This window comes from Budorcas taxicolor, chromosome 16 (assembly GCF_023091745.1).
Source record: "Budorcas taxicolor isolate Tak-1 chromosome 16, Takin1.1, whole genome shotgun sequence".
Taxonomy (NCBI): domain Eukaryota; kingdom Metazoa; phylum Chordata; class Mammalia; order Artiodactyla; family Bovidae; genus Budorcas; species Budorcas taxicolor.
Window position 1 is genome coordinate 70,948,998 of NC_068925.1, and position 72,089 is coordinate 71,021,086.

Consider the following 72,089-nt stretch of genomic DNA (forward strand, 5'->3'; position numbering starts at 1 on the left):
AGCAAGAAAACCAACAAACCATTAATATTATACCAAAGGACGAATCTTGAAACAATACGCCAAGTGGAAAAAACCCAGACACAGATGACTACATACAGTATCATTCATTTCAAATGAAGTTCTAGAAAAAGCAGTGACATAAAGCAGAGCACTGGATGTCTAGGTCAGAGATGGGAGAACTGACTACAAAGCGGCATGAAGGAACTTTTGAGGTGATGAAAATGTCTTGTATCTTGATTTTGGAAATGTTACATAGGCAAATGTATTCATTAAAACTCATCAATCTCTATACTTCAAGTGGGTATACTTTATTGTATGTGAATTATAACTTCATAAAATTGATTTTATATATTTTTTAAAGTTCAAAAAAGCCCCATCATTTATGAGCTATGTGACTTTGACCAGATTACTTGACTTCCCTGTTCCCTTCTCCTTATCCCAGCTGAAGTACTCTAACCCATTATTCCTCTCACCCCAAAACCATCCTTCCTACTTTAAAACTCTAGAAGCCCCACTGATTATGTAAAGCTGTCTTTTAAAATATAATAGGTAAGTGTCATGCTTCAGTGTTTATATCAATTTTTAAATGTTCTTGCTGATTTAAGGATGTGTTCACTATCGATGATGGGATCATGGCTGATGAAGGTTAGCAGCAGTATCGCATGCAGTCAGGAAGGATTTAGGTGCTTCTGGCCAATAGCAGACAGAGGCCATGTTTGCCTGGGTTTCATTTTGACCTGGCAGGAGAATCCCAAAGCCACTGCCCTGGTGTCCAAGGGCAGGCATATTTATAGATAATAGGTTTCAGCCCAGAAGAATTAAGCCATTTACCCAAAACACCCACATAGATAGCATGCTATGCTGGAAACCAGGCTCTCCTTCACTGTCCACTTGCACCTTATGGTTGCAGCCCCTTCATTCGAGGCATTCTCAGTAAGCCCATATTCAAATTATGTGCCAAACACAGAGGACAGCAACTGGGGGTTCAGAATGGAACATTTTTAAATATATACTTCCTGCCCTCCAAGAATGTGATGAGTATACAGAACACAGATTCACACGAAAAAAATAAAAGCAACATTTCATAATCCTCTGATATCCTCAGATGCAAGATGCTATGGGTTACAGAGGAAGCCAGGATCAGCTCCTGCCTGAGAAGAGTAGGAAGGCTCCACAGAGGAACTGACACTTAACTTCTTCTGAAATGATGATTAAATGCGCAACAGAGAAAGGGGGAAAGAGGCTTTCTGAGCACGGGGAATAGCGTGCGGAACAGCACAGAGGCCTGAAAAAGCCTGATAAGGCCAGAGAACGCAAACAAAATCAACGACAGGCATGACGAGTGAAGAGGACCACAACAGGTAAAAGCCTTGAATGAAGGCAGTGGTCACCCATTATTGGGGGCTGCTCTCTTCCCACCTGCTGCAGATAGAGCGTGGCTTGAAAGTGCTCACACTTGCGCTGATGGCTGGAGACCTCCCTTGGCTGACTGGTGCCGCCTCGACTAGAGACGCCAGGGCGTTTAGAAGCCCCCGCCTCCAGAAGACCCGCAGCCAGCGGCTGACCTGCCTTGCCTCTGCAGGACGACTTCCGCAGTGATGCAATCCTTGCTCCACAGCGCCCCCTGGGATCAGACAGGCTCTCGAGGCACCATCTGTGTCTGACTTCCCTAGCTTTATCCAGCTTCCCTAAGCCCCTTCCAGGCCTCTTCTGAGAGCTCTTCCTCAACGAATCACGAGCGCTGCTTCAGGGAAACCCAACCTAAGAATCCAAGCCAAGGCGCCTGGGCGTCGGTCTCTAAACAAAACATCACATCAGTTGCAACCTGTGTCCACTTAAACCTTTGCTGTGGCCCCGGGGCTGCCTGTATTTTCTGTTTGTGTTTTTCTTTCATTTTTCCCTTGCTTGTGCCCCCTCCAGACCCCACCGAGGAAAGAAAATGGGAACTCTGAAACGAGTCACCTCCACTGTAGAACGTGGCTCTCTGACAGCCGTCTCTCTGTGGGCGGATCTAAGTCTCCAGACGGCAAGGGGCTCTTGAAACCAGCCCTCACGCCTTCTCTTCTCTGCCTCAGCACGCTTCGGCTCGCGGCCCCTCTCCTGTTCTTTCGGATCCAGCGGTCCTTCCTGGCCCCGCCCCGCCCCGCCCCCGCCCCCGCCCCACTGCTGTGTCCCTCTGCCCGCCGCTGGTGGGGGGCTGGCGACCCATCTGGCCATCCGCTTCTGCCCTGTTCTGCTCTCCACTAGACTGTTTCCCCTCGGCCCTTTCTACAGCAGACCTCTGGTCACTGTGCTCTCCTCCTCAAGAACCCCTGCTGGCTTCCTACTGCCATCAGAATATGGTGATTTGACCTTTCAAGTCCCTTTTCAATCTTGCCTCAATATACCCTTCCAAACGCTCCCTGCTATTTCCTGGTACAAACCACGCAGTAGGGGAATAGGGGAGAGGAAAGTTAGGGGCTTGTAGTAGCTATATCACCTTGGACCAATTACTGCTACTTTTTATAACTCAGTGTGTGTGTGTGTGTGTGTGTGTGTGTGTGTGTGTGTGCGCACACACAGTCCCGTCTGACTCTGCAATGCCACGGACGGTAGCCCACCGTGCTCGTCTTTCCATGGGATTCTCTAGGCAAGAATACTGCAGTGTGTTGCCATGCCCTCCTCCAGGGGAATCTTCCTGATCCAGGGATCCAACACCCCTCTGTTACACCTCCTGCCTTGGCAGGCGGATTCTTGACCACTAGCGCCACCTGGGAAGCCCTCAACTCAGTACACTTATCTATAAAATGGCAATAAAACCTCTATCTCTGGTGGCTTCTAAGGATGAACAAGAATCGAAGTAAATGACTAGGTCATTTTTAAAGTACTTCGTCAGTTGTATCTCAGCCAAACAGCACTATCTATTACTCAGCAAAGGCCATCTAGATCTGCCTGCCTGCCTGTAGTTTCTCAAGCTCCTCTCCCCAACTAAGAGAACAGTCAAAGTACTTTAATAAGTAACTCCTTGATAACACATCAATACCAAAAATGTACAAGGACCTAAAACAATTCAATGTTTAAAAAAATTAACCTTAAGAAAGATTAAGAAATGGGCAGAGGATCTGAATAAACATTTTTCAAAAGAAGACGGACACACGGCCTACAGGAACAGGGAAAAGATGCTGAACACCACTAGTCATCAGGAAAATGCAAATCAAAACTACAATGAGATATCATCTCACACCTTTCAGAACAGCCGTCATCAAAAAGACAAGAGATAAGTGTTGGTGAGGATTGGAGAAAGGGGAACTGAGGTCTACTGTTGGTGGGAATGTAAATTGGTGCAGCTACTATGGAAAACTGTATGGAGGTTCCTCAAACAACAAAAAATAGAAGTACCATATGATCCAGAAACTCCACTGCTGGGTATTTAGCTAAAGGAAACAAGAGTATTAACTTACCAAAAAAACCCACACTCCCAAGTGTACTGCAGCATTATTTAAATAGCCAAGATATGGAAACAACCTAAGTGTCCTTTGATGGATAAATGGATAAAGGAAATGTGCTGTATGTATATACACAATAGAATATTATGCAGCCACAAAGAAGAATCTTGCCATTTGTGGCAACACAGGTGGGCCACTAGGGCCCACAGGTAGGCCACAGGTGGGCCTGTTTATTTATTATGCTAAATAAACCAGACAGAGAGAGACAAATACCATATGATTTCACTTATATGTGGAAACTAAAAAAAAAGGCCAAGCTCATAGACACAGAGAATAGACTGGTTGTTGCAGGGGGAGGGAGGTAGAGAGAGTAGGCAAAATGGGTGAAAGTGGTCAAAAGGTATAAACTTTCAGTTGTAAAATAAATAATTCATAGGGTTGCAATGCATAGCACAGTGACTATCAGTTCTGTTCAGTCTCTCAGTCGTGTCCGACTCTTTGGGACCGCATGAACCGCAGCACACCAAGCCTCCCTGTCCATCACCAGCTCCCGGAGTTTACCCAAACTCATGTCCATTGAATCGGTGATGCCATCCAACCATCTCATCCTCTGTCGTCCCCTTCTCCTCCTGTCCTCAATCTTTCCCAGCATCAGGGTCTTTTCAAATGAGTCAGCCTTTCGCATCAGGTGGCCTAAATATTGGAGTTTCAGCTTCAGCATCAGTCCCTCCAATGAACGCCCAGGACTGATCTCCTTTAGGATGGACTGGTTGGATCTCCTTGCAGTCCAAGGGACTCTCAAGAGTCTTCTCCAACACCACAGTTCAAAAGCCATCAATTCTTCAGTGCTCAGCTTTCTTTATAGTCCAACTCTGACATCCATACATGACCACTGGAAAAACCATAGCCTTGACTAGACGGACCTTTGTTGACAAAGTTATGTCTCTGCTTTTGAATATGCTGCCTAGGTTGGTCATAACTTTCCTTCCAAGGAGTAAGTGTCTTTTAATTTCATGGCTGCAATCACCATCTGCAGTGATTTTGGAGCCCCCCCCAAAATAAAGTTTGCCACTGTTTCCACTGTTTCCCCATCTATTTGCCATGAAGTAATGAGACTGGATGCCATGATCTTAGTTTTCTGACTGTTGAGTGACTAAAATTAATAATATTTTATCATACATTTGAAAGTTGTTAAGAGTAGATCTTAGATGGTCTCCAAAATTAAAAAGGACCTTGTTTCCTTCTTTAGATAAATAGTTACTTTTCCTGGCTCTTCAGCCCCATAAGAGGCTCTGTCTTTTGACCCAAAATAATTTAGAAAAGGGTAGCAGATAGATTCTGACTGACAACTAAGGAAGAACGCAACAGTAAAATGTCATTTTAATGACAGCCGGGCAGGGGTGAGGAGTGGGAGTGGTTGAAGGAGGAGGAAGGCAGCAAACAGGAGCAGAAGTGGACACCTTGGGGCCACTTCTCTTTCAGAGGGTGACAGCTGACCTGTCATTGGTGCTTTGGAGTTTGAGCAGAGAGTGAAGGCTTCAGGTGCAGAAAGTATCTCCTGCTACATGTTACCAAGCCCTGCCATGGGACGTGAGACGAGGCAGCAATGGAAGCCAGTCCTCCTCCAACCCACCCCTGAGGGGCTGGCAACTCATTTCCACGGCTCTAACAATCCCCATTCTTTCTTGGGAAATGCATCCTACAGCTTCTATGTCCTTGTGTCTAACTGCAAGTTGAGCCCATTTCTTCCTATGTTTCCCCAGGTGGGTACGCAAGGATAGAAATGAAGGTCCGTTTTCCTACTGAGCTTGGTGCTAAATTCTGACAAAAGTGTCCAGGCTGCATCGGGCTTCCTGGGGGCACGCCCCTCCTCTGCCTGGATGCACAGAGCTTCCCTGTGTAGGATCTGAAGTCCTGACTGCAGGTCTGATGCTGAGACTGCTTCGCCAACATCACCCCTGGTGGACACTGTGGGCCTGTGCTTCCCCTCCTTACATCTGGACAATGATAAATGCTAACACTGACATCAAACGTGCTGTGTGCCAGGCACAGGTCAGGTGATACACAGGATAAAAAATATGCATATTAAAATTCATTTCATCACAGGAATCCTGCGAGATAGACACCAGTATCATCCCCATCTTACAAAAGACCCTGTGACTCAGGTTAAGTCACCTGCTCAAAGTCACCCAGCAACGGGATGGCAGAGCTGAGACTGATGCTGGCCATCAGGCTATGGAGCTATGCTCCCAAGACCTCCCTGCCTTTGGGAACCTTCCCTGACCCACCTCCCTGCCTCCCTCTTGTCCAGTCCAGCCTGCACAGAATGGTTCTTGCCAGATGGGGATGTCATGGTGCTCCTCTTGAGGCTGGGGCCCACAGGGGTTTGGTCCTGCCGGTCCTACACTCCAGGCCTGGGGATCAGGGCCCTCCTCGCCCTTCCCTCACCCAGCACCCTCACACTGGTCTGACTCTGCCACCAGGTTGACCCACGCGCCGCTTCCAGGGCCTCGGACTTTCTCTCATGTTACCACATCCCTAAAACCTGGCTCAGAATGGCTCACACCAGTTGTGGAGGTATGACCAAACCTGTATGGACTCTCCTTATCAAGACCTTCCACTATCCATGTCATAATATGACCATGATTTGGTTTAGCCCTAAATATTTCAGGTAAGAATTCTGGGTCTCTTGTGGTTTTCTTCTCTATAATTTTTCAAACTGACTGAAAGAAAGGGCTGTTTATCTTTCCTCATCAAGGTTAGTAGAGACCTTCCATGGTATTGTAACCAGGGAAATTAAATTCTGCCACTCAATGACTGGAATTCCACCATTAGAGATTCATTTCTTTGACATAAACTTTGTCTTCCTTCTTCCCTTAAAAGCAAAATGCTCTTAACAGGAATTAACAACTGAGCATTTCTAGCCATTTATTCTTAGATGGGATAAGCTGAAAAGATTCTAGTCGTACATCAGCATTTGAAGGTAGGTAGAACAACATGGAGAACAGAAGACTACGAGAGCACCAAATTTAGAAACTGGAAGAAAACAGAGATACTATCAAGTGAGGAAAAGACACAGAAAGAGGGTGCTGGTGATGTCTTAGACAACTAATCTGCCCAATGACTTTGTTACCCTTAGCACACCAACTTGCCCCTGCCCTGCCACTGACTCGTCAAGCTCAGCATTTTGACAAGGATTTTCTGAGGCACAGGCTTATGTTCTTTTTTGTTCTGACTTTCACTTCCCAGCCTCCTAACAGCTAATGCATGGGCTCTACAGCCACGGAGTCAGGACTTGCAGCTGGGACTATCAGCCATTGGTTTGCAGTCCATCGGCTTGTCTGCCCACCTGCCCCTCACCGATATTCCTTGGATCTCCACCCATCTCTGACATTTCCAGGACCGAACTCTCTGAGGCGAAGGCTTCTGCCGCAAGCCAGAGTCTGGGGCATGGAGCCTGGCATCTGCGGTCCTTCAGATACCCTCCATTGTTTAGATGCTTTCATTTCCAGGAACAAAGGCTCCCACCCCCGCCTCTCCTCTCTGTCCCCTCAAAGGGCACCCCTGTGAGGCAGCAGAAGTGCATCGAGATATCATTTCTGATAGCCATAGTTTTCAGCAATCAGTAACTGGGTTTTATTCCAGGAAAAAGCAATATTCTTTGACAAATAAGCCATTTGCCGAGCAGTTTAAATGACATTGCAAAGACTGACACTACCAACCAATGAGCCTGTTTTCTCTCTGCTCCTATTCACCGAGAAACAGCTAATGCTCCAGATAAGGAGTGTAGATCACATGTGGCTTATAAACTTATAACGTGAATGCAGCCGACACAAAGAGCCCCAGAAGGGGACCACCCTGGTCAGCCACTGCGTTCAGGAGAGACCCAACCAGGCTGACTCTGCTCCTTTCCTATCTCAGAACGGGAAAATATTCCCATCACCCCCACGTCCTTGAGGATTTTCTTAAATGACTTCCGTTCCTTAAACATTTCTCTTCTAGCACTGACGTGGCCAAGCTCGGGTCTCTACTAGCCCTGGAAGTATTGTAACCTGCCCTAATGTGGGGCGTTTCCAGGAGGCAGATGTTTTAACTAGCAGGGGAAAAGAAAGGTCTGTTTCTTATTGACGGAACCCTAGCATGTGTAATAGAACTTCAAAGATGCGAGGCCAGATTGGGCAGGCAACATCAAAAGCTTTTGACTGGTGCTGAGTAAACTTTGTATTCTGACATACAAGTTCTTATCTATTCTGCTCCAGACTTGAGAGAGGGAGGCTGCATCTAACCAAATCACATTGTTTTTCCTCACAGCTGCCAACTTGGAAAAATATCAGGGCACAAAGGGACCATTAAAAAAAAAAAAAAAGAAAGAGAGGGAGAAACACACACACAGAGAGACATGTTTTGTCAGTTCCTAAGCAACACAATATTGCCAAGATGGGGGCTCTTGGGAAAATAAGAAGACATTTGGTGCACTACCCATGGATGCCATTCACTTACCCTAATTTTTATCTTTTTATAAAGAAATTAACAGTATGTATCAATATTTGGCTACTCCCCACCATCCACTTCACAGGGTCTTTTATAAACATTCACTTTCTAATGAGACCAAATCTATGACCTAATTATACCTAAACTCAAAAACAATGAAGCTATTTCCTTATTTAAATTTTTTTTTAAATTTTATTTATTTTTTAATTTTAAAATCTTTAATTCTTACATGTGTTCCCAAACATGAAAAATAATAAATTGATTTATTTTTTAAAAATGTTTAAAGGAATTATACTCATTTCTTTGGATTACCTGTTTTTTCCATTATTAAAAAAAAAACTTTAAAATGTGTTTCATTTCAACATAACTGGAACATGAATAATATTTCCTCAGTCTGGGAACCAGAGCAAATCAGGAGGGCCATCTCTCTATCAAAGCCTGTGTGTGCCTCCCTCGTGTGGGTTTGTTTCAAAGCACCAAGTGATTTCCTCTGAGAACATCAATGTGTGTCTACACTGGGGAAGAGAGGAAGAGCCCCACAGAAGGGAAATTAGTTTTAAACCTGGGGTTTTCCTCCTACGCTAAGAACACATTTATTTAATCAGAGGGTCCTTCTGAGGGCCTTGTGTGTGGGTTCTGTCAGGGACAGGAGAGCACCTCCAGCCCGCCTGCCACAGAGCTCGGCCCCGGCACTTCTCTGAAGCCAGCAGCTCTGCCTTCTCATCCCTCTGCTTTGAAAATCACCGCCTGTTTGGACCCCATAGTCCAGCCCCAATCCTGATTTCCTCCTGCCTCTCAGCTCTGTGCCTCTCTGGTCCCTTTTCATATTTAGAGAAGTTTAAACAGGGCTCCCTGGTGGCTCAGACGGTAAAGAATCCGCCTGCCAAGGCAGGAGAACCAGGTATTTAATACCTGGGAAGGTTGGGAAGATCCCCTGGAGGAGGAAATGGCAACCCACTCCAGTATTCTTGACTGAAAAATTCCACGGACAGAGGAGCCTGGCGGGCTACAGTCCCTGGGGTTGCAAAGAGTTGGACACAGCTGAGCGACTAAGCATGAAACCCAGGGGCCTGATAACCAGAAAGTGGACTTAGCCATCTGGAGGGTCAGCCCCACCTGGATGCTTATAGAAAATGCCAACTCTTGGTCCCGGGCTTCCCTGGTGGCTCAGAGGGTAAGGAATCCGCCTGCAATGCAGGAGACCCAGGTTCAATCCCTGAGTTGGGAAGATCCCCTGGAGGAGGGCATGGCAAGCCACTCCAGTATTTATTCTTGCCTGGAGAATCCTATGGACAGAGGAGCCTAGCGGGCTATAGTCCATGGGGTCGCAAAGAGTCAGACATGACTGAGCAACTAAGCACGCACACGGATTCTGCCCCAAGCCTATTGAATCAGCGTCTGCATTTAACAAGCTCCTTAGAAAACCTGGGCGCACACAAGGTTTGAGAAGCACTGCCCCAGGCCATTTCAATGTACACCTGCCTAGGCTCCAGCCCTGAGGTTCTGGGGGTGATCTGCAGTGACATCCTGGATTCTGTGTCTCAAAAGTGCCCCCAGGGGAATCTGTTGTGCCTTAAGTCTAAGAACAGGTAGTGAGATGTTCAAAGGCTTCAGAGAGACCCATGTGGAATTTTGTCTTCTTTGCTTATTAGCCAGTGACACTGAGCTGCTTAGAAATGAGCTAAAGGGACACAGGGATTCTTAACATTCAGGGAACAACGTGTAATAAGGCCCTTCAAAGAGTCCAGCGAATGGCCATCTCTGAGGTCTCTCCTTCTCCATTTGTCCTCCCCAGTCCTTGCCATGCCTTCAACCCAGAAAACTCTTCCCCACCCTCCTCTCTGCTTCTAAGGTTCAGCTATCTACAAAGCATTTTGAAAAGGCTACTTTCCTCTGATGCTACTCCTCAACGGCCTTTCTGCCTCTTAGTGCCCTCAGAGTCATCATAACCCTTTCCTCTATCTATCCCCTGTGTCCCCTTCAGTGGCTGGCCCTGGTCCTTATGCTGAGAAGACACCCAGTAAAAATCAGCTAAATCTAATCAAAGTCATTCTCATGAGTTCCTTGAATCGCCATTCAAAAAAAAAAAAAAAAAACTTTTCTATTTGATACAACCAAGAAAGGTATTTTTATTAAATTCAGTTCAGTTCAGTTCAGTCACTCAGTCATGTCCAACTCTTTGCAACCCCATGAATCGCAGCACGCCAGGCCTCCCTGTCCATTACCAACTCCCAGAGTTCACCCAAACTCATGTGCATCGAGTTGGTGATGTCATCCAGCCATCTCATCCTCTGTCGTCCCCTTCTCCTCCTGCCCCCAATCCCTCCCAGCGTCAAGGTCTTTTCCAATGAGTCAGCTCTTCACATCAGGTGGCCAAAGTATTGGAGTTTCAGCTTCAGCATCAGTCCTTCCAATGAACACCCAGGACTCATCTCCTTTAGGATGGACTGGTTGGATCTCCTTGCAGTCCAAGGAACTCTCAAGGGTCTTCTCCAACACCACAGTTCAAAAGCATCAATTTGTCAGCACTCAGCTTTCTTCATAGTCCTACTCTCACATCCATACATGACCACAGGAAAAACCATAGCCTTGACTAGATGGACCTTGGTTGGCAAAGGAATGTCTCTGCTTTTGAATATGCTATCTAGATTGGTCATAACTTTCCTTCCAAGGAGTTGGCGTCTTTTAATTTCATGGCTGCAGTCACCATCTGCAGTGATTTTGGAGGCCCCCAAAATAAAGTCTGACACTGTTTCCAATGTTTCCTCATCTATTTTCCATGAAGTGATGGAACCAGATGCCATGATCTTCATTTTCTGAATGTTGAGCTGTAAGCCAACGTTTTCACTCTCCTCTTTCACTTTCATCAAGAGGCTTTTTAGTTCCTCTTCACTTTCTGCCATAAGGGTGGTGTCATCTGCATATCTGAGGTTATTGATATTTCTCCCGGCAGTCTTCATTCCAGCTTGTGCTTCTTCCAGCCCAGCATTTCTCATGATGTTCTCTGCATATAAGTTAAATAAGTAGGGTGACAGTATACAGCCTTGACATACTCCTTTTCCTATTTGGAACCAGTCTGTTGTTCCATGTCCAGTTCTAACTGTTGCTTCCTGACCTGCATATAGGTTTCTCAAGAGGCAGGTCAGGTGGTCTGGTATTCCCATCTCTTTCAGAATTTTTCACAGTTTATTGTGATCCACACAATCTAAGGCTTTGGCATAGTCAATAAAGCAGACATAGATGTTTTTCTGGAACTCTCTTGCTTTTTCGATGAGCCAGCGGATGTTGGCTCATTTGATCTCTTGTTCCTCTGCCTTTATAAAGCCAGCTTGAACATCTGGAAGTTTGTGGTCCACGTATTGTTGAAGCCTGGCTTGGAGAATTTTGAGCATTACTTTACTAGTGTATGAGATGAGTGCAATTGTGCAGTAGTTTGAGCATTCTTTGGCATTGCCTTTCTTTGGGATTGGAATGAAAACTGACCTTTTCCAGTCCTGTGGCCACTGCTGACTTTTCCAAATTTGCTGGCATATTGAGTGTGGCACTTTCACAGCATTATCTTTCAGGATCTGAAATACCTCAACTGGGATTCCATCACCTCCAGTAGCTTTGTTTGTAGTGATGCTTTCTAAGGCCTACTTGACTTCACATTCCAGGATGTCTGGCTCTACATGAGTGATCACACCATGGTGATTATCTGGGTCATGAAGATCTTTTTTGTATAGTTCTTCTGTGTATTCTTGCCACCTCTTCTTAATATCTTCTGCTTCTGTTAGGTCCATATCATTTCTGTCCTTTATTGAGACCATCTTTGCATGAAATGTACCCTTGGTATCTCTAATTTTCTTGAAGAGATCTCTAGTCTTTCTCATTCTGTTGTTTTCTTCTATTTCTTTGCTTTGATCGCTGAGGAAGGCTTTCTTATCTCTCCTTGCTATTCTTTGGAACTCTGCATTCAGATGCTTATATCTTTCCTTTGCTTTTCACTTCTCTTCTTTTCACAGCTATTTGTAAGGCCTTCTCAGACAGCCATTTTGCTTTTTTGCACTTCTTCTTCTTGTGGGTGGTCTTGATCCCTGTCTCCTGTGCAATGTCACGAACCTCCATCCATAGTTCATCAGGCACTCTGTCTATCAGATCTAGTGCTTTAAATCTATTTCTCACTTCTACTGTATAATCATAAAGGATTTGATTTAGGTCATACCTGAATGGTCTAGTGGTTTTCCCTACTATTGAATATTGATTTTAAAAAGTCATATCTTTATAGACAAAAGTAAGCAGAATATTGAGACAATTCATCCATTCAGGAAAGCAATTATTAGACCAATAACCTATAACTGAAAGAAACATAAGCATGTAATGACTAATTTATTTAGCATATTCTGCTGTGAAGCCTGATCATATTAATTATCAGAGTAAGACATCATTTTGACTTTAGTTTCTGACATAAGTGTTATTTTACAGTATCTTTCACTAATCAGTGCTTTAATAAAAGTTCAGTTGGGTCCACCCATTCTTGTTGGGTGGATTTTACAGTGACAAAGAAGTGGGTGGGATCAGGGTTGAAGGGTGCTGTGCTCCTAGAAGTGGTGTAGGAGCGGGGCTAGACCACTCAGATTCATTTGTTAATCTGTCACCCTCCACCGAATTTGCCCTGGGTCAATACATTCTTGACTCACTTCATTAAAAAGTGCACAAGTGCCCTGGATGACCCACAGGCCAAATGATACTGACCCAAAAACCCAAAGGCTCCACTTCAATTGTAGAGGCAAATGAAAAGTTTCTCTCTGTGTATTCTTGCCACCTCTTCTTAATATCTTCTGCTTCTGTTAGGTCCATACCATTTCTGTCCTTTATTGAGCCCATCTTTGCATGAAATGTTCCCTTGGTATCTCTAATTTTCTTGAAGAGATCTCTAGTCTTTCCCATTCTGTTGTTTTCTTCTGTTTCTTTGCCTTGATCGCTGAGGAAGTCTTTCTTATCTTTCCTTGCTATTCTTTGGAACTCTGCATTCAGAGTTCCAAAAGAATGAAGTGATTTTTAGGGAGAAAACTGGTATCAAAGGGTCTTCTATCCTGGATAGAGGATGCCACCATCTCCATGACTCACACACACAACTGGACTCTTCTTTGGGGACCACGAGAAAAGAGGGGTCTCATTTCCAGCTGATACAGATCAATAGCAATTGCAGGATTAAACCCTCATAACTCAGTCTTCTGAGCAGTGTGGGGTGATCCCCACAGTGACAATGGTCCCCAATCCTTTCATGTGGACCTGTATTATAAACATCAAGACCCTTCGTTTCATTTGAGCCCCACTCTGTGCCAAGCATTTCACATATAGTATTGCATTTAATCCTTACAATCACCCTGCAGTAAATAGTCCAATCATTCCTTTTGACAGATGAAAAAAAACTGGAACTCAAGGAGGTTAAGTTGTTGTTATTGTTGTTGTTGTTCAGTGGCTAAGTTGTATCTGACTCTTTGGGACCCCACAAACTGCAGCATGCCAGGATTCCCTGTCCTCTACCATCTTCTGGAGTTTGCTCAAACTTATGTCCATTGAGTCGATGATGCCATCCAACCAACTCATCCTCTGCCACCCCCTTCTCCTCTAGGCTTCAATCTTTCCCAGCATCAGGGTCTTTCCCAAGGAGTCAGTTTTTCACATCAGGTGGCCAAAGTACTGGGAGTTTCAGCTTCAGCATCTGTCCTTCCAATGAATGTTCAAGACTGATTTCCTTTAGGATTGACTGGTTTGATCTCCTTGCTTTCCAAGGGACTCTCAAGAGTCTTCTCCAGCACCACAGTTCAAAAGCATCAGTTCTTTGGTGCTCAGCCTTCTTTATGGTCCAACTCTCATTTCCATACATGACTACTGGAAAAACCATAGCTTTGACTAGATGGGCCTTTGTCGGGTAATGTCTCTGCTTTTTAATACACTATCTAGATTTGTCATAGCTTTTCTTCCAAGGAGTTAGTGTCTTTTAATTCCATGGCTGCAGTCACTGTACACAGTGGTTTTGGAGCCCAAGAAAATAATATCTGATGCTGTTTCCATTTTTTCCCCATCTATTTTCCATGAAGTGATGGAACCAGATGCCATGATCTTAGTTATCTGAATGTTGAGTTTTAAGCTAGGTTTTTTGCTCCCTTCTTTTACCTTCATCAAGGGGCTCTTTAGTTTCTCTTTGCTTTCTGCCATTAAGGTGGTATCATCTGCATACCTGAGGTTATGTACTTGTCCCAAATCATTCAGTTAGTAAGCAACAGAGCTGGGCTGAGTACCAAGGCCCCTGGCTCCGAATACATCCTGCATCATAACAGGTCTTCTCAAGGCAGCTTCTCAGGGTCTGATCCATGCTGCCTCTGCTTCCTCATTCTATGTTCTCCTGAACAAAACTGTGCAGGTTACCCCTCCCACTTCTGGTCCATGTCCAGTCTCTTTGTAAGCCAGCTCAATTCCTTGGTGCTTAGTTTTATCCATCCAAGAGCACAAGGACTTCAGTTCACTTCCTATGGAAAGGATTTGGTAAAGACTTTGGTCTCCTTGAGTTTGCATGTTTTATATTTCTTTGTAGCCCTGCCCACCACTTAGCTAATGTCTCAAACTCACCTTGGGTTCTTCATACTCCTTGTTGAATGATTAAACAAGGGAAGGACTGCTGAATGCTATTCAGGTAGTAATTCCACGCATCTGCCCTGACCACAAATGATCTATTTAATTGATTTTAGTGACTCCGCAGTAGCTGTTACATTACCTCAGGGCAAAATTACTCATTTCTTGCTTCTAAGACCTAGTAATTTATATGCAGAATATGTAATAATCTATTATATCAAATACCCACTCTTATTTAAATAAAAATAGCTTGCTGCAGAGCATAACAGCCCTGGATACACAAAATAAGTACAGGTGACTTATGAGTTTGCACAAAAGAGCCTTCTGTTCTGGACACAGCTGTTTCAGAAAAACACAGCTAAAGGTATAGAAGGAAGCTGGGTAGGTAAATATTACGAGAGGCCTTTTAAAAGCAGCCCCAATCATTGGGTCCTTAGGATGTGTTTAATAGGCAAGGATGCCCTACTAATGTTTCATATTGATACAGCATTTGACAATGTAACAGGCAGGCAGTGGAAAGGCTGTTCTAAAGATGAGCAAGCGGGGACATGAGAGATCAGGTTCACCACTTCAGATCAGGCACTAAGGCATCTGACAACATGAGCAAAGATACAAACATCAGAGGACTGGGACTGCCTGCATGATGGTCTACAAACAGCACAGCTGACGGGAAGAATTTTTATCTCCACGCCCAGCCTCTGGACCATGCACGCCATCAAAGCCAACAGTGGGTAGTCGTATATTGTGAGGGGAAAAGGAAAAAGGAGCTGGGTACAGGCAGAGAGCACCCCAAGCTCTGCTGCCCACTTCCCTGAATCCCTCAAGCCTGATGAGGCCACTGGGGCAGCAGCCACTGTTACTTCCCAGTCGTAGCAGGTGTTGGCAAGGTCTGTGACACTACGCAGTGCCTGCCTCTCGTTCACTCTTCTTCTTCACTTCATAACTCCCTAAATCAGCGCTGGCGTAAATAGCGCTCCTCCTCAACCCCTCACTGTGTTCCAGTTAGCAGAAGCCCCAGCTTTGATGTCAGGTCCACCCGGGTTTGAATCCAGGCATCGTTTTTGGCAAATACATGATACTGGGAAAGTAACCTTATCTTGCCGAGCTTCCGTTTCCTTCTCTTCAAAATAGGTATCACATTGTCTCCTTCACAGTGTTCCAGTCAGGACTAAATGCTAAAATATAGAGAGAGTAAGAATCTAACCCAACACCTGGCACAGGAACCCAGGCTCTATAAATCTTCGTTCCCTTCCTTGTTGCTGGTACTTTCTGTTCCTCAGAAGCTGCTCCATCTTCTGCTGGGGTGTAAGTGGGAACAGCTGGGAAATACCTGGTGAGGTTTTGCTTCATTCCACATGTCCTTGAAATGAATCTTCTGTCCTCTGTGCTCCTCTTCTCACCATTAAATCCCCTTCCTTTCATCTCTAGGGAAATCTGGAAACCAGAAGATGCTCTAGCCTCCCATGGCAAAGGACTGGGACTGATCTGGTTAACAATATCCCAGAGTGGTCTGCAGTGACTAACATCCTGACTTCCCCCGAAGTCACAGGGCCAGTACTCCAAGTCCCACATCCCTAGAAACACTTCATCCCAGGTAAGCCAGAGCCACTGGTCACCCTCGCTGTCTGCAGGGCAGTTTCAGAGACAAACAGAAAGCTCATTACTTCTCAGATTTGCAGAGAGGAGCACATGGCTTAAATAAAACTCATTCAAAATTCGGAGAAGGCAATGGCAACCCACTCCAGTACTCTTGCATGGACAATTCCAGGGACCTGGTGGGCTGCCATCTATGGGGTCGCACAGAATTGGACACAATTGAAGTGAGTTGGTAGTGACAGCAGCAGCATTCAAAATCTACCTGAGACACAGAAGTCCCATGTTCCTGTGGCTAAGTGTTCTGGTCAGGAGCAAAGGGTCAATTGACAGTGGCCTCATAAGGGATCTCAAACGTGGGTTTTTCAGATGGCCCACAAGCTGGACAGGACAGGCAATGGGAGAAGTTCAAGACACTTGTCTCTTATGGTACAAAGAATACTCTTCAGGACTTGCTACTGGAATAAGATAATAGCAAATGCACATCCAGAAGAGAGGCTCTTAAGGTACTACTCTATTAACACTGCTGACCCAGGCAAAACAATGTTCCCAGGCCAGCAAATGGGTTTCTCTGTCCTTGCAACATAAGAGAACAAAAGTCTACACACAAGAATCATTTAGACATTGGAGGAATCCCAGCTCTTTCACACTTACCAGCTTGTGAGACCTGGAAACACTGCTGAATCCCTCTATGCCTAGATTTCCTAGACTAATAATACATATATTATAGGGTTGCTGTAAAAAAATTAATAAAATAATACATGTGAAATGCCTAACACAGCTTTCATTTCCAGTATTCTGGAAGATCAGGTTACTTGAAGACCCTCCCAATATGAAACACCTAGAATATACCGAATAGATTATAATAAATATCTTTTTTAAAAGCAATATCTGGATTTATAAGTGAGGAAATCTTCCAGAGACACAAAATAAAGAGAACTGAAAACCAGTGTAGAAACCCTGAACTGAAGCTAAAGCTGCCTAGGGGAAGGCTTCCAGACTTGGTAATGTAAGGACTTGGATGTGAATGCCCACATGGAGTCAGCAGATAAGACCTTGAGTTCACATGATGCAAGGAAGTAAAATGTAAACATCACTTCATGGCAAATAGATGGGGAAACAGTGGAAACAGTGACAGATTTTATTTGGAGGGGGCTTCAAAATCACTGCAGATGGTGACTGCAGCCATGAAATTAAAACATGCTTGCTCCTTGGAAGAAAAGTTATGACCAACCTAGAGAGCATATTGAAAAGCAGAGACATTACTTCACCAACAAATGTCTATCAAGCCAAAGCTATGGTTTTTCCAGTAGTCATGTATGGATGTGAGAGTTGGACTATAAAGAAAGTTGAGCACCGAGGAATTGAGACTTTTGAACTGTGGTGTTGGAGGAGACTCCTGAGAGTCCCTTGGACTGCAAGGAGATCCAACCAGTCAATCCTAAAGGAAATCAGTCCTGAGTATTCATTGGAAGGACTGATGCTAAAGCTGAAACTCCAATACTTTGGTCACCTGATGTGAAGAGCTGACTCATTGGAAAAGACCCTGATGCTGGAAAAGATTGAAGGCAGGAGGAGAAGGGGATGACAGAGGATGAGGTGGCTGGATGGCATCACCGACTCAATGGACATGAGTTTGAGTAAATTCCGGGAATTGGTGATGGACAGGGAGGCCTGGCGTGCTGCGTCCATGGGGTCGTAAAGAGTCAGACACAACTAAGCAACTGAACTAAGTTATAGGAAGGAGTAAACAAAATCTACATTCAGGCTCAGTAAGATGATCACGTAGCTTCAGTTCAGTCGTTCAGTTGTGTCCAACTCTTTGCGACCCCATGAATCACAGCACACCAGGCCTCCCTGTCCATCACTAACTCCTGGAGTTTACTCAAACTCATGTCCATCAAGTCGGTGATGCCATCCAGCCATCTCATCCTCTGTTGTCCCCTTCTCCTCCTGCCCCCAATCCCTCCCAGCATCAGGGTTTTTTCCAATGAGTCAACTCTTCACATGAGGTGGCCAAAGTACTGGAGTTTCAGCTTTAGCATCAGTCCTTCCAATGAATACCCAGGACTAATCTCCTTTAGGATGGACTGGTTGGATCTCCTTGCAGTCCAAGGGACTCTCAAGAGTCTTCTCTAGCACCACAATTCAAAAGAATCAATTCTTCGGCGCTCAGCCTTCTTCACAGTCCAACTCTCACATCCATACATGACCACTGGAAAAACCATAGCCTTGACTAGACGGACCTTTGTTGGCAAAGTAATATCTCTGCTTTTGAATATGCTATCTAGGTTGTCATAACTTTCCTTCCAAGGAGTAAGAATCTTTTAATTTTATGTAGCTTAGCTATCTCAAACTTGGCCTAAATGAAGAAAAGAAATAGCCTCCTCTGATAATTCATGAGCACAAGGCTGCCTTCATATGGGTTTAGCGTTCAACTTTGCTCTAGATGCATGACATAGAAAGTGACTAGGGCCTGTGACTCTGGTATATCCAGCAGAAATAAATGAAAAAATGTCTCTGGAAGGACATAATCTTTCTCAAGCTGGAATAGTCCCTCAGATAAATGTCCACTACCATAGTCACTATCCAAATTTATGAAGGACACAAGGAAGCAATCCACAATGGACTAGAGTCATCAAATTCAGCAAATAGAAGAGTTTTAACCCCTGATAACACCCATCTAAAATAAACTATTAGGATTAAGCTAAAAACTAAAGATGTTTAAAATTATTAAATACATAAAAGTTTTTTTTCATTTTTATTGGAGTATAGTTGCATTACAATGTGTGTTTCTGCCATACAGCAAAGTGAAGCAGTTTTATATATGTATCTCCCCTCTTTTTTTTAGTAAGGGCTTCCTAGGTGGCACAGTGGTAAAGAATCTGCCTGCCAATGCAGGGGATGCAGGGGGCTCAGGTTTGATCCCTGGGTCAGGAAGATCCCCTGGAGTAGGAAATGGCAACCCACTCTGGCATTCTTGCCTGGAAAATGCCAAAGACAGAGGAGCCTGGCAGGCTACAGTGTATGGGGTCATAAAGAGTCAGACACAACTGAGCATGCACGTAATACCAATATCAATCTCCCGTCTTTTTTAGTTTTCCTTCCCACTTAGGTCACCACAGAGCATAGAGTTCCCCGTGCTATACAGCAGGTTTTCATTAATTATCTATTTTATACATAGTAGAGTATATATGGGGCGTCCCCAGTGGCTCAGCAGTAAAGAATTCACCTGCAATGCAGAAAACATAGGAGATGCGGGTTCAGTCCTTGGGTCAAGAAGATCTCCAGGAGGAGGAAATGGCAACTCACTCTGGTATTCTTGCTGGGAAAATCCCATGGACAGTGGAGCCTGGCAGGCTACAGTCCGTCCACAGAGTCGCGAAGAGTCAGATACAATTGAGCATACATGCAAATATAGACAGTATATATGTTAATCCCAGTCTCCCAGTTCATCCCATCCCCCTTCTCTCCTTGGTATCCATAAGTTTGTTCTCTACATTTGTGTCTCTATTTCTACTTTGCAAGTAAGTTCATCTGTACTATCATAAAAGAATTTTTAAAAGGACACAATAAAATGATTATGGTGGGGAGATAATTAAATAGAATTTGTAGAAATGAAAAACAGTCACAGTTTAACCAGAGGTTAGATATCACCAAAGCGAGAATCAGTAAACTGAACAATGAACATGAAAATGAACTATTTAAAGGTGCAAAATGAGGGCACCCAAATTGCAGCAAAGAGAGATAAAGATATACAAAGCAAAGGCTAATATTTGAGGTTGACAGGATGAGAAATTTCAGCACAGATATAACAGGAATTCCAGAAGAAGAAAGACAATACTCAAAGAAATAAGCATTGAGAAATTTTAAGAATTAAAAAAAAGTAAGCTCATGAGTCTTGAGTACAATAAAAATTAATCTATACCTAAACTTCCCTGGTGGCTCAGCAGTAAAGAATCTGCCTGCAGTGCAGGAGACCTGGGTTCAATTCCTGGGTCAGTAAGATCCCCTAGAGAAGGAAATGGCAACCCACTCCAGTATTCTTGTCTGGAGAATCCCATGGACAGAGGAGCCTGGCGGGCTACAGTCCATGGGGTCACAAAGAGTCGAATACAACTGAGCGTGCATACATGCAAACACATTACAGTGAAAGGCAGAACATTAAAAACAATGATTTTAAATAAAACTATAGAGAAAACACAGATTGCTTTAAAAATAATTATTATTAGATGGACAGCAGCTTTTCCAACCTTTTATTATAAAATTTTCAAACATAGAACAAAGTTGATAGAACTTTGCAGTGAATACTTATATTCCCACTACTTAGATTCTACCATTAATACTTCATTCAATTTTACCATATTTGCTTTATCACATCTTTTATCTACCTCTGTATTTATCCATCAGTCCCTTAATAGATTTTTGTTGTTGTTGTTTAGTTTTATTTGGGGATTTTTTTTTGTATGTGTGCCTTTCAAAGTAAATTACAGGTATGACTACACTTCCCCTTAAATGCTTCAGCAAGTTTATTATTAAATAGAGTTCAAAGTTTGTCTATAGGTACTTTATTTTGATGTCAAGTTTGCATACAATGAAATGTACAAATCATAAGTGTAAATTTTTCTATGACCCAAGCTTCTATCAAGTATAAAACAGTGCCATCACTTTCAGAAAATTCCCTCATGTACCTTTCTGGTCAATCTCATCTCCATCCCCTCAAAGTCAACCATTATACTGCCATTTTTTTTCCGGCCAAGGATTAGTTTTACCTATTCTGGAACTGCATATAAGGAAAAGTCTATATTTTTGTATAAAGCTTCTTTCACTTAACATACTGATTTACATTATCATCCATGATGCTGCATGCATCAGTAGTTAATTCCTTTTTATTGCTAAGTAGTTTCCTACTCTATGAATCCATCAATTTGTTCATCTTTCCCCTATCAATGGCCACTGCTCCCATTTCCATTTTAGAGATTATGAAAAAAGCTGCTATGAACAAGCCTTTTTGTGAACATGTTTGTTTGTTTTTCTTGGGTAAATACCTAACAATGGAATTGCTGGGGTCAAAGAGTATGTGTACATTTATATTATACTACCAGACTTCTCTCCAAATTGGTTGTACAATTTTACATTCTCAATGATGAATGAGAGTTCCAGTTGTTACACATCTTCACCAACATTTACTGTTGTCATACTTTTTAATTTTAGCCATTCTAGTGGGTGTATAGTGGTAGCTCATTGTGGTTTTAATTTATGTTTCTCTGATGGCTAATAATAGCTAATAAGTAGCTTCAGTTCAGTTCAGTCACTCAGTTGTGTCCAACTCTTTACGACCCCATGAACCGCAGCACACCAGGCCTCCCTGTCCATCACTAACTCCTGGAGTTCATCCAAACTCATGTCCATCGAGTCAGTGATGCCATCCAGCCATCTCATCCTGTCATCCCCTTCTCCTCCTGCCCCTTATCCCTCCCAGCATCAGAGTCTTTTCCAACGCGTCAATTCTTTCCATAAGAGTGCCTGATGAACTATGGACAGAAGTTCGTGACATTGTATAGGAGACAGGGATCAAGACCATCCCCATGGAAAAGAAATGCAAAAAAAAAAAAAAGGCAAAAACTTTTATATAAAGTATCTATTCAAATATTTTGCTGGCAATAGTCTTTTGCACGTCAACAAATTAAAACAGAAAACAATAGAATAATATTTCATCAGTGAGGGTCTGGTCAGAAACCAAACCAGCAATTTAAGCAGGAAAAGTTTAATATAATGAATTATTAACCAGTAAAATGCAGTTACCAACTAAAACAGGCAAAAAAAAACCCCTAAGATCTAGATAGATAGAAACTATAGGAAAAAAATTACTGTTAACTTTACGGATCAGAGAAAAGTGAACAAAAAAGTAATTTAAAATCTCAGAGGATAGTCAATAAAAAATAACAATAAAATCTCAGAAGACAAGACCCTGCTAAGCTGAAATTTAGACCTCTGAGGAGAGGGCATGGATGCCACAGGAACATGATGCCCACTGAGGTGGTAATGAAGAAACTGGCCACTGATAAGCCATGAACCCTAAGAGGCACCCTCCAATGTGGTAACAAACAAACTGGCAGGAGGGTGCCACGATTAAATAAGGATCTCTACACCCTGATCACTCATTCTACTGAGACAAAAAAAACAGAAACCAGGAGGAAAAAAATTTCTTTTCCCTCTTTCAGCACTGTAATGTCCCTCTGGTGCCCTCTCTTGGCAGAACCTAACATGGAACCTTCTGGCAACGAACAAGCATAATCTATAGAGTTCAGATCTGATATCAGGAAGGAAGAAAAAGATAGGTGGATTTGGAGCTGAGAGGCAGTAAGTTAATAACCAGCACAAATATTGTCCATGTGCTAAGAAAAAGAAATATGTGTTAATTTAGAATTCTATACCCAGTTAACCTATCATTCAAAAGTAAAGACAATAACTAAAAATCATTTTTCTTTGTTATACTTCATATAATACAGACAAGAGAAAATACATAACATATAGGTAAATTAAGACTTTTCAAGCAATCAAAAACTGAGAAAATATTATTAACAAACTCTCAATGCAAGAACCACTAATGTTCTTCCTTCAAGAAAAAACATTGACTCCAGAAAAGAAATAAAATACAAGAAAAAATGTCAGACTTATGAGTAAATATAAATAAGAAAGGATAGTATTAATCAATAACAATTTTAAAAACACTAATTTGTGGTATAAAAGCAAAGGGCAATCAATGTGTTGGACAGTAACACAGGAGATGGAAGGAAATGATCAGTTAAAATGTTTTAAACTCCTTGCATTTTTGGAAGGAATGGTAAAGATCAAGGCCTTAGTATGTTACAGTCCAGAAAACAATGTGAATGGTATCCCCTGGAAGTGTACAACACAATACTGGATGACAGTTTCTAAATATTTGTGCTATAATGTTAAGGTTGCCTCTAAAGAACAAAAATAAAATGAAAAATCTTAAAATCAGTAGAAGAGATTAGAGAATAAAGAGAGCTTGATCAATGCAAAGTAGGAATGGAAAGAAAAAAGAAAAAATTAAATCACACACAACAAATGGAAAACACAAAATCTTTGGGAGAAGTAAACCAAAAATGTATCAGTAATTCCAACAAATATAAATGAAATAAATTTCCCAAGTAAAAGGTAGAGGTTTTTGTGGTATTCTTAATCAGTTTTATATATAGTATATAAAAGACATGTAAGAGTATAGAAATACTATAAGTCAAAAGATGGAAAAAAGATATTAGATAAACATTATCCAATATAATCCTGGTGTCACCATATTAACATCAGATGAAATAAATTTCAAAAATTATTAGAGATAAAGAGAGGCACTTTATAAAGAGAACTCATCATGAAACTAAGAAAATTTACAAACTTCTGTTGATATAAACTTTGAAATATCTAAGATGAAAATTAAACTTTCAAGAAGAAATCACAGTAAGAGATAACAATATACTTCTTTCAAATTGGTAATCAAGCAGATAGAAAATCAATAATGACATAGATGATTCAACAGCACAATTAACCAACTTCACCTGGAGTTATACAAAGAACTTTTAAGGCAACTTTATAGAATATATTTTCTCAAACACACATAAAATACTAGCAAAATTTGGCCGTATGCTAGGCTGCAAAGCAAGTTTTAATAAATACCAAACTGCTGTTATCATACAAATCAAATGCCTTGATCATTATATAATTAAATTAGAATTACCAAAAGAATCTAAAGATGTTAAAAGCATACTTCTAAGTAAAGTGGGTAATATATTCCTTTTCAGAAATGAAATTAGTGGCTCCAAAACAGAGAAGACGAACCTAGCCTCTAAGGATATTGAAAGTGTGGGAACTTACAAGCACTTTCCCCTGAAAAGTTTGATTTATCATAGTCTTCCTGAAGCAGATAGATCCATGTGGAAAGCTTTCCCTTTCACTCTTTCAATGGACAAACTAATTTTCTTAAAAGATGAATTGGGCTGTCACTCCTACAAAATGCTTGAGTTAAAAAGTGATGCTGGCAGTCCAGTGGCTAAAACTCTGCACTTCCACTTCAGCGGGCATGGGTTCAATCCCTGGTTGGGGAACTAAGATCCCACATGCCACATGGAGTGGCCCCCCAAAATTAAAGAAAACACAAACTTAAATATTCCCTTACTTTAAAAAGTATTTAATATTTTCTTTAAAAAAAGAAAAGTGCTGTTCACTGGGATTGGAGTGTGTAACTGATGGATGAGTGGGACCCTAAGAACATAAACATGCTTTGGTGTTTATCCAAAAAGAGACAGTGCTGGTCTCTAAGCCTGGTTACTACTGAAATCTTAGGCCCTAGGGTAGGAGTTGCAGTCTAGCCAGACAAGAGTCTAGAAAAGAGAAGTAAAGGGGCACTTCAGACAGCAATATGGACTCAGGACAATGATGCATGTTGTCCAGCTCTCTGGATCCAGCCCGAACACACCAGCATCCCATCGCTCTGAGCATCGTAGCATCCCTGTACAAATGGCAGAGTGAATCACCTCACCTTAAACGCAGTACACGGGCAATCTAATGGATCAGTCTTCCTCTGGTGAGTTTGCTAAATGCAATTCAGTCCTCTGGAGTGTACATTCTTAGCAGAGGAAATATCGCTGCCAAGGGGGCCGAACTTGATTGGGAGAGTAAAATTACTTAAATATTATAATCATTAACAGTCTCCCAAAGGGCCACAGCACATAAATAGACATACAGTATATAAAATTTTAATTAGGGGAAAATTTTGAGCCCCAAAACGCTCCATTAACAGGGCAACAATTTTTAAAAATTGGGAAATATCTCTCTAGAGTTTAAAACCTGTGAGCAGGTAGATACACGAGTCTGACAACCAGATTCTGCCCTAAAGTAATTCCATGCCTAGACACTGGCTAGGCTAATTAATCAACCTCTCCATCATTAACAGCTTTTAAACTTCAGGAAAAGGCATCGGTCACATTGATAAAGGACCACAGAACTCAACTCTCAATTTTCCAATGAGCCTCTCGACAAATATTTATTTGATAGTTTCTGTATCTGTATAATATATTTGCCACTAGCTACCTGTGGCAATGAGCTCTTGAAATGTGGGTGATTGAAATCGAGATGTGCTGTCAGTGTGAAAAGTTCGGAGACATTTCTTCAAAATCTCTCTTGCTGCTGAGTGTTTTGCTTGGTCCTTTGTGGCTTTTATAACAAAAATACCACAGACTGTAGCTTGAACAACGGAAATGTATTTCTCACAGTTCTGGCATCTGAAGTCCATGATCAAGATGGCAGTAGATTCGGTGTGTAGCAAGGGCCCACTTCCTGGTTCACAGACTGACACCTTCTTGCTGGGTCCTCATATGGCCCAAAGGACGAGGGACTCCCTGGGGAAAACTTTTATAAGGACACTAATCCCATTCATGAGGGTACCCCCTTACGACCTAATCACCCCCCAGAATTTTCACATCCAAATAGTATCATGGTTCAGTTCAGTTCAGTTGCTCAGTCATGTCCGACTCTTGGCGACCCCATGAGTTGCAGCACTCCAGGCCTCCCTGTCCATCACCAACTCCCAGAGTTCACCCAAACTCATGTCCATCGACTCAGCGATGCCATCCAGCCATCTCATCCTCTGTTGTCCACGTCTCCTCCTGCCTCCAATCCCTCCCAGCATCAGAGTCTTTTCCAATGAGCCAACTCTTTGCATGAGGTGGCCAAAATATTGGAGTTTCAGCTTTAGCATCAGCCCTTCCAAAGAATACCCAGGACTCATCTCCTTTAGGATGGACTGGTTGGATCTCCTTACAGTCCAAGGGACTCTCAGGAGTCTTCTCCAACACCACAGTTCAGAAGCATCAATACTTTGGCGCTCAGCTTTCTTCACAATCCAACTTTCACATCCATACATGACCACTGGAAAAACCACAGCCTTGACTAGATGGACCTTTGTTGGCAAAGTAATGTCTCTGCTTTTGAATATGCTATCTAGGTTGTCATAACTTTCCTTCCAAGGAGTAAGCGTCTTTTAATTTCATGGCTGCAATCACCATCTGCAGTGATCACAAGGTGGACTCAATTTCAACATTTGAATTTGGGGGGACATAATCATAATACTATAGCAGTATGCTAAGAATGTGAGGCCCCCTACTTTTCACATGGGGGCATTTTTCAGCCATGTTTGCAGTAGCAACCTTGAAGGATGAGATAATATCTTTCTCTGGGACACAGAGCAGGCTTGCCTACTGCTCTCTATTAAAGGGTGAGTTTTCCAAGCTCTAAGTTCCTCAAGTGTGATGTAAACCCACGAGCAGCATCTACCTGGACCCTCCAGGCTGCCTTTATGGAGCTTACCAGTTTTCTATTGCAGAGTAATAAATTATCACAAACTTGGGAGATTAAGATAAGACTCACATATTTACTCACAGTTCTGTAGGTCATGAGACCATACAATGTTCTCTGCTCAGGGGCTCGAAGCCCAAGTTCTCATCTGGAAACTCAGGAAAAATCTGCCTCTAAGCTTATTCAGATTGCTGGCAGAATTTAATTCTTTGTGATTGTATAACCAAGGTCCCCGTTTTCCTTGCTGGCTATCAGCAGGGGCCACTCTAAATTCATAGAGGCGACCTACATTTCTTGTCACGTGGCCCCCTCCATGTCAAAGTCAATAATTTCTTACTGAAAATCCATCAGTGTTATTAATCTCTCTCTTTCTCTCTCTGACCTCCAGCGCCATATTTAAAGAGGTCACACTCACCTGATTAATCTTCATTCTTAAAATGTATTTATCAACTGATTTAAGGTCTTCAGCACATATGCAAAATCCCTGCATAGCAGTGTTTCATTGAATAACTAGAAGGTATGTGTATGTAAGGAGATGGGAATCTCTGAGGCCACGCTGGAATTCTGCTGATGACACAGGACCAGGGCAACTGAAGCAAACATGCTGATACCCACACTGCTTGCTGTGCCATGGGTAAAAAAGTCCTCTATCTCTGACCCAAGAATCTCATCTTCTCTGCCAGCATCCATGAGATAGGGGAAGTAGTTTATCAGAAGGGTAAATTCAAATCCAAGACCTGCCACAAAATATACACTGGATTTCAAACACTTGTTATGGAAAATATCTCATGAATAATGTTTAAATTGATTACATGCTGAAATGACAATATTTTGGATATATGTGGTTAATTAAGACATATTACAAAAAATAATTTTACCAACTTTTTACTGTTAATATGGCTACTAGAAAAATTAAAATTACATCTGGAGAGGTTGCATTATATCCCTACCAGGCAATGCTGGCCCATATACCCGGCTACTATTGAAATCTAAGGCTCTTTGGCAGGGGTTACAGCCTAGCAACACAACTGTGTCCTGAAAATATTCTGTTTGGCCAGGACAGTGTTCAAAATCTTTATTATTTAGATGCCTTTACGAGGGGTTTGCATCTTCTACCATGCCTCAGGCTCTATCACCCCCATTGTTTTTCACCTGGTCTGTTACACATTTACTTTATCCACAGGCTTCTGTAAGTATCTCACTTGTGTGACTCTTGTAGACACACTCACACTTTTTTAGGGTGTATTAAAAGACACTGACACAGGATGGCTGCCAAAGAAAAGCATTCAACCAAAGGTTAGCCTGCACGACCCACATAAGCTGTAAAAGCTTCGGAAGGAGGCAGTTCTTGTGGGCAGGGTGGTGGCCGTGAGTCAGGAGACCTGGTTCTAGACCCAGTTCTGTGACTGATTTCACTGGGAGACCTTGAACAAATCAGTTCCCCTCGTGGGCTTCCATTCCCTTAATGGCAATGAAGGATGAAACTAGAAGACTTCAAAGTTCCTTTCTGAAGGCCTACAAGATGGCTTGCTGGCAAAAGCAATCAGAGGGAGCTACATGAAAGGGAAGGGCTTGAAAATACTTGCTTCTCTGTCCTTGGCACATCATTTCCTTGCTGTCGTTGGCCCCCAAAGAAGGGAGGGTCAAGAAGACTCAAAGTCCTACAAAGCTCCAATGCATAATCTGTCCAAGAAGGAATAAAACCCTCCACTGCACCATTGTTCTGTGTTCACCACGGATGTAGATCCTTCGAGCTTTAGCCCTGGACCCCACATGGTAGGGAACCAAGCGCTGGCAGCATCCTGCTCCCTACATCTGCTCCCCCCTCCCTCCCTCTCCTGACAGTGGCATTTCACAGAATCCAGAAGCAGATGCTGCGCATTGGGGTTGGTGGCTGGCACATTCCCACTCTCTCTACCCATGACATCTTTTTCATAACCTGAATTTCTTTAATTAAAAAACATCTGCCAATTCCTGTTATCTGCAAAGATGTGCCATGGCAACTCTCTTTGCAAGCCCCCTTTTGTAGCTGATGCAAACAGGGAGAAGCAAAGCCTCCATGGAGCCTCTCGAGTGTAGAGAAAGGCAGAGAAGGAAGAGCCTCAAACTGTGTGTGTAGGCAGGGGCTGGATCTCTCTTGCAATTTATCCTTCTTCCAAGTTCTCCCTCTTATCAGAGAGGGTTAAACGAATTTGGGAACGTGAGCAGCACCCCTCTCCTATACATACTGCAAAATGAGGATGGGTGCCTTGTGATAACCCAAACACACAGAGAGAAGAAGTCACTGAGATGGGCCTCACTTGTGAGGACTTTTATTCCATTTTGCCCAGAATGAATCTGATAGGTCATTAGGAAGAGGAGACCAGATGCTTCTGTCCTCCACTGCCTTTGTCTTCTGCCCCAGGAACTTAGGAAGGAAAATCCTTCACAATGATCTCAAGGAGGAGAGGGAACATTTGCACACCCAAAACAGGTATATGGGACTTACCTGGTGGTCCAGTGATTAAGAATCTGCCTGCCAATGCAAGGGGCATGGGTTCGATCCCTAGTCCCTGAAGATCCTACATGCTGCAGAGCAACTAAGCCCGTGCACCACTACTGAGCCCTCATTCTAGAGCCCGCAAGGTGCAGCTACTGAGTCCACAAACTCTAGGGCCTGTGCACTGCAACAGGAGAAGCCAGCACAATGAGAAGCCTCTGACTGCAACTAGAGAGTAGCCCCTGCTCCCCGCAACGAAGGAAAGCCCACAGGCAGCAACGAAGACCTAGCACAGCCAAAAACAAATACATAAATAAAATAACTTTTTTAAAAAGACAGGAATAAGAATGGAAGCCACAGAGGAATTATCTAATATAAGTACCACATGAGCATATTGTTTAAAAAATGTATTATTTTCTATACTCATACCTTACACATACACCCTCAAGCTGGAAGGCCACTTTCACACTGAGACTTCTCAGACTCCTTAGGGTTCTGCCTGGGATGAGGAGATGCAAAGAAAGCCCATCCCAGGATTTTGACCCGCTGTCTCTTCTCTTGTCATCCTGTCCCGCAGAGCATAAGCCTCTCATATATGCAGGTGCTCCAGTCCACACCCCCAAGTCCCAAATATGCCTTCTATGAGCCACAGTCCCCTAGTCCCCTATGGGCCACACCCACCCTCACCCTGCAGCCCTTTGTATTCTGTGCTCTGGAGCACTGACCCAGGAGAAAGGCCAAGGAATTCCAAGCAGGAGGTAGAAGTGGGGAGGCACGAGCTGAGGGTGAACACATGTCCTGGTCCCACGACCCCTCAGCACACATACAGCACAGGCAGAAGGGAGACAGAGGAGGACCCCAAAAGAGCATCCCTCTGGCTGGGTCTAAGCGCAGCGCTGATGTCAGCCACTCACTTCCACTCTTGGGCCTCCTCTTGAGAGGGATCCAAGTGTCTCTTCCTCCCCATCGACCCAAGCACCGTGCTCTCTTCCATGTCCAGCCCATCACAAAACACTTACCTTCTCTAAGAAGAGTGTCCCCATTCTTAGAGAGGAGGTAAGTCCCATCCCACTTGGATTAAGCTTGACCTCCACTGAATCTGAAAAGGAGATACTGAAGGCAATGTGAGGGACCTCCTCTATCTCAGGGTTATCCTCCTGACCTGACACTTTCTAGAGGCAATGGCTTTCGTGCTTGGGATGTTCCCACAGCACATTCTTACACATGGCTCCCTGTGGACAATGAGACATCAATGCCTTTAAACATTACACTGGTTATTTTTCCTAATCATAGAAGTATTAAAAAATTGAGATGTTTTCAGGTGGTAATAATGTCTGGCTTTGTTTGTTGGCAATCCTTAGGACAAACCTCTAAATTTTCAGCACAGAGGTTACTTTCCTTCAGCGTGGCCCATTAGTTATCAGATAGGGCTAACACCTTAGTAATTTCTTTAGAGTCTTTCTGTAAGTTCTATCCACTGACATGGTTTCACCTGCTCTCTGCAGCAGCCACACTCTTTGGAGCAGCAAACCTGCTCCCTCAACATAAATCCAACAGCCCTCTTGAGAGTTAGCACCAAACACCTAACACCGTAATCATTACATAGTGGACTCCTAAGTAATTTATTCTTGTTATTATTGGTCAATTTCTTTCCACTTCTTATTAAGAGGTTAGAAATTAAAAGGAAATAAATACAGATATTTCTCCATATTTTGTCCAGGACAGGGCAAGGAAAACAAAGATGAAAACCATAAATACTCCTTTCTTAAAATTCCAACTCAAACCTGGCTAAAGACAACATATTTACCCCTAGAGTGAAAATATCCAATGAACTCTGCATTATATTTTCAACCTTTTAGCTATAAGGTGTCAACTATTCTTGTCCTCTCCCAATTGTCTTGCATAATGTCACAAACAATGAGGACATATAATGTTAGGTGCCAGCTCGGAGTTCTGAGGGAGACAAAGTTGGGAGAAGACTGAAGACGTGGAGTTTTGTATCCTATTTTGGCCACAGTGGTGAAAAAAAAGAAAACCATAGCCAGCTTTCCTAAGCATTCCCAAATCGTGGTATGAGGGTGAGGGAACCAGGGACAGGGTTAGAAGGAGGAAAAACAGTTCAAGAGATACAAGTTTTGGTACCAGAGAAGGAAATTGTTGATTTCATTTGGAGAGAGTTAAGTGGAATGAGTTTATGCCAAATCCAAAATAGCACCTCCTTGAATTTCTAAATGCACTTAGGAGTAACCCCACTCCCCAGTACCCTGCACAGCATCATGACTTGCTAAAAGGGGAAAAGGGGGAAATATTACTGTTCACAATTAGCAATCAAGCAAATGTTGGTAAACATTAATAAGAAATAGCAATCATGAAATAAACAAGCAATCTCAGATTTTCACAGAGTTCTAAAGTGTATAAATGGGATGGATTGTGACGGTTCTCAGTAGATAGATATACTGAGTCACATTTCCTAAGAGCTGGACCACTGGGTGCTCTTGTCAACATCTCCCAGTGCAAGAACATTCGTTGCTGCAGGGGAGAAGGACAGGCATGAGTGGAATGTGCCCCTGATTTGTTTTGTCAGTGGCACTTTCAAATGGCAACCTTTTCCATATTTTTCTTTATGGCAGCCCTTCAGAGGACTTTATGGGTAGACTGTCCCTAAAAAAGTTAAAGACCTGCTTTTAGGATGAGATTTCTTCTATGCACAGATGTGTGTATGAGTGACTATCAGGGATAACGTACCACCTCCTCTCTCTGAAGCTGGATGTGCAGTGAAGCTGGTTATTTCCACACTTTTTAAAAACCCTGTCCCCATATCCCACGTGGGAAGAGTATCCTACAAAAGTGAGTGAGGGGGTATTTTAAAGTCAGGACTAGAAATTCTAAAAGAGAAAAAATACATTATGTTTGCATGAAATGCCTAATGGATTATTTGGGTATGAAAAGACAGACTCTAAAGTATGTTCTAGAAGGAAATACAAAAAAAAAAGGACTGAATAAATATCTCTGTGTCAGGAAATAAGAGGAAATAAATTTGTACCTACAATCAGAACCTGGAGTAGATGCAGGGGATATAAATAAGAAGTCAAGGGGAGAAATCTTAGAAGTGGTGGGAAAAATTGCAACATGCAGGGAAAGGAAAGGGCGACCACTGAAATATTCCAGATGCTGGTTATGGCTGAGAAGCTTTGAAGAATGGCTATAACAATATCACACTTTAAACTGTTACACAGACCCATGTGTAGCTATAATTTTCCTCCTCTGCCCCAAACCTTCAGTAGCTCCATGGTGCTGGGAAGTAGGATGGAGGGAGGGGCAATGAAGATGAAAGCAATTATAAGAAAACAGAGACCACATCTCATGTTCATATCTACACAAGACTAGGGGTCAAAAATTTTCTGGCTACAGGAATCATAGCTAGAAGTGACTATGAAAAATGTAAGTCTCTCTACTTTCAAGAATCTTCAAAGGCATTGCTGGGAATTTTGAGTTTCATATGGCAATTGAGACTTCGTTTAAAAACTCTATTAAAACAAGTTACAGATTAGGAGAAAATATATACAAACTACATTCTACTAAAGAACTGCTCTAAAGAATGCACAAAGAACTTTTAAAATTCAAAAATAAGAAAACAACTTGGCTAAAAACTGAATGGGCAAGAGACTAAACAGACACCTCACCGAAGAAGATATATAGATGATAGGTAAACATAAGGCAACATGTTCAACATTATATCATTAGGGAATTTTAAATTAAAACAACTGAGAAATCAGAACGGCCACAATCTAAAACACCGAGAACACCAAATGCAATAGGAATGCTCAGTCATTGCTAGTGGGAATGCCAATGGTACAGCCACTTCAGAAGACAGCTTGGCAGTTTCTTACAAAATTAAACACACTCTTACCATATGACCCCACAATCATCCTCCTTTTTATTTACTCAAAGTAGCTGAAAGTTTAGGTCCACACAAAAACCTACACAGATATTTAATACAGCTTTATTCATAACTGCAAAACTTGGAAGCAACCAAGATGTGCTTCAGTAGGTGAATGGATAAATAGCGGTGGTACATCTAGACAATGGAATATTATTCAGCACTAAAAAGAAATAAGCTAATCAAGCCCCAAAAGACTTGAAGGAAACTTAAATATTACTAAATGAATGAAGCCAATCTGAAAAGGCTACATACTATACGATTCCAACTAGACGACGTTCTGAAAAAAGTAAAACTACAGAGACAGTAAAAATATCTGCGGTTGCCAAGGGTAAGGGGGACAGAGTGAATGGGCGGAACACAGAGGATTTTCAAGGCAGTGAGACTGTTCTGGATGACACCGTAAGGACGGATACACATCATTACGTATTTGTCAAATCCCACAGAATGTACAGCACAAAGAGTGAACCCTAACTGTAGACTTTGGGTGACAGTGATGAGTCCCCAGGGGCTCATCAGCTATAACCAGTGTACCGCTCTGGTGGGAGATGCTTATAGTAGGGGAGGCTGTGGGGAGGCAGGGTGTATATGGGAAATCTCTGTGCTTTCTGCTAAACTTTGCTGTGAACCTAAAAGTGCTCTTAAAAAAAATAAAGTATTTAAAATTATATATGTATATAATATATATAATACCCATATATAACATATATATATATATATATTTTTTTTTTAATGGGTGACTTCAAAAGTCTGTTGGAACCCACAGATAGCTATATCTGGGTTAAGCAACCAACACTTGGGGCAAGTATAGAAACAACTGTCAGTGGTCCAAAAGTTTTCTTTCACGTGCAGCAGAGTGAATGGCTCATTTACTTCCGCTGCACTTTCCTGCCCTCTTATGGTTGGGCTGATCACGGAAGAATTCTGACCAATGAAATGTGACTGGAAACGGCCTCCGTCACTTCCTTGCCAAAGTATGGAACGGTCAGTGTCTGGCTCTCCAGGTTGCCCTAACCCTGCCGCGGCCAAGGTGAAAGTGCACACCGGGATGGAGGAGCTGAGAGGTCCAAGCAGTCTGCAAAGCCAGGCTGGAGCTCTGGAGGGCAGCTGTTGTGGAAAATCAGTAGTATCTACAGGGGACTTTGCACGAAAAAGAACTAAAAACTTCTGCTGTAAGTTCCTGACTTTTAGTTTGCTCCCAGAGACCAAACGGGTCTATCTTGGCTGCTCTGCCAAGTTACAGTTTCCAGTTCAAGCTCTGTGAGGCCTGACTCGTGCAGCTATGCAGAGCAGGAAAATCAGGAACAAGGGAAGGCTGCAACTTGGGTGGAGAAAACCGCAACCATTTTAGGTGAATTTAGTTTTGAGAGTTTTGCCTGATCTGAGTGATGCTTAGGTCACGGAGACAGTGCCCATATTTTGCCTCTCCCAGTTTCCTGCAGAATGTATTTTTAGGGGAGAGCAGAGAGGGCTGCCATCCATCATTTTGGAAAGTCATGAGATTTACAGAGATAGATGCCTAAACAAAGGACAAGCGCATTAACAAATCTCGCTGTCCAAAAGTCAGGGCTAATGTTAACCAAGATGAGCATTACTGCGATTCCATCAAGATGTCCTGTTATTTATTTAACTTTTCCATTTTCATTTTTTATTTGGGTAAGATAATTGCTTGTGATAAGCCTCCGGTGTGGAGGTCTGGTGCATACAAAGTGGCAAGGCGAGCTTCAGTTTGTCTTCTCAGGAGGCACTGGGGAAAGGAAACAATGAATTAACATATTGAAATGATCTCAAATCCTGTCCTTTAGAGTTTTCTTCCAAGAAGAGCTCTCCAAAGTGAACAGCCTACTCCCAACAAGAAAAAAAGAGCCTGTCAGGGGATCATGTGTTTACCTGCTTAAGGAAATAACATCTCTTATGAGTAGATTTCATAAGAAACAAGATACAAATATATATAGCATCTCTTTCCCTGGGTCTGACAACACAATGTTACTCATTCATTTACCTCATAGTGTCTACATCAGTGCCTCCCACTGCTTTCTGACTAAGACCCTAAGCTGGACAATACTAGGCATCATAAGTCCTATAATGAAATTTCAATAAATGATACATGTTTATATACAGATGATGACTTAGCACTCATAAATCTTTCAATTAAAAAAAAAACACACACAATCTCAGCTCGTGTGCCATTGCACTCTCCTCTCCTTGATAACCTCTCTGTTCTGGCCTGAACACACCAGAAACTTATGTGGAAGCAAACCTGGGTGTGGTGGCTGCTTCAGAGAAGCAGGTAATGGTTGAAGGCATATGCAAGGGCTCTATTGGATAAGAGTGAAAATAGCCACTGATGGGACTTCCCTGTTGGTCCAGTGGCTAAGAATCCACCTCCCAATGCAAGGGGATGTGGGTTTGACCCCTGGTTGGGGAACTAAGATCCCACGTGCCAAGGGACAACTAAGGCCACACACCACAACTAGAGAAAGCTCGAGCCTCAACAAACACCTAGCGCAGTAAAAAAAAAAAAAACCACCAGTGCACATAAGCCCCAGAAGTGGTCTGGCTAACCTTTTTTTCAGATGAGAAAACTGAGGTTTGGAGAGTGACTGGCCCATGAAGCTTGATTCCCCAGAACTCAAGATCCCTTGCTCTGCACAGTAAACTTCTGCTCAGCCTTCGGTACATGTTTAAACGTAAACTTTCTGGTGAAGTCTTTGCCAGGTGCTCCTGTTTATGCCATCTGTCTGCAGAGTACTGGCCTACATCACAACCATCACACCTGTGCAGGGGACACATTCCAGTCTTAGTTTCTGCACAGCTGTCTCTCCCAAGGGACACAGCACTCCGTGAACAAGTGCCCTGAGTCCCCTTTATAACTCTGGATTCTCTACACTTTGCCCAGAATGGATTTTGTGTCATGTGAGTCACTCAGCAGTGTCCGTGTCTTTGTGATCCCATGGACTGCAGCCCACCAAACTCCTCTGTCCATGGAACTCTCCAGGCAAGAATACTGGAGTGGGTTGCCATGCTCTTCTCCAGGTGATCGTCTCAACCCAGGGAACGAACCTGGTCTCCCCCATTGCAGGTAGATTATTTACCGTCTGAGCCCACTAGGAAAGCCCTGAATGGATTTTGGTTTTTATTAAATTGTAAGCTTCCTCAAAAGACAGTGTTGAGGCATGATGGACTTGAAAAAAATAAAAAAACACAACTCAATTAGCACTGTGCACACTTTCTTACTGGGTAAACTGAGATTTGGATCTCTTCATCATGTTCTTGCAGTCATGAGTCCAAAGAGGCTTACGGATCCAATGGGCCAATCCGGTGGCTCCAATGCCTTCTGGTGGTAGCACGGCTCTCTCTCCTGCTGTCTTCACTGGAGGTGGCTGGGATGCTAGACAGAAACAATACTCAGTCCACGCTTTACCACGTCTGCTACTCCTTGCTCCAAACAGCACAACTGCAGTTCATCCCAGTTTTCATCTGCTTCTCATCTCACTCTGTGGGGAAGCCACAGGCATAACTGACATCCCAGTCTGGAGCAGAGCCCCACAGAAAGGCGACCCCCAAAACCCCTGTTTACTTTCCAACTGGAATGGCTTGTGAAAAAGAAACTGCTGTGCTTTGGGTCAGGCAAATGAGCTGTGGCAACAGCACCAACCACGGAGATGTAAGATAATTCCTCTTACTGACGGGGAGCCTCTATCATTTCAGAATATGCTTATTTTTCTGCAAGGAAACCAGGCCAATTTACTCAACTGCTTACAATGTCATCGTGCATTTGTGAAATGGAAGCTTTCTCTGGGCTCAATGTGACAAAATGCTGATGGATGACTTTCGGTGGCCGCATCACCAGGAAACTGAATGGATGCCAGGGCGGAGGAGAGGGCTCCAGGGCCTGCCCTCTGGCAGATTACATGCTGGAAGAGGAGGCTGGTTGGGTAGTCTGCCTTCACTGAGCATCTTCAATTGCCCAACACCACAGCAGGGAGAACACGCGGGAGGGGAAAGAGTTGAGGGCTTGTGCCCTTTGGTGTGTCGCCTCGAATTTCAGAGTCCCCAATCTATACAATGCGGACAATCATATCTCCCCTGCCTGCATCAGAGTTGTGCTATGGATGAAACAGCAGATAAGAGAACTCTGTGAAAACACAGTGTTCACAGCATCCCATGTATTGCCCTCATGGTGTTCATCATATTCTGTATCTTGTTCCTGTTCCTGCCTTGTTCAATTCTCCTCCAGTAGAAGGCACACTCTCTGTAGACAGGAATCTAGAACGGTTGGGGATGCATAGCATAAACTCATACCTAGGAGTTACACTCACCCTCCCGCCATGGCACCTTAAGACCTACATACTCCTTACCGCGACACCTCTGCTCCAGCTGTTGCACAGTTGCTTCACTCTGGAAACGCCTTCCCCTCACCTTTCTAGCAACCTACACCCCATTCTTCCTTGAAAGGACTCTTGAAGTCCCAACAACACAGGAGGGAAAGAGGTAGACCTAACCTTTAAAAGAATGACCTAGCCCCTGGGCACAACATAAACTGATTAGAAACAAACAGGCCAAGATAAGTGGAGGAAGAGACTTCCACTAGACCTTGAGCCTCAGTGCACACTCATTGTAACACAAGAGCAAGGTAAATGACACAACCACAGGCACCATGACAGTTCCGAGGCCGACCATAAAGGTCAACAAGCGGGCAGTGGCCCAATTCCAGAAAATCCCCACCTCTTTCCCCAATAGCAGGAATACTCCTCCCACTCATTAACCTGTGAAATTATCCACCCCTATAAAAACTGAGCAGCCCCATACCCTGGTGCTGCTCTGGCCGAGAGGAGCTACCCCTTGCCCACAGTCAGGGGCAGTGACAGAGAGGAGCTACCCCATGCCTGAGGCCAGGGGTGGTGGCTGAGATGAGCTACCCCACATCCAAGGTTGGGGTGGCAGCCAAGAGAAGCAACCCCATGTCCAAGGAGCAGAGGCTGTGCAGGCACAAGAGGGCTGAGAGGAACTACTCCACGTTCAAGTTCAGGAGGGGGCGGCCATGAGGAGATACCCCTCATCCAAGGTAAGGAGCAGCGGCTGTGCTTTGCTGGAGCAGCTGTGAAGAGATACCCCATGTCCAAGGTAAGAGAAACCCAAGTAAGACAGTAGGTGCTGCAAGAGGGCATCAGAGGGCAGGCACACTGAAACCATAATCACAGAAAACTAGTCAATCTGATCACATGGACCACAGCCCTGTCTAACTCAATGAAACTAAGCCATGCCCTGTGGGGCCACCCAAGACGTGCGGGTCATGATGGAGAGGTCTGACACAATGTGGTCCACTGGAGAAGGGAATGGCAAACCACTTCAGTATTCTTGCCTTGAGAACCCCATGAACAGTATGAAAAGGCAAAATGACAGGATACTGAAAGAGGAACTCCCCAGGTCGGTAAGTGCCCAATATGCTACTGGAGACCAGTGGAGAAATAACTCCAGAAAGAATGAAGGGGTGGAGCCAAAGCAAAAATAATACCCAGATGTGGATGTGACTGGTGATAGAAGCAAGGTCCAATGCTGTAAAGAGCAATATTGCATAGGGACCTGGAATGTTAGGTCCACGAATAAAGGCAAATTGGAAGTGGTCTAACAGGAGATGGCAAGAGTGAATGTCAACATTCTAGGAATCAGTGAACTAAAATGAACTGGAATGGGTGAATTTAACTCAGATGACCATTATATCTACTACTGTAGGCAGGAATCCCTTAAAAGAAATGGAGTAGCCATCATGGTCAAAAAAGAGTCCAAAATGCAATACTTGGATGCAATCTCAAAAACGACAGAATGATCTCTGTTCATTTCCAAGGCAAACCATTCAATATCATGGTAATCCAAGCCTATGCCCCAACCAGTAATGCTGAAGAAGCTAAAGTTGAACGGTTCTATGAAGACCTACAAGACCTTTTAGAACTAACACCCAAAAAAGATGTTCTTTACATTATAGGGGACTGGAATGCAAAAGTAGGAAGTCAAGAAAACACCTGGAGTAACAGGCAAATTTGACCCTGGAGTACATAATGAAGCAGGGCAAAGGCTAATAGAGTTTTGCCACGAAAATGCACTGGTCATAGCAAACACCATCTTTCAACAACACAAGAGAAGACTCTACACATGGACATCACCAGACAGTCAACACCAAAATCAGATTGATTAAATTCTTTGCAGGCAAAGGTGGAGAAGCTCTAAACAGTCAGCAAAAACAAGACTGGGAGCTGACTGTGGCTAAGATCATGAACACCTTATTGCCAAATTCAGACTTAAACTGAAGAAAGTAAGGAAAACCACTAGACCATACAGGTATGACCTAAATCAAATCCCTTATGGGACTAGATCTGATAGACAGAGTGCCTGATGAACTATGGACTGAGGTTCATGACATGGTACAGGAGACAGGGATCAAGACCATCCCCATGGAAAAGAAATGCAAAAAAGCAAAATGGCTGTCTGAGGAGGCCTTACAAATAGCTGTGAAAAGAAGAGAAGTGAAAAGCAAAGGAGAAAAGGAAAGATAAAAGCATCTGAATGCGGAGTTCCAAAAAATAGCAAGAAGAGATAAGAAAGCCTTCCTCAGTGATCAACGTAATGAAATAGAGGAAAACAACAGAATGGGAAAGACTAGAGATCTCTTCAAGGAAATTAAAGATATCAAGGGAATATTTCATACAAAGATGGGCTCAATAAAGGACAGAAATGGTATGGACCTAACAGAAGCAGAAGATATTAAGAAGAGGTGGCAAGTATACATAGAAGAAATGCACAAAAAAGATCTTCATGACCCAGATAATCAGAATGGTGTGATCACTCATCTAGAGCCAGACATCCTGGAATGTGAAGTCAAGTGGGCTTTAGAAAGCATCACTATTAACAAAAGTAGTGGAGGTGATGGAATTCCAGTTGAGCTATCTCAAATCCTGAAAGATGATGCTGTGAAAGTGCTGTACTCAATATGCCAGCAAACTTGGAAATCTCAGCAGCGGCCACAAGACTGGAAAATGTCAGTTTTCATTCCAATCCCAAAGAAAGGCAATGCCAAAGAATGCTCAAACTACCACACAACTGCACTCATCTCATAAGCTAGTAAAGTAATGCTCAAAATTCTCCAAGCCAGGCTTCAGCAATACGTGAACCATGAACTTCCAGGTGTTCAAGCTGGTTTTAAAAAAGGTAAAGGAACCAGAGATCAAATGAGCCAACATCCACTGGATCATGGAAAAAGCAAGAGAGTTCCAGAAAAACATCTATTTCTGCTTTATTGACTATGCCAAAGCCTTTGACTGTGTGGATCACAATAAACTGTGGAAAATTCTGAAAGAGACGGCAATACCAGACCACCTGACCTGCCTCTTGAGAAACCTATATGCAGGTCAGGAAGCAACAGTTAGAACTGGACATGGAACAACAGACTGGTTCCAAATAGGAAAAGGAGTACGTCAAGGCTGTATATTGTCACCCTGCTTAACTTCTATGCAGAGTACATCATGAGAAATGCTGGGCTGGAAGAAGCACAAGCTGGAATCAAGATTGCCAGGAGAAATATCAATAACCTCAGATATGCAGATGACATTACTCTTATGGCAGAAAGTGAAGAGGAACTAAAAAGCCTCTTGATGGAAGTGAAAGAGGAGAGTGAAAAAGTTGGCTTAAAGCTCAACATTCAGAAACTAAGACCATGGCATCTGATCCCATCACTTCATGGCAAAGATGGGGAAACATTGGAAACAGTGTCAGACTTTATTTTGGGGGGCTCCAAAATCACTGCAGATGGTGACTGTAGCCATGAAATTAAAAGACGCTTACTCCTTGGAAGGAAAGTTATGACCAACCTAGATAGCATATTAAAAAGCAGAGATATTACTTTGCCAACAAAGGTCCATCAAGTCAAGGCTATGGTTGTTCCAGTGGTCATGTATGGATGTGAGAGTTGGACTGTCAAGAAAGCTGAGCCCTGCAGAATTGATGCTTTTGAACTGTGGTGTTGGAGAAGACTCTTGAGAGTCCCTTGGACTGCAAGGAGATCCAACCAGTCCATCCTAAAGGAGACTAGTCCTGGGTGTTCATTGGAAGGACTGATGTTAAAGCTGAAACTCCAATACTTTGGCCACCTCATGTGAAGAGTTGATTCATTGGAAAAGATCCTGATGCTGGGAGGGATTGAGGGCAGGAGGAGAAGGGGATGACAAAGGATGAGATGGCTGGATGGCATCACCGACTCGATGGACATGAGTTTGAGTGAACTCCGGGAGTTGGTGATGGACAGGGAGGCCTGGCGTGCTGCGATTCCTGGGGTCGCAAAGAGTCGGACACGACTGAGCGACTGAACTGAGCTGAACTGAACTGACACTCTGTGGAGTGTGTTTCTCTCTAAATAAACCCACTTCTTACCTATCACTTGGTCTCTCACTGTATTCTTCCTGTGATGAGACATCAAGAAACTGAGCTTCATTAAGTCCTGAGACTAGATGTGCATGCACTTGTGCATGCGTGCGTGCATGCATGCGTGCATGTGTATATGTGTGTGCTAAGTCGCTTCAGTCGTGTCTGACTCTTTGTGACCCTATGGACTGTAGCCCACCAGGCTCCTCTGTCCATGGGATTATCCAGGCAAGAATACCAGAGAGGGCTGCCATTCCCTTCTCCAGGGTATCTTCCTGACCTAAGGATTGAACCCAGGGCTCTTATGTCTCCTGAATTGGCAGGCAGACTCTACCACTAGTGCCACTGTGGATTCAAGTCCCAATCTGAGCTACATGTTCTCATCACTGCTTCTGTGCAATTACCTCATCGCTTCTTAGAAATCTTCCTTTGCCAGGCAGTTCTTGACTATGAAGCACACTGTCCAGAGACCATGGTCACACACTCATTCATACTGTCACTTGGCATGGGTGGAGTCATACGAAATGTGTTTTCTGTCCTCCTAAACCAAGTGTCATGCTCAGACCAGCTCAGAGCCCTAAGAAAGGCCATACTTCTCACACAAAGAACAGGAGAGTATGCCCTCGCCTAGGAATTAGTCCCCCTGATGTGGCCATCCTCCCTGTCTCCTTAGATTCCCTTGACCCAGGTGGTTCTGCCCCAAATTCCGAGACTCAGCCACCTCAAAGCCTATCCTCTGCAGACACTAAGTATCCTATAACTCAAGTCAATTCTGACACTAACTACCTGAAGTTAGCCACAGGACCACAGATGAAGAGCTTAGTTCTACAGAACTGCCCCCCACCACCACTTTAGACACTCATCACAAGTAGTGGGCCCCCAGGTTACCCACACTTTTATCCAACTTGGCTACAAAGCAGGATTTCCCACCTCCCTTCTCCAGATTTGTACAATTTGCTAGAACAGCTCAGGAAGGCTCTTTGCTAATGTTTACCAGTTCATTATGAAGGATATCACTCAGAAACAGCCAAATAACATAGCTGCAGAGGGCGCAGTATGGTGGAGGGTAGAAAATGAAGCTTCCATGGCTCTTTCCAGGAGCATCCCCTCCCAACACCTCACTGTGTTCACCAACCCATAAGCTCAACACATCTCCTTGTTCAAGAGTTTTTACAGAGTTTAATCTCCATTCCCACTCCACCCCAGTTTCCTGGAGGTAAATGAGTGCGGATGAAACTTCCAACCCTCTAATCCCTTGGTCATTCCAGTGACTAGCATTATTAGCATAAACTCAGGTCTGATCAAAAGAAGCTCAATACAAATAACAAAAAACACTTCTCTTCCTATCCCTTAGGAAATTTCAAGGGTTTTAAAGCTCAATACCAGAAGCCAGAAATAAAGACCAAATATACTTAACAAAATGCCTTCCAAGTCCATCCATGTTGCTACAGACGGCAAAATTTCATTCTTTCGTATAGTTGAGTAGTATTCCATTGTGTGTGTGTGTGTGTGTGTGTGTGTGTGTGTGTGTGTGTCCTGTATCCATTCATCTGCTGATGGACACTTGGGTTGTTTTCATGTCTTGGTAATTGCAAATTACCAAATAAGGCTGCTATGGACACTGGGGTGCACATATCTTTTCAAATTAGTGCTTTTGTCTTCTTCAGATACATACCCAGGAGTAGAATTACTGGGTACACCTGTAACTTAACTGCTTTATAATTAACTGCTACTATATTTCAATTAAAAAATAAAACACCAAAATTATTTTTTATTATACCATAACGGCCAAGCATAATAAAGGCATCTTGACTCAGATGAACTAGGGACCCTCTGAGAATTTACTATGCTGCCTCCTTTCCAATAAAGATGGCTGTATTTCTATGCTTTTCATTTTGTGCTGGCTGTTAGCAAATCTGAAAACTTGTTGCTTCACAACAGCTGTATTAACCTATATTAATTGGCAATAATTGTTCCCTTTTCTCTGTCTCAATCAAGATTTTCTATTTTTATTCTATTCTATTAACCTTCCTCTTGTTGTTGTTGCTCAGTTGCTCAGTCATGTCCAACTCTTTTTGACCCCATGAACTACAGCACATCAGGCTTTTCTGCCCTTCACTATCTCCCAGAGTTTGCTCTAACTCATGCCCATTGAGTTGGAGATGCCATCCAACCATGTCATCCTCTGTCACCCACTCCTCCTCCTGCCCTCAATCTTTTCCAGAATCAGGGTGTTTTCCAATGAGTCAGGTGGTAGCCAAAGTATTGGACCTTTACCTTTAGCATCAGTCCTTCCAGTGAATATTCAAGGTTGATTTTCTTTAGGATTGGCTGGTTTGATCTCCTTGCTGTCCATGGGACTCTCAAGAGTCTTCTCCAGCACCACAATTTGAAAGCATCAACTCTTCAGTGCTCAGCCTTCTTTATGGTCCAAGTCTGACATCCATACATGACTATTGGAAAAATCATAGTTTTGACTATATGAACCTTTGTTGGCAAAGTGATGTCTCTGCTTTTTAATATACTGTCTATATGTACATAGATTCTTTCTGAAAAGATATGAAGTATAAATAAATTAATTGATAACCTAGCCATAGGACCAATGTCTAAAGAAGAATTAATAAAATGAACCTCCAGATGGAGCCTGCTGACCTAAGCTGATCAGCTTTCTCAAAGCCAAGAGCACAAATCCTCATGAAGTCAAGCTTTCAGGGTGAGTAGGATACCACTTAGAACTCGACTCAGTGTCGAAATGGGAATGTCCTCAGTGTGAACTTAATCACAGGATTAACCATGCCAGGGGGTGGCAGTAAGGCTGAGAATGCAGAGGAGGAGACCATCAGCAGCAGGCCCAGGAATGCAGACCGTTCTGAAATCACAGTCAGCATCACAGATGAAGACTTCATGAATGGACTGGGACTTTAGACAGGTGTTCTGAGGTCTGAGCTTCTTAAAGACAGCAACTGGGCAGCACAGTGGTCTGATTCCTCAACTTCTAGCACAGTGCCTGACACACACTAAATACTCAATAAAGTGTTTTCTCTCTTGCTGTGCTGTACCAAGTCACTTCAGTCATGTCTGACTCTTTGTGAACCTGTGGACTATAGCTCGCCAGGCTCCTCTCGTCCATGGGATTCTTCAGGCAGGAATATTGGAGTGGGTTGCTATGCCCTCCTCCAGGAGATGTTCCTGACCTAAGGATTGAACCCGCATCTCTTATGTCTCCTGCGTTGGCAGGCAGGTTCTTTACCACTGAGCCAATTGAAGGCAAAAGGAGAAAGGGGTGGTGGAAAATTAGATGGTTAGATAGCATCACTGACTCAATAAACATGAGTTTGAGCAAACTCCAAGAAATGGAGGACAGAGGAGCCTGGCAGGCTACAGTCCATGGGGTCGAAAAGAGTCAGACATGACTTAAGTGACTGAATAATAACAATCTTAATTAATAATCTTAATGAGATCTAAATAACTTGCTGCAGCTTCAGCATCAGCACTTGCTTCACCTTGCACTTTGAATGGAGGCCGCTTCTTTCCTGAAATCTCATGAGCCCACCAAGCTTCAAACTTTCTTCCCGCAGCTCCCCGACCTCTCTTAGTCTTCACAGAATTGAAGAGAGTTAGGGCCTTGCTCTGGACTAGGTTTTGGCTGAAGGGAACACTGTGGCTGGTCTGAGCTTCTATTCAGACCACTAAAGCTTTCTTCATATCAGCTATCAGGCTGTTTTCCTTTTTATCAATCATGTGTTCACTGAAGTTTCACTTTCAGTCTGCTTTAAGAAGTTTTCCTTCGTATTTACAACTCGGCTATCTGTTTGGCACAAGAGGCTTAGCTTTCAGCCAGTCTTGGCTTTCAAAATGCCTTCCTCACTAAGCTTAATCTTATTTCTAGATTTTGATTTAAAGTAAGAGACATTTCACTTGAACTCTTAGAGGCCATTGTAGGGTTATTAATTGGCCTAATTTCAATATTATTCTGTTTCAGGGAATAGGGAAGCCTGAGAAGAGGAACAGAGATGGGGGATCAGCCAGCCAGTGGAGCAGTCAGAACACAATATTGATGGGTGAAGTCTCCACCTTATATGGGCATGGCTCACGGCACCCCAAAACAAGTACAGTAGCAACATCAAAGATTACTGATCACAGATCACCATCACAAGTACAATAATGAAAAAGACTGAACCACTGTGAGAATTACTGAAACGTGACACAGAGACACAAAGTGAGCAAATGCTTGTGGAAAAAAGGCACTGACAGACTATCTGGGTACAACACTGCCACAAATCTGTGTTTCGTAAACACAGAACAAAACAAAAAAACAAAACACAGTTATCTTCAAAGGGCAATAAACCGATGCACAATAAAATGAGGTCTGCCTATGTAGTTTCTCTGCCGATTACATACGTGCTAAGTCGCTTCAGTCATGTGTGACTCTTTGTGACCCCATAGACTATAGCCCACCAAGTCCCCTGGAGGTCCAGGGAATTCTCCAGGCAAGAACACTGGAGTGGGTTGCCATGCCCTCCTCCAGGGTAGCTTCCCAACCCAGGGATGGAACCCACATCTGTTATGTCTACCTGCCCACTACAGACTTCACTAATTGATTACAACACTCCCTCCTACTGAGTCCAGTTATAGCCCCCCAAATCTTCCCCAGGGAAATACTTCAGGCAGCCTCTGCTGGTCTTTCAGAGTTAGCACAAGGAATGAAACCAATTTCTTATTGTGGAAAGAGATTACCTCACAGATCCTGTGATTTTTTTTTTAATTGAAGGATAATTGCTTTACAGAATTTTGTTGCTTTCTGTCAAACCTCAACATGAATCAACCATAGGCATACATATATCCCCTCCCTTTTGAATCTCTCTCCCATCTCTCTCCCATCCCACCCCTCAAGGTTGATACAGAGCCCCTGTTTGAGTTTCCTGAGCCATACAGGAAATTCCCATTGGCTATCTACCTTTCATACGGTTGTGTAAGTTTCCACATTACTCTCTCCACACATCTCACCCTCTCCTCCCCTCTCCCCATGTCCATAAGTCTATTCTTCTACGTCTGTTTCTCCATTGCTGCCCTGTAAGTAAATTCTTCAGTACCATTTTCTCTAGATTTCACATAAATGCATTAGACTATGATACTTATCTTTCTCTTTCTGATTTACTTCACTCTGTATAATAGGCTCTAGGTTCATCCACCTCATTAGAACTGACTCAAATCTGTTCCTTTTTATGGCTGAGTAATATTCCATTGTGTATGTGTACCACAACTTCTTTATCCATTCATCTGTCAATGGACATCTAGGTTGCTTCCATGTTCCAGCTATTGTAAATAGTGCTGCAATGAACAATGGGATACATGTGTCTTTTTCAATTTTGGTTTTCTCAGGGTATAGGCCTAGAAGTGGGATTGCTGGGTTATATGCTGGTTTTATTCCAAGTTCTTTAAGGAATCTCCATACTGTCTTCCATAGTGGCTGTATCAATTTACATTCCCACCAACTGTGCAACAGAGTTTCCTTTTCTCCACACCCTCTCCAGAATTTATTGTCTGTAGACTTTTTGATGATGGCCATTCTGACCTGTGTGAGGTAATATCTCATTGTAGTTTTGATTTGCATTTCTCTAATAATGAGTGATGTTGAACATCTTTTCATGTGTTTGTTAGCCATCTGTATGTCTTCTTTGGAGAAATGTCTGTTTAGGTATTTTTTCCACTTTTGGATTGGGCTGCTTGTTTTTCTGGCATTAAATTGTATGAGCTGCTTGTATATTTTGGAAATTAATCCTTTGTCCATTGTTTCATTTGCTAGTATTTTCTCCCATTCTGAGGATTATCTTTTCACCTTGCTTTAACCTGCCTCTTGAGAAATCTGTATGCAGGTCAGGAAGCAACAGTTAGAACTGGACATGGAACAAGAGACTGGTTCCAAATAGGGAAAGGAGTATATTAAGGCTGTATATTGTCACCCTGCTTATATAACTCATACACAGAGTACATCATGAGAAACGCTGGGCTGGAAGAAGCACAAGGGGAATCAAGATTGCCAGGAGAAATATCAATCACCTCAGATATGCAGATGACACCACCCTTATGGCAGAAAGTGAAGAACAACTAAAGAGCCTCTTGATGAAAGTGAAAGAGGAGAGTGAAAAAGTTGGCTTAAAGCTCAACATTCAGAAAATGAAGATCATGGCATCCAGTCCCATCACTTCATGGCAAATAGATGGGGAAACAGTGGAAACAGTGGCTGACCTTATTTTGGGGGGCTCCAAAATCACTGCAGATGGGGATTGCAGCCATGAAACTAAAAGAGGCTTACTTCTTGGAAGGAAAGTTATGACCAACCTAGACAGCATATTAAAAAGCAGAGACATTACTTTGTCAACAAAGGTCTGTCTAGTCAAGGCTGTGGATTTTCCAGTAGCCATGTATGGATGTGAAAGTTGGACTATAAAGAAAGCTGAGCACCGAAGAACTGATGCTTTTGAACTGTGGTGTTGGAGGAGACTCCTGAGAGTCCCTTGGACCGCAAAGAGATCCAACCAGTCCATTCTAAAGGAGATCAGTCCTGGGTGTTCATTGGAGGGACTGATGTTGAAGCTGAAACTCCAATATTTTGGCCACCTGATGCGAAGAGCTAACTCATTTGAAAAGACCCTGATGTTAGGAAAGATTGAGGGCAGGAGGAGAAGGGGACGACAGAGGATGAGCTAGTTAGATGGCATCACCAACTCAATGAACATGAGTTCGGGGAAACTCTGGGGGTTGATGATAGACAGGGAGGCCTGTCATGCTGTGGTTCATGGGGTTGCAAAGAGTTGCACACGACTGAGCGACTGAACTGAACTGAACTGATGATATTAGGAAGTGTTCTAATTTCATTCTTTTACAGGTAGCTGTCCAGTTTTCCCAGAACCATTTATTGAAGAGGCTGTCTTTGCCCCACTGTATATTCTTTACTCCTTTGTCAAAAATAAGGTACCCACAGGTGCATGGGTTTATCTCTGGGCTTTCTGTCTGATTCCGTTGGTCTATATTTCTGTTTCTGTGCCAGCACCACACTGTCTTCATGACTGTAGCTTTGTAGTATAATCTGAAGTCAGGAAAGTTGATTTCTCCATCTCCATCCTTCTTTCTCAAGAATGCTTTGGCCATTTAGGGTCTTTTGTGTTTCCGTATGAGTTGTGAAATTTTTTGTTCTAGTTCTATGAAAAATGCCATTGGTAATTTGATAGGGATCTCATTGAATCTGTAGATTGCATTTGGTAGTATAGTTATTTTCACAATATTGATTATTCCTACCCAGGAACATAGAATATTTCTCCATCTGTTTATGTCGTCTTTGATTTCTTTCATTAGTGTCTTATAATTTTCTGTGTACAGTTCTTTTGTCTCCTCAGGTAGGTTTATTCCTAGATATTTAATTTTTTTCTTGCAATGGTGAATAGGATTTATTCCTTCATTTCTCTTTCTGGTTTTTCATTGTTAGCATATAGAAATGCAAGTGATTTCTGTGTATTGATTTTGTATCCTGCAACTTTGCTAAATTCACTGCTTAGCTCTGGTAATTTTCTGATACTATCTTTAGGGTTTTCTATGTACAGTATCATGTCATCTGCAAACAGTGAGAGCTTTACTTCTTCTCTTCCAATCTGGATTCCTTTTCTTTTTCTTCTCTGATTGCTGTAGCTAGGACTTTCAGAACTATATTGAATAATAGTGGCAAAAGAGGACACCCTTCTCTTGTTCCTGATCTTGGGCGGAATGCTTTCAGTTTTTCACCATTGAGAATAATGTCTGCTGTAGGCTTATCATATATGGCCTTTACTATGTTGGGGTAGGTTCCTCCTATGCCCATTTTTTGAAGAGTTTATAAAAGGGTGCTGAATTTTGTCAAAGGTTTTTCCTGCATCGATTGAGGTTATCATATGGTTTTTATCTTTCAATCTGTTAATACAGTGTATCAAATTGATTGATTTGCATATATTGAAGAATCTTTGCATCCCTGGAAGAAACCCAACTTGATCATGGTGTATGAGCTTTTTGACGTGTTGCTGAATTCTGTTTGCTAAAATTTTGTTGAGGATTTCTGCATCTATGTTCATCAGTGATATTGGTCTGCAGTTTTCTTTTTTTGCATTGTCTTTGTCTGGTTTTGGTATCAGGGTGATGGTGGCCTCGTAGAATGAGTATGGAAGTGTTCCTTCCTCTGCAATTTTTTGAAAGAATGTTAGAAAGATAGGCATTAGTTCATTTCTAAATGTTTGATAGAATTCTCCTATGAAGCCATCTGGTCCTGGGCTTTTGTTTTGGGGGAGATTTTTGATCACAGCTTCAATTTCAGTGCTTGTAAGCAGGTTGTTCATAATTTATATAAAGACTGAGCTTTTCTAAGAATCTGTCCATTTCTTCCAGGTTATCTATTTTATTGCCATATAGTTGTTCATAATAGTCTCTTATAATCCTTTGTATTCCTGCATTGTCTGTCGTAACCTCTCCTTTCTCATTTCTAATTTTGTTGATTTGATTCTTCTTTTTTTCTTGATGAGTCTGGCTAAAGGTTTGTCAATTTTGTTTATCTTCTCAAAGAACCAGCTTTTCGTTTTATTAATCCTTCCTATTGTTTCTTTCATTTCTTTTTCATATATTTCTGCTCGGATCCTTATTATTTCTTTCCTTCTACTAATTTTGGGTTGTTTTTTTTGTTTGTTTGTTTTTCTTCTTCCTTTTCCAGTTGTTTTAGGTGTAAAGTTAGGTTTATATTTGATGTTCTTCTTGTTTCTTGAGGTAGGATTGTATTGCTATAAACTTCCCTCTAAGAACTACTTTTGCTGCATCCCATAGGTTTTGAGTTGTGTTTTCATTGTCATTTGTTTCTAGAAATTTTTTTATTTCCCTTTTGATTTCTTCAGTAATCTGTTGGCTATTTAGAAGCATGTTGTTTAATCTCCACGTGTTTGTGTTTCTTACAATTATTTTCTTGTAACTGATATCTAGTCCCATAGCATTGTGGTCAGAGAAGATGCATGATATGATTTCAATTTTCTTTAATTTACTGAGGTTTGATTTATGACCCAAGATGTGATCTATCCTGGAGAATGTTCCATGGGCACTTGAGAAAGTGTATTCTTCTACATTTGGATGGAATATCCTGAAGATATCAATAGATCCATCTCATCTAATGTATCATTTAAACCTTGTGTTTCCTTATTAATTTTCTGTTTTGATGATCTGTCCATTGGTGTGAGTGGGGTGTTAAAGTCTCCTACTATCACTGTGTTGCTGTCAATTTCTCCTTTTATGTCTATTGGTGTTTGTCTTATGTATTGAGGTGCTCCTATGTTGGGTGCATAGATATTTACAGTTGTTGTGTCTTCCTCTTAGATTGACCCCTTGATCATTATGTAGTGTCCTTCCTTATCTCTTGTAATCTTTTTTATTTTAATATCTATTTTGTATGATATGAGGATTGCTACTCCAGGTTTCTTTTGCTTCTTATTCTCATGGAATATATTTTTCCATCCTCTCACTTTCAGTCTATATGTGTCTTTAGGTCTGATGTGGGTTTCTTGTGGACAGCATATATATGGGTCTTGTTTTTGTATTCATTCAGCCAGTCTGTGTCTTTTACTTGTAGTGTTTAATCCACTTACATTTAAAGTAATTATTGATATATATGTTCCTATTGCCATTTTCTTAATTATGGGGGATTGATCTGTTTTCTTCTCCTGTATTTCTTGATTATATAAGTCCCTTCAACATTTGTTGTAAAGCTGGTTTGGTGGTACTGAATTCTCTGAACTTTTACTTGTCTGAAAAGCTTTTTATTTCTCCATCAATTTTGAATGAGATCCTTGCTGGGTACAATAATCTTGGTTGTAGATTTTTCCCTTTCAGTACTTTAAATATACCCTGCCATTCCCTTCTGGCCTGCAGAGTTTCTGCTGAAAGATCAGCTGTTAAGTGTCTGGGGCTTCCCTTGTATGTTACTTGTTGCTTCTCCCTTGCTGCTTTTAATATTCTTTCTTTGTATTTAGCCTTTGTTAGTTTGATTAATATACGTCTTGGCATGTTTCTCCTTGGGTTTATCCTGTATGGGACTCTTTGTGCCTCTTGGACTTGATCGACTATTTCCTTTTCCATGTTGGGGAAATTTTAAACTATAATCTCTTCAGAAATTTTCTCATACCCTTTCTTTTTCTCTTCTTCTTCTGGGACACCAATAATTCAAATGTTGGTGCATTTGATATTGTCCCAGAGGTCTCTGAGACTATCCTCAGTTCTTTTTATTCATTTTACTTTATTCTGCTCTTCAGAAGTTATTTCTAACATTTTATCTTTCAGCTCATTGATTCATTCTTCTTCAGATATTCTATTGATTCCTTCTAGAGTATTTTTAGTTTCAGTAATTGCGTTGTTTGTCTCTGTATGTTTATTCTTTAATTCTTCCAGGTCTTTGTTAATTGATTCTTGCATTTTCTCCATTTTGTTTTCAAGGTTTTTGATCATCTTTACTATCATTATTATGAATCCTTTTTCAGGTAGTTTGCCTATTTGCTCTTCATTTATTTGTACTTCTGTGTTTCTAGTTTGTTCCTTGATTTGTGTCATATTTCTCTGCCTTTTCATTATTTTTTTAACTTATTGTGTTTGAGGTCTCCTTTCCCCAGGCTTCTGAGAGTCCCTTGGACTGCAAGGAGATCCAACCAGTCCATTCTGAAGGAGATCAACCCTGAGATTTCTTTGGAAGGAATGATGCTGAAGCTGAAACTCCAGTACTTTGGCCACCTCATGCGAAGAGTTGACTCATTGGAAAAGACTCTGATGCTGGGAGGGATTGGGGTCAGGAGGAGAAGGGGACAACCCAGGATGAGATGGCTGGATGGAATCACGGATTCGATGGACGTGAGTCTGAGTGAACTCCGGGAGTTGGTGATGGACAGGGAGGCCTGGCGTGCTGCGATTCATGGGGTCACAAAGAGTCGGACACGACTGAGCGACTGAACTGAACTGAACTTCCCCAGGCTTCAAGGAAAGTTGAATTCTTTCCTTGAAGAAGGTTGAATTCTCTCTTCCTTTTGGTTTCTGCCCTCCTGAGGTTGGTCCAGTGGTTTCTGTAAGCTTCATATAGGGTGATATTTGTGCTGTTTTTGTTTGTCTGTTTGTTTGCTTGTTTTTCCTCTGATAGGCAAGGCTGAGTGAGGTGGTAATTCTGTCTGCTGATGATTGGGTTTGTATTTTTGTTTTGTTTGTTGTTTAGATGAGGCATCCTGCAGTGTGCTACTGGTGGTTGGGTGATGCTGGGTCTTGTATTCAAGTGGCTTCCTTTGTGTGAGTTCTCACTATTTGATACTCCCTAGGGTTAGTTCTCCGGTAGTCTAAGGTCTCTGAATCAGTGCTCCCACTCCAAAGGCTCAGGGCTTGATCTCTGGTCAGGAACAAAGATTCTGCAGGTGGTTGGTTATGGCATTAAGTGAGATTAAAACAAATATCCAAAAATTAGAAACCAAAGATGAACCCCAGACAAATGGCAGTAACAAAATCAGGCAAATAATAAATTAAAATAATGGAATATATACATGTACACTCATGAGCAAAGTCAAAACAGTCCAACAAAAATAAAGTACAGTAGATTGACCTGGTGAACAAAGAAAGTTTAGTCGCTCAGTAGCGTCTGACTCTTTGCGACCGCATGGACTGTAGCCTACCAGGCTCCTCTGTCCATGGGATTTTCCAGGCAAGAGTACTGGAGTGAGTTGCCATTTCCTTCTCCAGAGGGTCTTCCCAACCCAGGGATCGAACGCAGGTCTCCCACATTGTAGGCAGACACTTAACCATCTGAGCCACCAGGGAAGTCCACAGCAGATTGACTTGGTGAACAAAGGAAATCAAAAATTATATTTACCAGTTAAGAACAAAACTAACTAAAACACAAACTGGAAAACAAAACCAAAGCAAGGTGTCAAGTGGGGAATAAAGCAATGAAAACAAAACTAACAAATATGCTGAGAGGAGAGGAAAGAAAGAAAGAATGGATATGCAAAATTAAATAAAGGTAAATCAAGATTTATATACATTAAAGATTAACTGCAAGGGGAAAAGAACAGTAGGAAAAGCAAACAAAGGAATAAATGTAGAAAAAAATAATAATAGGTTTTAAAAATTAAAATTAAAAAGAGAGAGAGAAAAAAAAAAAAAAGGAAAAATCCACAGAACTGTAAAAGCCCAACGTAGAGGCAGAGGTTTATAACAACAATAAAAAATGCGACTGAGGAAACAAAAAGGTTCAAAAGCTTAATTGGATTTCCTAGTGCCAACAGAATCAACAACTACAATGAGGGGTTGGGGGGGACAGAAAGAAATCCAAAAGATTCTACGGAACAAGTCAAAAAATAAGAATAATAAATGTCTTTCTTGAGTCACTGCTGTCAGAGTCCTTTCCCTCGGTGGGAGTCACAGTCCACCTTACCTCCCTAGGATGCCCTCCAACACGGTGCTGATCTTTGGACCTGCTGTGGGGGCAGCTCAAATTCTAATCTGGTCCTACTCCTGTGCTTTCTTGCCTCCAATGTCCACAGCTATCAGAACTAGTGCGTTTTCTTTTGTGGGAATGACCTTTCTTTTGTTCAATGACCTTTTATATATTCCACAGACACAGCGTCTGTCTAGTTGATCGTATGGATTTAATCTGCAGCTTGTACAGATGGTGGGAAGGTTTTGGGTCTTCTTCCTCCACCACACTGCCCCTGGGCTTCACTTGTGGTTTTATTTCCACCTCTGCATGTGGGTCGTCCACTGGGGTTTGCTCCTGAGGCTGCCCTGGAGGACTTGGGTTTGCCCCTGTGAGGGCCAGGTGTGGAGGTGGTATAGCTGCTTGGGTCACAGGGGTTCTGGCAGCACCAGGTACTCAGGGGAGTTGACAGCTAGGGCAGCGGGAAATACAGTGCTCTAGAAGGGTATGGCAACCAGTATTGGCCAATACCCTCCAGTATTCTTGCCTAGAGAACCCCCGTCCCTGACAGAGAAGATTGGCAGGTCGCAAAGAGTCGGACACGACCAAAGCGACCCTGTGCACAAACCCACAAGGCTTCTTTTGCCTGTGACAGCTCTGCCCCAGTGAGAGTTGAGAGTGAAGGTGGTGCAGCTGCTTGGCGTGCAGGGACTCTGTCGGTGCCAAGTGTGCAGGGACATGGACTGCTTCCACCACAGGAGTTGTGGCCCTGTCAGAGTCTTTTTTCGAACCTCTTGTAGCTGGCGATCAGGAGGCCTCTTTAGCCAGTCTTTCTCCATAGCTCTGCCTGTTCAGGCCCTTAGAGGGATCTCTGGCCTGGGGTCCTTCTCTGTTGTTCAGTGCATCAGGCACATGGAACAGCCCCCTGGCTGGGGTCCTACTCTGTAGATCAGCACATCAGGCACTTATAGGGGCACCCTAGATGGGGTCCTATTCTGTGGTTCAGTGTGTCAGGCATTTGGTGGGCCAGCCTCTCTACTGTTCAGCTGCCGATGCTGGTGTGTGGAGAGAGAGAGGCTATGGTGATGTCTCCACACCCTACACGTGACTCAGCAGTATCGCCTTGCTTCCATGGCTGCCTGACTTTCCTCCACAGGCATTTTCCACCGCGGTCTCCTCCCTCACATCCCCTCAATCCATCTCTTCGCAGTCAACAGCAGCCCTCGCACTTGGATTGCTCCACAATCCTTAAACCCCAGCTCCCAGCCGCTGCCCCTTCCAGGAGACCTGCGTTCCTGCCCAGCATATGTATGGCTGAGGCAAGGACTGCCTGATTCTCATTCCATTCAGGCTGCCACAGATCACCCGTTTCACTCTCAGCCTTAAATGTTTCTCCTCTGACTCAGACAATTGCCCCAATGTGAGGATCAGACCCCTGCTTCAGTTCCTCCACCCGCTGAAGGCAGGTCCAGTCCCACTAACACTCCTGTTTTTCCCCCCTAGTTCCTTCATCCTCCCAAGTTTTGCATGGTTCTATATATTCTTTTCCACGGTCCACTCTCAGCTGGTGTTCTGCAAGCACTTCTGTGTGTGAAGGTATATTCCTGATGTACCCATGGAGAGAAATATACTCCGTGTCCACCTACCCCTCTGCCATCTTGTTCTCCTATCCAATTCTGTGATTCTTAATGAACAGATGTGAGGAATCAGTGAGGAGGTCACTGGGAAGGAAGGGGATTGACCTGGACGAGAACTTCAGTGCCATCCCCGGTGCCATCTTTGACTGCCCAACCCCTCCAGATGTGCTGACTCTGCTCTCTGAGACGCTGCCCTTCCTCAGCCTCCCTTCAGGACTGGACTGTTTTCTCGCTTTGCAGTGTAATTGCAGAGATAAAATGGCGTGCGACTAATTGCTGGGTAGGCCACAAACAGAGCCACCTCACATGTAATTTCAGATTGGCAGAGACTGCAAATTATTCAACGTGATAACCAAAAAGATTATAGCAACGTGTGGAAGTGGAGAGAACATTTGTGAGAAACAAAAGGCTGGCTGTGAAGGCAGGGTAGTCACAAACAACCTTCTATAAAAGTGAAGAATGTACTCTGGGCCAAAATTCAAGGGGGCAGCTGATGCTCAGATCTGGGAGACAGGCCTGAGGGCTCCACTCCCCAGGAGCCTTCGTTCCTATAAGAATAATAAACTGTTATGGAAAGTTAATTCTTAGTTACCCATGAAAGTTCACAAATAGTGCCAAACCATATGCACCCTGTTGCTGAAAATAACCCAGCTGGAAGCTCTGCACATCAAGCCCAAGCCTCCTCTGACTGCCCTGTTTCCATCAATGGTCCTCTATTCTCTGCATTGCTCTAAAGTCTTCTTTCTCTCTTCTCTCTTCCTCTAAGTTCTCATCCCATCATGGCCGTATTTTGGTGAATGCCTTGCCATTGTTCTTCCCATTCCTGTTGCTTTCATCCACCCGTGAACCATCATGGCAACTTCTGGGCTCCAACTTCCCGGATCTGGGCCTTTCTGCACATCACCTCCTTTTCTGGGTTTCTCAGGGAAAGCTCTGATCAGAGCACTTTTCTACTCAAAACCTCCCATGGCTCCACCTATCTGTCAAATGAAGCCACCACCACGACCATCACCATCACCACCACCACCACCACGACCACAACCACCACCACCACTGAGCTCCCAGCCAGGGACCCTTGGCTCCGCCCACCTTTCAGGCTAAATTGCTGCCACTTCCTTCCCCCTGCCCCCACCCCACCCCGCTCTCCCCAGACAGCCTAGAAGCTGTTTCTGAGACATAATCTCTCCTCTAGGAACCAGCTTAGCTGTTCTTCTACTTCGATGGCCTTCATCATGAACTCTGTGGGCCAGACTTGGATGACTCCTTCAAGATATCCGAATATGCTTGAGCTGCAAAATCAGGACGCAGGTCCAGGGGCAGTGGGAGGGCTATGCTGTGAGAAGCCTGCTCCTGCCTCCTGGGACTCCCTCGCCTGTGCTACCAACCACCCATGGCACAGCCTCCTCCTGACCACAGCCTTGCTTGGCCTTGGCCTGCTGGCAGAGGCAGTCAGCCTGTTGGCATGTGGTGGAGAAGGGGTTGGCATAGTGGTCATAGGAGGTAAGAATCTCTTTAGAAGCCTCTCTGGCTCTTCTTTATCTGCCACATCCTTCAGTGTTGTCCCCTGAGTTCCCGTGTCCCTTTAAGGCCATTAGAGTCAAAGCCGCAGTATTCTGATGGGATTCAAGTCACGTTTTTCCCCCTCAAAACAAGCCACAGCCAGCAAGGTACAGGAAACCACAGACTTCATCCCCATTGAACTCCTGCCCTATCTGTCCAAGATGGAGAGATCACCCCAACACATCCTCAGTGGCAACTCAAACCCTCACCACCGCCACTTCCCGCACCTCCAGGATGGGCTGCCTTGGCCGCTCCCCACCGCTTCTGCCCATCTGCTGGGATGGCACGGTGCCCGCTCACAAGTTGGTTGGAGCCTATGGAGGTGCCAGGCAACAATGTGTTTTGATGGGCAGCCTGCAGAAGGTGGCAATTGCCATCTCTGGTGAGTGAAGGCCATACGCGGTGCCAGCCCTGGCATGCCAGGTCTGTACACTTGTTCACACCTGTTGACTCCCCAGTGCCAAGAAAAGCATACTTGAGCGAGGGACAAGGGTAGGGGGGAGAAGACATTCTCAGAGCACCAGCATCTTCGGGTATCCTTGTGGGTACAGACAGAACCTAAAGAGACGTGGACAGGCAGACCCAGGGCCACCTCTGTGTCAGCACTGGAATGGTTTTATCTGGCCCTGGAATGTGTCCTCAAACACAATCTGTGCTAAGGAAAAGGTACCCAGTGGGGAGACCGCAGCACAGACACAATTCAGCACAGAGACAGGCCTGACCTCCGAGCCAGACTGGAGAGCCAGAGAGACGGGCAGGCTGAGTTTAGGAAAGCTCTTTCCACCAACAGCTTAAAATACTTAGAACCCTGGTAAGATATGTCCAGTGCAGCTGGGGCCTCCAACTCCTCACCACCACCTGCCCCAGAGAACCGCTGTCTTCCAGCTGGGCCCTGAGTCCAGCTCCTGAGTCAGATAGAGCTCGCTTTACAACTCCACTCCACTAACTGACCGAGTGATCTTCAGCAAGTTACTGACTTTACCTGAGCCTCAGGCTTCTCATCTCGAAAATGTGGGGAACCACACCTATCTCTTTGGATTAACACAGAATAAGACGGGACAACATAAGGGGCCAAATACGCTGTCTAACACACAGTAGTAATTGCTCATCAAACTGAGTTTCCTTTTGTGCCCTGCTGTTTCTTGCCTTCTCTCATTCTCTATCCCAAATAGAAGAGGTGTTCCAGGAACCAAATGATATTACAGATGTCAGTCTGGGAATAAGTCATTGAGACTAGGTAGCAGAAGAGATTGCAAGATCAACACAGTGGGAGATAAAAGGGAAGAGAAAGATGGGAATGGGCAGGAAGTACACTGGGGTTCCCTTTCTGAAAGGCCCCTTCTCCGCTTCTCCCATGTCAGTGCTTCAGCCCAGAGACAGCCCTTGTTCTCTCCCAGTGGGAGAGAAAAGGGAAGAGAAAGATGGGAATGGGCAGGAAGGAAACTGGGGTTCCCTTTCTGAAAGGCCCCTTCTCCGCTTCTCCCATGTCAGTGCTTCAGCCCAGAGACAGCCCTTGTTCTGTACTCCATCCCCACCTCAACTCACCAAGACTGTCCAGCCATCTGCTTTGCTGTTGCTGTTTGTTCACTAAGTTATGTCTTTGCAACCCCAGGGACTGCAGCACACCAGGCTTCCCTGTCCTTCACTATCTCCCAGAGTTTGCTCTGACTCATGTCCATTGAGTTGGTGATGCCATCCAACCTTCTGATCCTCTGTTGTCCCCTTCTCCTCTTGCCCCCAATCTTTCCCAGCATGAGGGTCTTTTCCAATGAGTCAGCTCCTCACATCAGTGGCCACTGTACTGGAGCTTCAGCTTCAGCATCAGTCCTTCCAATGAATATTCAGGGTTGATTTCCTTTAGGATTGACTGGTTTGATTTCCTTGCTGTCCAAGGGACTCTCAAGAGTCTTCTTCAGCACCACAATTCAAAAGCATCACTCAAATCAGGGAAGAAAGTACATAGTGAATTTACATCACCTAGAAACCTTATCTATGTACAGAAGATGTTCTTATACCAAGCCCTTGACCTCTTTGCTTGCCTGCCATGTGTCGACGGCCATGCTAAGAGTGGGGAGGGTAACAGGGGTGTGAGTCCTGCCCTTCAGGCTCTCAGTACAAGAGGCAGAAATGAGCTCCAATAACCCTTAAACAAGCCAGAATGGGCAGACCCACCAACTAAGATGTAAGCAAACAGCTCCAGGGAAATATGGCTTTAGTTTGTCTCTACACTCCATGTTTGGCTGGTGCTCATGTGCCAGCCTTGCCCGTCAGGCTTGCCTTCTGCCACCAGGTCCCTGAGAGTAGGACCCAAGTGCACTGCAGCCTGGGGCATCACAGAAGGTCTTACTGACCCAGAGAGCCTTACTTGCATTAGAAACCCTGAGAAGCACATTTGAGCAGCTGGTATGACCCTGCTGGTTTCATGGCAATACTGTAACAGTGGTCCATTGGACTTTAAGGCTGAGTGGCATACTTGGGCTGAGATCTGGATGCTAGAACATCGTGAGTAGGAATAAGACCTCGAGTCCATAGCTGAGAGCCTGAAAGAGGACTCAGACCTGCCAGAGATCCCAGTGGGATGTCCCCAAGGAACTGTCCTCGGTGCTGATAACAAAAGTGAAGAAGGAAAGAAAGATAGAAAACTATTAGAAGAAAACACACAGGTAAAGCTCCACTTGCTTCCCAAGGCAGGGGAGTTAGATGAAGAGGAGAGATGGGACATGCCAGGGATGAAAACAGAGGCATGAATCTTGGAAGTAGAAGAACACTTTTGGAGGGGCAGTTCCTGGATGCCTGAGGACTGTCAAAGGAAAGGAACGCCTAAAGCTTCAAGGAGGACAATAGGTCCAAGACAGATACAGGGTGCTTGAAGAGAGCAGATGGGCTGGATCACCCAATCCCTAGAAGAATCTAGCTTTAAGATCCGCAGGACAGTCAAAGCAGGACTGACCCACCAGAAGGAAATCAAGTTCACTTACAAAATGTAGAATACATTCCTCCTGTGAGTCTCTTTCCAGGGATCAATGGTGAGCTAACGCATAGTTCCCACCCTCACAGAGCTTCAGGGAAACCTGGAGTCAAGAAGCCTGCATTCAGAGCATACTGACTCCACCCAGGAGCTAGGTGAACGTGAGCAAGTTATGGAAGCTCAGTTTCCCCAGCTGTAAAATGGGAATAAAAAGTAATACATAATTCAAAAGGCTGTTGGGAGAATTAGATCAGGTGGTATGGGGGAAAACACAGGGGAACACCCAGAACCCACACTCAGAGCATCTTAGATGCTGTTACTGTTGTTGTCGTTGTTATCCTTACCATGGTCTTCATTATTACTATTAGTTTCAAAGTTCAGCTGTGGAGAGAGAGAGGTTAATGAAATATAAGCACAGAAAATGTCATTTCTGACTGAAAAATGGTAAGTGATAAGCTCCCTAAGCAAAGGTTGCCTATGGTGATTTGAGAGTGAAAATTTGGTCAGGGGGGGTCTCAGGAAACAGCCTTGAAGTTGAGCACTGAGAGCTACTTGGGTGTTAGCAGTGGCAAAGGGGGTCGTCAGATGTGAGTGGGTGGGTGAGACAAGGCAGGGACGACAGCTGTTTCAAGTCCCCGAGACAAGTCCAAAGTCATGGCAAGGAGCTGATCCCCACAGGACTGTCCGTGTTCCAAAAGAGGATAAGATGGAAACAGGGGGCCCCAGGAGGCAAGAAAAGGCTGATCTATGCTCCCTACTGTGTGGGTGTGAGGCTGAGAAATGATCAGGAGGATCAGTTTCTCTGCCCACACACAGCAGGCTGATGGCTACCGGAGATACCCAGTACTTCACCGCCATGATCTGGAGTCCATAAGCCACCCCTTTGCCAGCAGGGCCCAGGCACGCTGCCAGTCCTGGGGAAAAATAGAACTGTCCACGTCCCTCCCCATTCCTCATCATCACCCAGGAGGCACAGGCGATGTCCTGCCCTGGCCGGTCAGCTCCACAGTGTTCTCACCTCTGTCTGACAGGGTCACTTGGCTCTCATCAGCCAGGCCGCCACTTCCCTGAAGCAACAGCCAACTCCAGCACCAGCCCAGTCTCTGACTCACACTAACCTCCCTTCTGAGAAAAGAAAAACAAGTGTTGAAGTAATAACACCAGAGGCTCTCCTCCTGAGCTCCACCTGAGTTCATACCTCTGTCCAGTGGGGAAAATCTGGGCTTAGGCATTTCAGAGACCAATGGATAAATCTCATCTCTACCATTTATTGTGAAGCAGCCTCAATATCCTCATCTGTAAAATGGGGCTAATATCATCCATGCACAACTATCCCTGGAGGATAAAGGAACTGATTGGTGTAAGTCATTTTTTGCAGTGCGTACCCCTGCACACTCCATGAATGGTGAACAGCATGGCTATTGCTATAAAACTGATTTACATGGGGAAGAAGAATCAATCATTTAGGGAAGATAGTGCTAAAAACCCCCACTTTGAATCTCTCATAGTCACCACTCAGCAAATTTGTTCCTAAATGGCCAGATGTGTGGCCTTGGGCACGTTATTTAGCCATTTTCTGCCTTATTTTTTGCACTTGCAAAACATACACAATAATAAATCCCACCTTGTGGGGTTGTTATGAGGATTAAATAGATTAATATGCATAAAATGCCTGGTGCCCAGTAAATATTTGCTATGATAATGATGATGATTATTTCAGATTGTTATAAGTAGGTCAATCAAGCTACTATGGGGCATAGTGAAAACAGAGAGTCCAATTAGGACTATATTGTGATCAATCAGGCAAGAGGTATTGTCTTCGATCAGCAGAACAACAGGGTTGGAGAGAAGTGCTTGAATTCTAGGCATATTTTGAAGGTAGATTGACAATTATTTGCTGAAATATCAGTTGTAGGTATGGGAGAGGATGAGAGGGGTTAAGGAGCCCCAAAGAGTAAGGCTCAGCAGTGTCAAAGATGGAGTTGCCATTTACTGACCAAGAGTAAAGCAGGTATGGGAGGAAATCAGGAGTCCCTGATTCCAAGGTAGTCAGTCATCCAGCTACAGATCTCAACAAGGCAGTCTGGATATCAGAGTAAGATATCAGCTGGGGATATAAAAAGTCAGTAGACTTAGATGAAATTATTAGGAACTAGGGATGGATAAAGAGAAAAGGTCCAAAGATTGACCCCTAGGGTTGTCCCACCTTTAGAGGTCAGAAAGTGAAAAAAAAAAAAAAATCCATCAAAACAACCAAAAGTCTGGGCTTGGGAATTGCAAAGACCAGAGTATCAATTTTATCTCTACCACTTACTGTGGAGCAGCCAGGATGGCAGGAGAATAGAGAGAAAATACCTCAGCAGATGAATGAATAAAGAAGATGTGATACACATACACATATACACCACAAAGGTATACGACTCAGCCATAAAAAAGAATGAAATAATGCCATGTACAGCAACATCATGGACCTTGAGATTATCGCATTAAGGAAGGAACAAGAGAAAGGTAGAGAAGGGACATTCAAAGAAGGAGGAAAGGAAGAAAGAAAAAGAAAGAGGAAGAGTCCTTCTGTTTCCCTCTCCTTTCCATGTGAAAGTGTTAGTTGCTCAGTCGTGTCCAACTCTTTGCAACCCCACGGATAATAGCCTGCCAGGCTCCTCTGCCAAGGGATTCTCTAGGCAAGAATACTGGAGTGGCAGCCATACCCTTCTCCAGAGGATCTTCCCAACCCAGGGACTGAACCCAGGTCTCCCGCATTGCAGGCAGATTCTTTACCATCTGAGCTACAGGGAAGACACTCTGTTCACCATATATCCCTCCAAGAGTCTCTGAGCACGAGCCTTAAGGAGTGAGAAAGAAGGGCACCCAGGTGTGAGGGGGCACATGCCAAGGAGACCAGCAGAACAGCCCCAGTTTGGACACAGAGCAGTAAGAAACACAAGAGTAACAGCTCCCATCATAGGTGCAGGCTCTTGGGTTGGAGCCTTTCACATACATTAGCTCAAGATTAAGGATCTCAGTCCCTAATTCTGCATTTAAAAAGCAGAAGCCCTGTGACCTCCCAGAACTGTAACTTCTCTCATCATCTCAGTGTTCTCAGCTGGCTCATGGGGGAAGCTTCCTAGCTCGGAGGGCTTTCAGAGGATCAAATGAGAGCCTACATAAATATAAGTATTATTCATGCTATAATTGATATGATTATTGTCACTCCAGCTACTGAGCCTGAACAGAAAACGCTTACGAGCATGAAGTGTAGTAATCCTGGTATCCAGTGGTTACTATGTGGTCGCTCTTTAGATCTGTTGAAAAAACGGTGACTGTGGAAATCATTTTAGTCCCATTCACAGATTTTTAAATAACTGACTGTATGCAGGGGAGAGGATTTGGCTGTGGGGAGGGGTGGTCGCTGGTACCACGCAGCTGCTATGGCTGTGAAAATTTAACCTCAAGCAGCCTAAACATTCATTTTACAATGTACACTGCTGATTACTTAATTATGTCTAAAATATAAGTCAGACACACTCCGAACCCCAGGGAGTAAATTACACAGATCTATGAAGCAACATCTATGCACTCATTCTGGTCTCACATTTCTGAATTATCTTTTTCCCCCCACTGAATCTGAAAAAATCTCTTCCTTTTCTGCAAAACATATGGCTACTGCAAACAAATGATCATTTTCTCAGTATTATGAGCTCAGAGGAGGCGAGCCCATCTTCAACCTAACATTTCAGACTCTTACCAACAGGTTCTTATCTTTATGTATATTTGAACTAGGAGATCTACATATGCTTGATCTCAGCATGAACCTCCCTATGACCTGATTTTGTTACCATGGTCACCAATTAGATGAGTCCTGTTGACTGCAGAACAACAGTCAAAGGATTTCTATTAAGTTCCAGGGTGGAATAACAGTCATATTCTGTGAACACACTTTATAGATTATTTTTCCCATTTGCTTGCCCCAAGGTCTGCCTCCCTCTATCTGCTGAGAATGCAGTTGTTATATAAAATACAAAGAAAATGCTTCCTGGGGGCAGTAATTAAATTTTCCTATAAAATAAATGGATCAGCTGGACTCCTATTTCCCTCTTCTCCCTCTAGGATATAGCAAGGTACATCTACTCAGGACTCACCTACAATCATCTTTTGCTAAAAAACTTTACTCCCACACCATGGCCTCACATGGGTACATGTATGTGAAAACATACTATATCCTTTACTGATATTAGCTACCTTATATATGAAAATACTTAAGGGTAATTTTGAAAGATTTAGCTGGGTGAGGCTTTTCATGTAAACACTCCAGCCAGTGGGTGTGGTCAGTGATTCAATGATCTCATGAAAACCATGCCTGATGATTTATAAATGTTGACATGAACAGGTAACATGTATGTACTGAACGTTTTATGACTACATGAGTTCCCAGTTTGTTGCGGTCCACACAGTCAAAGGCTTTGGCATGGTCAATAAAGCAGAAGTAGATGTTTTTTCTGGAACTCTCTTGCTTTTTTGATGATCCAACGGATGTTGGCTATTTGATCTCTGGGTCCTCTGCCTTTTCTAAAACCAGCTTGAACATTAAGTTTGTGGTTCATGGATTGTTGAAGCCTGGCTTGGAGAATTTTGAGCATTACTTTACTAGCATGTGAGATGAGTGCAATTGTGCAGTAGTTTGAGCATTCTTTGGCATTGCCTTTCTTTGGGATTGGAATCAAAACTGACCTTTTCCAGTCCTGTGGCCACTGCTGACTTTTCCAAATTTGCTGGCATATTGAGTGCAGCACTTTCATAGCATCATCTTTCAGGATTTGAAATAGCTCAACTGGAATTCCATCACCTTCACTAGCTTTGTTTGTAGTGATGCTTCCTAAGGCCCACTTGACTTCACATTCCAGGATGTCTGACTCTAGGTGAGTGATCACACCATTGTGATTATCTGGGTCATGAAGATCTTTTTTGTACAGTTCTTCTATGTATTCTCGCCATCTTTTCTAAATATCTTCTGCTTCTGTTAGGTCCATACCATTTCTGTCCTTTATTGTGCCCATCTTTGCATGAAATGTTCCCTTGGAATCTCTAATTTTCTTAAGAGATCTCTAGTCTTTCCCATTCTATTCTTTTTCCTCTATTTCTTCACATTGAACAGTGAAGAAGGCTTTCTTATTTCTCCTTGCTATTCTTGGGAACTCTGCATTCAAATGGGTATATCTTTCCTTTTCTCCTTTGCCTTTCACTTCTCTTCTATTCACAGCTATTTGTAAGCCCTCCTCAGACAACCATTTTGCTTTTTTGCATTTCTTTTCCTTGGGGATGGTCTTGATCCCTGCCTCCTATACAATGTCACGAACCTCCATCCATAGTTCATCAGGCACTCTGTCAGATCTAATCTCTTGAATCTACTTGTCACTTCCACTGTATAATCATAAGGGATTTGATTTAGGTCATACCTGAATGGTCTAGTGGTTTTCCCTACTTTCTTCAATTTAAGTCTGAATTTGGCAATAAAGAGTTCATGATCTGAGCCACAGTCAGCTCCTGGTCTTGTTTTTGTTGACTGTATTCAGCTTCTCCATCTTTGACTGCAAAGAATATAAACACTCTGATTTCAGTATTGACCATCTGGTGATGTCCATGTATAGAGTCTTCTCTTGTGTTGTTGGAAGAGGGTGTTTGCTCTGACCAGTGCATTCTCTTGGGAAAACTCTATTATCCTTTGCCCTGCTTCATTCTGTACTCCAAGGCTAAATTTGCCTGTTACTCCAGGTGTTTCCTGACTTCCTACTTTTGCATTCCAGTCCCCTATAATGAAAAGGACATCTTTTTGGGGTGTTAGTTCTAGAAAGTCATATAGGTCTTCACAGAACCATTCAACTTCAGCTTCCTCAGCATTATTGGTAGGAGCATAGACTTGGATTACTGTGATATTTAATTGTTTGCCTTGGAAATGAACAGAGATCATTCAGCTGTTTTTGAGACTGCATCCAAGTACTGCATTTGGACTCTTCTGTTAACTACAAAAAAGCAAGAGAGCTCCAGAAAAACGTCTACTTCTGCTTTATTGACTATGCCAAAGCCTTTGACTATGTGGATCACAATAAACTCTGGAAAATCCTTAAAGAGATGGGAATACCAGACCACCTGACCTGCCTCTTGAGAAATCTGTATGCAGGTCAGGAAGCAACAGTTAGAACTGGACATGGAACAAGACTGGTTCCAAATATGGAAAGGAGTATATCAAGGCTGTATATTGTCACCCTGCTTATTTACTTCTATGCAGAGTATGTCATGAAAAATGCCGGACTAGATGAAGCACAAGCTGGAATCAAGATTGCCGGGAGGAATATTAATAGCCTCAGATATGCAGATGACATCACTCTCATGGCAGAAAGCAAAGAAGAACTAAAGAGCCTTTTTATGAAAGTGAATGAGGAGAGTGAAAAGTTGGCTTAAAGCTCAATATTCAGAAAACTAAGATCATGGCAGCCGGTCCCATCACTTCATGCCAATAGATGGGGAAACAATGGAAACAGGGGAAGACTTTATTTTTGGGGGCTCCAAAATCACTGCAAATGGTGATTGCAGCCATGAAATTATAAGACGCTTGCTCCTTGATAGAAAAATGATGACCAACCTAGACAGCATATTAAAAAGCAGAGACATTACTTTGTCAACAAAAGTCCATCTAGTCAAAGCTATGGTTTTTCCAGTAGTCATGTAAGCATTTGAGAGTTGGACTATAAAGAAAGCTGAGCACCAAAGAACTGATGCTTTTGAACTGTGGTGTTGGAGAAGACTCTTGAGAGTCCCTTGGACTGCAAGGAGATCCAACCAGCCCATCCTAAAGGAGATCAGTCCTGGGTGTTCACTGGAAGGACTGATGCTGAAGCTGAAACTCCAATTCTGTGGCCACCTGATACAAAGAACTGACTCACTGGAAAAGACCCTGATGCTAGGAGGGATTGAGGGCAGGCAGAGAAGGGGATGACAGAGGATGAGATGGTTAGATGGCCTCACTGACACAATAGACATAAGTTTGAGTAAACTCTGGAAGTTGGTGATGGACAGGGAGGCCTGGTGTGCTGCGGTTCATGGGGTTGCAAAGAGTTGGACACAACTGAGCAACTGAACTGAAATGAACTGAGTTCCCAGTGGCTACTGTAGCCAATTAGTACAAACTCAGTGACTTAAAACAACAGGCATTAATCCCCCTCAGGCTGGAGGGGAAAGTCTGAAGTCAAGATGTCCATCGGGCAGTTCTTCCTCCAGAGGTTCCAGCGGAGAGCACTTTCTTTCTCTTCCAGCTCCTGGTGGCTTCAGCCGTTCCTTGGCTCACAGCTGCTGGCTCCAATCCCTGCCTCCATCTTCACATGGTCTTTTGCTGTGTCTCTGTCCTTTCTTCTTCCTTCTCTGAGGAAGATACTTGTCACTAAATTTAGAGCACACTATCAATCCAAAGAAATGACACCTTCAAACTGTGATCTTGGAAAAGACTCTCCAGAGTTCCTTAGATTGCAAGGAGATCAAACCAGTCAATCCTAAAGGAAATCAGTCCTGAATATTCATTGGAAGGACTGATATTGAAGCTGAAGCTCCAATACTTTGACCACCTCATGCGAAGAGCCTGATGAATAATACCTGACGAATAACACTGAAAAATACCCTGATGATGAGAAAGATCGAAGGCAGGAGAAAAAGGAGATGACAGAGAATGAGATGATTGGATGGCATCACCAACGCAATGGACAGGAGTTTGGGCAAACTCCGGGAGATGGTGAAGGACAGGGAAGCCTAGGGTGCTGCAATTCATGGGGCTGTAAAGAGTGGAATACAACTTAGCGACTGAACAACAAGATAATCCAGGATGGCCTCATCTTGAGAGCCTTCATTACATCTGAGAAAACTCTTTCTAAACAGGGTCATATTCCCAGGCCTGGGAAGTTAAGGTGTGGCTCTTTCAGATGGGCTGCCATTCAGTCCATTGTAATAACAGCACGCTTTTCCAAAGCCTTTATAAAATTAAGCGTAGGATTTTTATATGTGCAATGTCAGGTACTTATACCAATTTTGAACTTCATACAATGCCAAAAACTATTTACAAGAAAACACACCTCCCTCAGCATTTTTAAATTAATCAAAAGTGAAAAGCTTGATTTTAAATTGGCAAATCAGGTGTACGAATCTGAGAAGTTATAAAAAATACTAATCAAATACCTTAAGGTGTCTCAGAATGGCTCTAAGAAGAAAGTAAACTCCAAACATGACAGGCATTCTGAAGACAGTGAAGAAACAGTAGAATGAATGAAACGGAGAAGACCACAGAAACAGCTCGGAACTAATCAGAGAGATGAGAATTAATAAAATGGGTGAAAACAGTCAAGCCATAAGCAACATGGAAGACATGGCAATATATCTGAGCCCCTGAGTGCCTGATAACAGGAGCAAGAGCCACTGTGGGATGTATTTTGCTGATGGCTGTTGGCACGGCGGGACTAGTGTATGTTATACGGATAAGGCTACTCATCGGTACTACTTTGTGTCATTGTGCCACTTCGCCATGTACTCTGTACAGTATTATTATGTTCTTGGGCTTCCCTTGTGGCTCAACTGGTAAAGAATCTGCCTGCAATGTGGGAGGCCTGGGTTCAATCCCTGGATTGGGAAGATCCCCTGGAGAAGGGAAATGTTACCCACTCCAGTATTCTGGCCTGAAGAATTCCATGCACTATGTAGTCTATGGGGTTGCAAAGAGTTAGACACGACTGAGCGACTTGCACTACACTACTGTGTTCTTATGACGGTGGCTTTTGATCATGGAGATTCACGTTTCAAACTGTTTCAGATATCAGTGTATTTCTCCTCCCTTTCTAAAATGCTGTGCATACAGAGTTTGGGTTGGAAAGTTTGGAGGGTTTTTTGTTTTGGTTTTTAGCTCCTGCTAAGTGGGCCTTAGAAAGCATCACTATGAACAAAGCTAGTGGAGGTGACGGATTTCCAGCTGAGCTCTTTCAAATCCTGAAAGATGATGCTGTGAAAGTGCTGCACTCAATATGCCAGCAAATTTGGAAAACTCAGCAGTGGCCACAGGACTGGAAAAGGTCAGTTTTCATTCCAATCCCAAAAAAAGGCAATGCCAAAGAATGCTCAAACTACCACACAATTGCACTCATCTCACATGCTAGTAAAGGAATGCTCAAAATTCTCCAAACCAGGCTTCAGGAATATGTGAACTGTGAACTTCCAGATGTTCAAGCTGATTTTAGAAAAGGCAGAGGAACCAGAGATCAAGTTGCCAAGATCCACTGGATCATTGAAAAATCAAGAGAGTTGCAGAAAAACATCTATGTCTGCTTTATTGACTATGCCAAAGCCTTTGACTGTGTGGATCACAATAAACTGTGGAAAATTCTGAAAGACATGGGAATACCAGACCACCCGACCTGCCTCTTCAGAAACCTATATGCAGGTCAGGAAGTAACAGTTAGAACTGGACATGGAACAACAGACTGGTTCCAAATAGGGAAAGGAGTATATTAAGGCTGTATATTGTCACCCTGCTTATTTAACTTCTATGCAGAGTACATCATGAGAAACGCTAGGCTGGAAGAAGCACAAGCTGGAATCAAGATTGCCAGGAGAAATATCAATAACCTCAGATATGCAGATAATACCACCCTTATGGCAGAAAGTGAAGAGGAACTAAAGAGCTTCTTGATGAAAGTGAAAGAGGAGAGTGAAAAAGTTGGCTTAAAGTTCAACATTCAGAAAATGAAGATCATGGCATCTGGTCCCATCACTTCTTGGCAAATAGATGGGGAAACAGTGGATACAGTGTCAGACTTTATTTGTGGGAGCTCCAAAATCACTGCAGATGGTGATTGCAGCCATGAAATTAAAAGACGCTTACTCCTTGGAAGGAAAGTTATGACCAACCTTGATAGCATATTTAAAAGCAGAGACATTACTTTGCCAACAAAGGTCTGTCTAGTCAAGGCTATGGTTGTTCCGGTGGTCATGTATGGATGTGAGAGTTGGACTGTCAAGAAAGCTGAGCGCCGAAGAATTGATGCTTTTGAACTGTGGTGTTGGAGAAGGCTCTTGAGAGTCCCTTGGACTGCAAGGAGATCCAACCAGTCCATTCTAAAGATCAGCCCTGGGTGTTCTTTGGAAGGAATGATGCTAAAGCTGAAACTCCAGTACTTTGGCCACCTCATGCAAAGAGTTGACTCACTGGAAAAGACTCTGATGCTGGGAGGGATTGGGGGCAGGAGGAAAAGGGGACAACAGAGAATGAGATGGCTGGATGGTATCACTGACTCAATGGACGTGAGTTTGAATGAACTCCGGGAGTTGGTGATGAACAGGGAGGCCTGGCGTGCTGCAATTCATGGGGTCACAAAGAGTCGGATATGACTGAGTGACTGAACTGAAAGCAACACAGGAAGAAATGAGTTCCGACTGGGGAGAGGAATGGAGGAGAGGCAATATAAGGGTAAGGGATTAAGAGGCACAAACTTTCACTATGAATAAAATAAATAAAATACAAGGATATATTGTATAGCACAGGAAATTATAACCAGTATTTTAGAATAATTTTAAATGGAATATAATCATTAAAATACTAAATCACAATGCAAATTTAAAAAAAAATTTTTTTTTAATTTTTAAAAGATGTGAAAGAAATACTGAACCATTATCTACTTATGGCTGATTCACACTGAGGTATGGCAAAAATAAACACATTATAAAGCAATTATCCTCCAATTAAAACTAAATTTAAAAACATAAAAATACTGAATCACTATGTTTTACACTGCAACTATACTTTAATTAAGAAAAAGAATGGGGTGAAGATTAAAGTTTGAACCCTCCAAACATTGTTATAGAAAACTTGTCTTCAGTACGTTCAGTTCAGTTACTCAGTCATGTCCGACTCTCTGCAACCCCTTGGAAACTTGCCTTATGTGTTGCCACCCCAACACCTTAAGAAAAGGTATTAGGTCCTCTGTCTCTTTAACTGCCCTGCCATGAAGTCTACTGACCACCTGGGGTACAGCTCAATCTCCCTACTGCTGTTGCAATACATTTCCATAAATGTGATGGGTGAACACAAGACAAACACATCACCTTACAACTTCAGTGTCCGAAGTTGGAAATGTGTCTCCCTGGGCCAAGGTAAAGGGTCAGCGGGACTGTGTCCCTTTCAGTGGGTTCTATAAAAAGAATCCTTCCCCTTGTCTTCCCCAGCCTCTGGAGCCTGCCCGCAGTCCACGGCTCACGGCTCTCCTCCTCCATCTTCAAGCCAGTGCAAAGGTCTTCTCACACAGCAGCACTCTAACCTCCTCTTCCGCCTCCCTCTTCCACACTTAAGGACCTCTGTGATTACATTAGGTCCATCTGGATGAGACAGGCTGATCTCCCCATCTCAAGGGCCTTAATCACTTCTGCAAATTCCCTTTTGCCATGTAAAGTAACGCATTCCCAGGTTCCAGGAATTCAGATACAGTCATCTTTGGGAGGGACTATTATGCTATCTACCACAGGAACAGAACAAATCAAGAATCACAGCAGGCTAACTAACTCCTTGAAGTCTGCACACAGGCCACCCCTCCAGGTTTGGGTACATTTCCTCTAATCCCCAAGGTTTTCAGTTAATTCCTACATCACTAGAAGTAGTTAGCAGTGGAAGGTGGTGGCAATTAGACGTGTGTGGCTAATGGTCAGGTCATCAGCAACTGTTTACAGCTTCCAAGTACAAAACCATCCTTTTCCAAATGATTGCCCTCAAAATGCCACCCTAGATGGGAAATGAAGTACAGGTATGCTTCATTATAAATAAACACCATATAAGGAAGCCTGACTTTACATAGACATTTGCCTCACCGTGCGGGAACTTCCAGCAGTTTGTACCACTTAAATGTCTACTAATGGGCTAAAGCAGTTACTAATAGTCTAATAAGCTAGCCATTAACAGTTTCTTAAGCAGCAGGCTGCTGGAGTTGTGTGACTTAGCTACAGCCACTGAGAATGAGCTGTCTTGTCAGTTTATAAAAAACCCTAAATTGGGACTAGAATTATTTCCCTAAAGGTTGACTTACTTGGCTCCAAATATGGAGGCAGCAATTGTTCAAGTGACGT